The sequence below is a fragment of the Oncorhynchus kisutch genome, linkage group LG8 (assembly GCF_002021735.2).
Source record: "Oncorhynchus kisutch isolate 150728-3 linkage group LG8, Okis_V2, whole genome shotgun sequence".
NCBI classification, from domain to species: Eukaryota; Metazoa; Chordata; class Actinopteri; order Salmoniformes; family Salmonidae; genus Oncorhynchus; species Oncorhynchus kisutch.
In genome coordinates this window covers 70,940,509-70,999,135 of record NC_034181.2, presented here as the reverse complement: position 1 = coordinate 70,999,135, position 58,627 = coordinate 70,940,509, and the positions used below count along the sequence as shown (strand labels likewise).

Sequence of the window (58,627 nt, the reverse complement as noted above, 5' to 3'; positions counted from 1 at the left end):
GAGGACACATCAGAACATTGGAAAAATTACATTCACACGGGCGCAGTTGTAATCAGATGATTGTGTCAGATCACCTTGAGAGAGGAGAGTCAGCCAGAGTAATCTGGTAAACATATACACATTTAGCTTAAGCAGTATCCAGACAAATACGATATGACCTCAGAGGTGCTGCACCTGAAAACAAACAGAGAAACTCTCCCACACATAGTCACACAAGCACACCTACAACGGTTGAGTCACTGTTAAAGTTACAAGAAACTCACAGTAGTAGTAAATGTTCCTGAAAAATACATGTGGAGGCTGTGAGACAAGCAAAGCATATGCCCTGTATTAACCCATTGAACTTGGCAAGATAGTTTCTATTTTTTAGCTGTCACTACCATCAGCCTATCCAGATGATTTAGTGTTTCAGTGTATATGGCACACTGACAATGGGCCAAGGCCAGAGGACTACTAGGGCTCTGCTATACAGCTACTGCAGCAGAACAAGGCCTGTGAAACATTGGACTAGAATCCATCTGTGTGGCAATTACACTGTTTGTAAATTAGCTAGTTAATCTCATTTGCGTGGCTGGTTCCATAATATATGTTAATTTGAGTGTGCTGTACTCTGTTCACACAATTCATTTGGAATTGTATAAAAGTTCAGTTTCTCTTTTTTTTATTACACTGAGGACATCCACCCGAGGATCCAAGGTTGTCTCGCTGTGTGTTTGCTGGGTTGTTTATTTGGTTGTTTGGTTGTTTATTTCTTCGTGTCAGTATCTACTCTGTATCGTTGCCAAATGTATCCCTAGATTAAATCACCAATGGACATGCAGGTGCAGTTATTGTACATGTTCCAGGTGTTTGGCTCTAATTTCAATTGAGTCCAGTGAATGGCTGAATACATTTGCCTTGGAGGGCAGCACTGTGCAGTCCAGTGTTATGAGTTCTTTTCTGTGCTGGTGAGCTTTGATCATGGACAGGAAGGCCAGGTCTCCATCACTGGCAGAAATGGGCACCATGGCAACCTAGTTACCTAACAGGGCTTGTTACCAAGGCAACACAAGCATGATCATCTATCAAGGGCAGCACATTTTCCCACCCCTTTATTCTACATGATTTCCGTTATCTCTCTCTCTCTCTCTCTCTCTCTCTCTCTCTCTCTCTCTCTCTCTCTCTCTCTCTCGCTCTCTCTCTGTAGATGTTGCTTAGAGATCACAATGTCTGCCTTTTGTCTTTCTGTGTTTTCACACTGGCTATTGATATCATTTTCTTTACTTTGCTCATCTGTGGCTTAGCGTTCTCAATATCTTGTCTGTGTAATGTCATTATTGTGCTGCTGTACACACAAAGGTTTTTCTCATTTTTTGTAAGACCAAGAAAGGATTGACAGCGTCACACGTAGATTTACACATAACACAGACTATTATGCATGTCCCATTATAACAGGACACCTGCTGTACAGTTGGTAACTCTGTCCACATGGCTGCATATTTGATATAAAAACATATTGTACAACATACATACTGTACATACAATAAAAACATGTTTTCTTATTCTAAACTGCTCCCATAACTCTAAAAGCACTTTTACCACTTGCATGGCAACTTAAACAAGTTTGTCCCATGTTTTGTAGATACTCTATTACAGTTACTGAGTAATTGCATTCTCTGGGCTGGGAGGGAAGGAAAGCAGGGAGAGGGAGCTAGAAGAGACTCTCTCATCCCCTTTGCCAATTTCTGCACAATAAATAGCAGACTCTCAGATCTGTGTTCCCCATCGGCTGCTGTATCACTACACTGACTGTTCCTCTGAGAGGAACATAGGGATGTGAGCCATAGCGATAGAAGACTCATCATGGATATAACCAGTTTTGGCATGAACATTGCCATTGAGGGCTTCCACCATGCTTCTGCCATTTAGAAGTAGTCAAAGTCGTCGACTGGGTGGGAATTCCTATGGGCTGTAGCCTCAACGGCGCTGCCTATGCTGTCACAGATGTTATAATGGCACAGATATAAAGATGAGTCCTCTATCTAGCTCTATGCTGTACTGTAAGGACACAGGTTGCCGTTAGAGGGTGCTAGAGAAGAGTAGTACAGAGAGTGCAATAGCCAGGGAGGGACATAGCAGAATGTAGAAAATGAGATGGGAAGAAAGTGTTGTAGACCACGAAGAAGACCATGATTGAAGCCCATGGTAAGTTAAGTGTTTGAACCAGACTTGTGATTAAAACTTCATAACCGTTTGGGTAGGCCGGCCGGCATGCAGGGCGGGTGATGGATATAAAGGAGGTTAGGGCAACCAAGGCTCCTAGAGAGCCGTAAGGGGGAAATGTGAACCTGGAGCTAAATGAAGAAACCATGGAGAGGGTAAAAATAGACCAAAAATCTCAGACCAAGAGCCTGCAGAATCTGACCTGCTGCCAGGGCATGTTTGAACATGTCTACTTTGATTGCTGTGGTCCTACTTTGGTCTTGTCAGGAGTTTAGATTAGTTCATACATAGTGAGTGACAAGAAAACTGTGTTTGTTTAGCATTAGAAGTTCTGATGTCTTTTGCGCCCAGTCAATTCCCAGTCAGTCCTCAGTCAGCGGAATCTCGGATGTTTACGAGGCTTAGAAGCACATTTGATAGAACACGTCATTGGGGATTTATGTAACGCCTACTTATGAGAGGATAACCTCGACAAGGGCAAATATGGTCAATAAACACATATTCATGTTAAATGTATTGATCAGCGCCTTTCCTTGAGTGTGGAGGCCATGGAGGTCACAGAGTGCTCATCCACTGTTGGTGTCATGTGTTCAGGGCAGAGATGGCAGGTGAAGACAAGGGCAGATCAGTAATGAATACAGAGTAGAGGACTGGAACCCTGAGCATCTGCTGTTCATGGCCATAAATATCTCACCTCAGTAGTGTTCCAGTAAAGTTCCAGATTTCTATTTGAGATTTTATTAGAATCCCCACTAGTCTTACTGGAGTCCGGCACATAATGAAAAAGACATTACATACAAAAGACTTTCCAATTGACATACATTTAGAAACATGAACATGTAGTGTGTGTGTGCACCTATCAGTTACACATACATGTCAGTACAAACACACAACAAGTAGGTCACATGGGGAGATGCATTGTGCTATGAGGTGTTGCTTTATTTGTTATTTTAAACCAGTTTTGCTGTTCACTTGAGCTATATAAGATGTGTCGTATCTTTGGCTATGCCGGATTAATTGATAAAACATGCTATTCTATAAAATAATTTATCCGTAATTAATCAAATCAAATTTCAAATCAAATGTATTTATATAGCCCTGCGTACATCAACTGATATCTCAAAGTGCTGTACAGAAACCCAGCCTAAAACCCCAAACAGCAAGCAATGCAGGTGTAGAAGCACGGTGGCTAGGAAAAACTACCTAGAAAGGCCAAAACCTAGGAAGAAGCCTAGAGAGGAACCAGGCTATGTGGGGTGGCCAGTCCTCTTCTGGCTGTGCCGGGTGGAGATTATAACAGAACATGGCCAAGATGTTCAAATGTTCATAAATGACCAGCATGGTCGAATAATAATAAGGCAGAACAGTTGAAACTGGAGCAGCAGCACAGTCAGGTGGACTGGGGACAGCAAGGAGTCATCACGTCAGGTAGTCCTGGGGCACGGTCCTAGGGCTCAGGTCCTCTGAGAGAGAGAAAGAAAGAGAGAATTAGAGAGAGCATATGTGGGGTGGCCAGTCCTCTTCTGGCTGTGCCGGGTGGAGATTATAACAGAACATGGCCAAGATGTTCAAATGTTCATAAATGACCAGCATGGTCGAATAATAATAAGGCAGAACAGTTGAAACTGGAGCAGCAGCACAGTCAGGTGGACTGGGGACAGCAAGGAGTCATCATGTCAGGTAGTCCTGGGGCACGGTCCTAGGGCTCAGGTCCTCCGAGAGAGAGAAAGAAAGAGAGAATTAGAGAGAGCATATGTGGGGTGGCCAGTCCTCTTCTGGCTGTGCCGGGTGGAAATGATAACAGAACATGGCCAAGATGTTCAAATGTTCATAAATGACCAGCATGGTCGAATAATAATAAGGCAGAACAGTTGAAACTGGAGCAGCAGCATGGCCAGGTGGACTGGGGACAGCAAGGAGTCAGGAGACTCTGTGGCCCCATCCGAGGACACCCCCGGACAGGGCCAAACAGGAAGGATATAACCCCACCCACTTTGCCAAAGCACAGCACCCACACCACTAGAGGGATATCTTCAACCACCAACTTACCATCCTGAGACAAGGCTGAGTATAGCCCACAAAGATCTCCGCCAAGGCACATCCCAAGGGGGGGGCGCCAACCCAGACAGGATGACCACAACAGTGAATCAACCCACTCAGGTGACGCACCCCTTCCAGGGACGGCATGAGAGAGTAAGTAACTCAGCCCCTGTAATAGGGTTAGAGGCAGAGAATCCCAGTGGAAAGACGGGAACCGGCCAGGCAGAGACAGCAAGGGCAGTTCATGCTCCAGAGCCTTTCCGTTCACCTTCCCACTCCTGGGCCAGACTACACTCAATCATATGACCCACTGAAGAGATGAGTCTTCAGTAAAGACTTAAAGGTTGAGACCGAGTTTGCGTCTCTGACATGGGTAGGCAGACCGTTCCATAAAAATGGAGCTCTATAGGAGAAAGCCCTGCCTCCAGCTGTTTGCTTAGAAATTCTAGGGACAATTAGGAGGCCTGCGTCTTGTGACCGTAGCGTACGTGTAGGTATGTACGGCAGGACCAAATCAGAGAGATAGGTAGGAGCAAGCCCATGTAATGCTTTGTAGGTTAGCAGTAAAATCTTGAAATCAGCCCTTGCTTTGACAGGAAGCCAGTGTAGAGAGGCTAGCACTGGAGTAATATGATCACATTTTTTGGTTCTAGTCAGGATTCTAGCAGCCGTATTTAGCACTAACTGAAGTTTATTTAGTGCTTTATCCAGGTAGCCGGAAAGTAGAGCATTGCAGTAGTCTAACCTAGAAGTGACTAAAGCATGGATTAATTTTTCTGCATCATTTTTGGACAGAAAGTTTCTGATTTTTGCAATGTTACGTAGATGGAAAAAAGCTGTCCTTGAAATGGTCTTGAGATGTTCTTCAAAAGAGAGATCAGGTTCCAGAGTAACGCCGAGGTCCTTCACAGTTTTATTTGAGACGACTGTACAACCATTAAGATTAATTGTCAGATTCAACAGAAGATCTCTTTGTTTCTTGGGACCTAGAACAAGCATCTCTGTTTTGTCCGAGTTTAATAGTAGAAAGTTTGCAGCCATCCACTTCCTTATGTCTGAAACACATGCTTCTAGCGAGGGCAATTTTGGGGCTTCACCATGTTTCATTGAAATGTACAGCTGTGTGTCATCCGCATAGCAGTGAAAGTTAACATTATGTTTTCGAATAACATCCCCAAGAGGTAAAATATATAGTGAAAACAATAGTGGTCCTAAAACGGAACCTTTAATATCACCTGATTGAGCTAATCATGTAAATGTAATTAACTAGAGAGTCAGGCACCACAAAATAATATTTATAGAGCTGTTATCTTCCGAATAAACTCTTAAAGAACTAGTAATATTTTACATCAATAGCAGTCAACATTAATCTTCATTTTACTTCAGTCTCATAATCTGAAAGTTGTAAATTATTTTATCTGCAAGAACCCTGGCTAACAATTTGAATCAGCAATACAAAATTGGGTTTAATTATTTATTTACTAAATACCTAACTAATCACACAGAATTCACATACACACAATTAATCATAACTTGATTACAAATTACGTCATAAAGGAAAACGTCACTAGCGGGCGGAACAGATATGACTGCTTGTTACACAAAGGAAAAGGGGCTGTGCTATCGTAAATACAGTATCTGTATTCTGACATAGGCCCGTCGCCATCATATCCTCGGAACAGGAAGTTCTATTGTCGTCAAGGCTTTATATAGGAAGGGAGAAGAGGGCGTGTTTGAAAAGTTTTATAGCCCATGTCCCTTCACAGAGGCTGGCCACTGAGTAAGCAGCCCTAACTTATGAAAACCTACATCGCACATTTTAGAAGCTAAAATCACATTTCATCCCGTCACAAATCATTTCATATTCAAACATTTAAATTGAACAACAATTCCAGGTGAATCCGATAACTCTGATGTGTAGACTTTCTACTGTAGAGTTTATGTCATCTTATCATTGATGAGAATGTCTCAGATGACAACCGAACTGACATCATATTCATTAAGTACCCTCGCATATTTTAAATTGCTCAGATTACCAGAATATAGTTAATTTCCCCCCACATTCTGATGTTCCCAGAATCTCTATGTTAACCAAGGGTTTTTTAAATGTAAACTCAGTAGGGTAGAGAGAGGGAAAGGGGGGGAAGAGGTATTTATGACTGTCATAAACCTATCCCCCAGGCCAACGTCATGACAGATGGCATGGATTTCTATGCAATCATGGCTCTGTATAATACTGTACGTTGACTTGAATTTGTTCTGCACATGGGGGCTGTGAAATGTGCCCCCATGGGCACATTTCACAATGTGCGGTGAGTGTGTATTTGTATTTGTATTTATTATGGATCCCCATTGCTCTTCCTGGGATCCGGCAGAATTAAGGCAGTTATATAATTTTTAAAACATTACAATACATTCATTACAGAATTCACAACACACTAAGTGTGTGCCCTCAGGCCCATACTCCACTACCAGATATCTACAACACAAAATCTATGTGTACCTGTGTGTGTATAGTGTGTATGTTATCATGTGTGTGTATGCACGTGTCTTTGCCTATGTTTGTGTTACTTCACAGTCCCTGCTGTTCCATAATAAGGTGTATTTTTACCTGCCTTTTAAATCTGATTCTACTGCTTGCATCAGTTACCTGATGTGGAATAGAGTTCCATGTAGTCATGGCTCTATGTAGTACTGTGCGCCTCCCATATTCTGTTCTGGATTTGGGGACTGTGAAGAGACCTATGGTGGCATGTCTTGTGGGGTATGCATGGGTGTCCGCGCTGTTTGCTAGTATTTTAAACAGACAGCTCGGTATCTTCAGCTTGTCAACACCTCTTACGAAAACAAGTAATGATGATGTCAAACTCTCTTCCACTTTGAGCGATTGACATGCATATCATTAATGTTAGCTCTCCGTGTACTTTTCCGTGCTGCCCTGTTCTGAGCCAACTGCAATTTTCCTAAGTCCCTCTTCGTTACACCTGACCATGCCACTGAACAGTTGTCCAGGTGTGACAAAACCAGGACCTGTAGGACCTGCCTTCTGATAGTGTTGTTAAGAATGCACAGCAGCGCTTTATTATGGACAGACTTCTTCCCATCTTACGTAACTGTTGTATCAATATGTGTTGACCATGACGGTTTACAATCCATGGTAACTCCAAGCAGTTTAGTCACCTCAATTTGCACGTTATTCATTATGAGATGTCGTTGAGGTTTAGGGTTTAGTGAATTATTTGTCCCAAATACAATGCTTTTAGTTTTGGAAATATTTAGGACTAACTTATTCCTTGCTACCCATTACGAAACTAACTGCATCTCTTTGTTAAGTGATTTCAGTTATTTCAGTTGCTGTAGAAGCTGATGGGTATAGTGTTGAATCATCCGCATACATAGACACACTGGTCTTACTGTCAAGATCGTTGTCTTGAAAATGACTGGACCAAGGTGCAGCGTGGTGAGCGTACATTTTCTCTTTATTTCTTTAAATGTCGCCAACAAAACAAGAAACAACAAAAACAAACGTGAAGCTTACTAGGGCAATACAGGCCACTAACAAAGACAACTACCCACAATATACAAAAGGAAAAAAGGCTGCCTAAGTATGATTCCCAATCAGAGACAACGATAGACAGCTGTCCCTGATTGAGAACCATACCCGGCCAAAACATAGAAACACAGAACATAGAGTTTCCCACCCGAGTCACACCCTGACCAACCAAACATAGAGAATGAAAAAATCTCTCTGGTCAGGGCGTGACACTTACTCAAAGCTAGTGGCATATTGTTAGTAAAGATTGAAAAAAGCAAGGGGCCTAAACAGCTACCCTGGGGAATTCCTACTTCATTGCCATGTGTAAGTTGACTATGCAAACCATTTGGAATTTTCAACACATGAATGTTTCTTATAAAAACAAGATGCAGTCAGTCTTTCCTCAACTCTTGGCCAAGAGAGACTGGCATGCATAGTATTGATATGGGCGGCAGGGTAGCCTAGTGGTTAGAACGTTGGACTAGTAACCGGAAGGTTGTGAGTTCAAAACCCCCGAGCTGACAAGGTACAAATCTGTCGTTCTGCCCCTGAACAGGCAGTTAACCCACTGTTCCCAGGCCGTCATTGAAAATAAGAATGTGTTCTTAACTGACTTGCCTGGTTAAATAAAGGTAAAATTAAAAAATTAAAATTAAAAAATATTTGCTCTGGGCAAGCTGAAGGTTAACTAGGTCCTTCTCTTTACAGATGTTGGGGCATAACAGTATGGAGGGAGTCATGTACAGCTATATAAAGACCTGTATAATCATGTGAAAACAATTCACACAGAAAAAGAGAGAACAGTGTGTCACACAAACACTATAGCAAATGCTGATTACTCACACACAAGAACATAACGGTTTACTGTCCTCCTGGTCTTCCCTATAGATTAGTTTCTGGAGAGAGGTTCGGTATCTCTGGATGATGTCACATTCTATAATTTTTTTCTACTAGTTATCAAATAAAATTTGATTGGTCACATACTGTACATGTGTTTAGCAGATGTTATTGCAGGTGTAGCGAAATGCTTGTGCTTCTAGCTTTGACAGTGCAGTAATAGCTAACAAGTAATATCTAACAGTTTCACAACATAGAGTTGAAGTCGGAAGTTTACATACACCAGAGCCAAATACATTTAAACTCAGTTTTTCACAATTCCTGACATTTAATCATATTAATCCAGTAAAAATTCCCTGTCTTAGGTCAGTTAGGACCACCACATTATTTTAAGAATGTGAAATGTCAGAATAATAGTAGAGGGAATGATTCATTTCAGATTTCTTTCTTTCATCACTTTCCCAGTGGGTCAGACATTTATATACACTCAATTATTGTTTGGTAGCACTGCCTTTATATGATTTAACTTGGGTCAAACGTTTCGGGTAGCCTTCCACAAGCTTCCCACAATAAGTTGGGTGAATTTTGGCCCAGTCCTCCTGACAGAGCTAGTGTAACCGAGTCCGGTTTGTAGGCCTCCTTGCTCGCACACGCTTTTTCAGTTCTGCCCACAAATTTTCTATAGGATTGAGGTCAGGGTTTTGTGATGGTCACTCCAATACCTTGACTTTTTTGTCCTTAAGCCATTTTGCCACAACTTTGGAAGTATGCTTGGGGTCATTGTCCATTTGGAAGATCCATTTGCGACCAAGCTTTAACTTCCTGACTGATGTCTTGAGATGTTGCTTCAATATATTCACATAATTTTCCTGCCTCATGATGCCATCTATTTTGTGAAGTGCACCAGTCCCTCCTGCAGCAAAGCACCCCCACAACATGATGCTGCCACCCCTGTGATTCACAGTTGGGATGGTGTTCTTCGGCTTGCAAGCCTCCCCCTTTTTCCATGGTCATTATGGCAAAACAGCTAGATTTTTGTTTAATCAGACCAGAGGACATTTCTCAAAAAAGCACAATCATTGTCTCCATGTGCAGTTGCAAACAGTAGTCAGGCTTTTTTTTATGGCGGTTTTGGAGCAGTGGCTTCTTCTTTGCTTTCAGGTTATGTTGATATAGGACTTGTTTTACTGTGGATATAGATACTTTTGTACCCGTTTTCTCCAGCATCTTCACAAGGTCCTTTGCTGTTGTTCTGGGATTGATTTGCACTTTTCGCATCAAAGTACGTTCATCTCTAGGAGACAGAATGCGTCTCATTCCTGAGCGGTATGACGGCTGTGTGGTCCCATGGTGTTAATACTTGCATACTATTGTTTGTACAGATGAACGTGGTACCTTCAGGCGTTTGGAAATTGCTCCCAAGGATGAATCACACTTGTGGAGGTCTACAATTTTTTTCTGAGGTCTTGGCTGATATCTTTTGATTTTCCCATGATGCCAAGCAAAGATGCACTGAGTTTGAAGGTAGGCCTTGAAATACATCCACAGGCACACCTCCAATTGACTCAGATGATTAGCCTATCAGAAGCTTCTAAAGCCATGACATAATTTTCTGGAATTATCCAATCTGTTTTAAGTCACAGTCAGCATAGTGTGTGTAAACTTCTGACCCACTGGAATTGTGATACAGTGAATTATAAGTGAAAATAATCTGTCTGTAAACAATTGTTGGAAAAATTACTTATGTCATGCACAAAGTAGATGTTCTAACTGACTTGCCAAAACTATAGTTTGTTAACAAGAAATTTGTGGAGTGGTTGAAAAATGAGTTTTAATGACTTCAACCTAAGTGTATGTAAACTTCCGACTTCAACTGTATACCCAAAATACATGTAAATCTATGTAAGGAATGGATTAAGAATATATATACATATATGTCAGAGCGGCATTGAACTAAAATACAGTGGCATAGTATAGAGTACATTATACACATATGAGATGAGTAATGTTACATACGGAACATTTTTAATGTGGCTAGTGATCCATTTCCTTAAAGTGGCCAGTGATTCCTAATCTTTGTCTATACAGTACGCAGTAGGAACACACGTGACACACCTCTACCTCCCTCGCCTCACCGATGCCATCACCGTCTCATACATCAGCCAAGGACATGAGAGAAATTAATGTGATTCCTTTTAAGGCTTTTATGTGCCCTGTGTTTTCCATGTAACATACGTATGAGCACACATGCAGCTCCTAAGTGCCCCTGTCATATTAATCACAGTTATTGACTTGCAGGTGGCACGTATAACCTATTCATCTCATCCATCTCCAAGGCCTGGTAAAGTCAGACACATACCATGAATACAAAGAGTAGCGGAATGTACACACACACACACACACCTGCATGCACAAATGCAGACAGACAGAGGCATAGGCAGGGCCGTGGACACTGACATGTTCAGTATCAGCTCATATAAATACACAGACATTTCACACACATTCTCCCTTTTAAATCAACCTATATGCAATCATCTGAGTTGAGGGCGGGCGACACTTCTCTTTAATTATATTCTCTTTCTCTCTCATCGGCAATGCCTATTCAACATGACCAAACTAACATGTCTTCAGTGTTTGCAAAAGTATATCCTAGGAGTATGGGGGAAATCATTATCACAGCAGTGAGATAGATGACAGCACAGGCCAAGGCTCCAGGTCCAATTCTCCAGTCTACCTCACCTGATCCTGCATCAAACCACCTTATGGCTTCATGTCCATCCTGCGTTATCACTCTAATCAATACCCCAATGTGTGGGGTGTGTCTTGAGAACAAATACTCCATAGGCAATTAATGCATATAGTGCCTGTTCTGTGTGATGCCAATTGTAGGCTCGTCATAACTTTGAAAAACAATTCATTGCACAAATGCTACTAGGCCTTAAACAAGGTTGATCTCTCCTGCCATCTGTGAGAGTTACTATTTTTCCAAAAAGTTATGCAATCCCTCCCCCCTCTGGCCATAGATTTATATTGCAGCCGGTGAACAATAGAGCACCTTCTGTAAAACAATCTCAATCTAACTCTGTGTTGCTTGAGAATTTTTTTTAGCTCACTTTGAAGGTACAACAATTTTACTGAGTAACAGTTCATATAAGGAAATCAGTCAATTTAAATAAACCAGGCCCTAATCTATGGATTTCACATGACTGGGAATATAGATATGCATCTGTTGGTCACAGATACCTTACAAAATAAGGTAGGGGCGTGGATCAGAAAACCAGTCAGTATCTGGTGTGACCACCATTTTCCTCATGCATCGCGGCACATGTCCTTTGCATAGAGTTGATCAGGCTGTTGATTGTGGCCTGTGGAATGTTGTCCCAATCCTCTTCAATTGCTGTGCGAAGTTGCTGGATATTGGCGGAACTGGAACACGCTGTTGTACATGTCAATCCAGAGCATCCCAAACATGCTCAATGGGTGACATGTCTGGTGAGTACACAGGTCATGGAAGAACTGGGACATTTTCAGCTTCCAGGAATTGTGTACAGATCCTTGCGACATGGGGCTGTGCCTTATCATGCTGAAACATGAGGTGATGGCGGTGGATGAATGGCATGACAATGGGCCTCAGGATCTCATCACGGTATCTCTGTGCATTCAAATTGCAATCGATAAAATGCAATTGTGCTCATTGTCCGTAGCTTATGCCTGCCCATTCCATAACCCCGTCGCCAACATGGCATGGTTACACGTGGTTACGTGGTCTGCGGTTGTGAGGCCGGTTGGACTTTTGGCCAAATTCTATAAAGAGACGTTAGTGGCAGTGACAAAATGGAACATTTTAGAGTGGCCTTTTATTGTCCCCAGCACAAGGCGCACCTGTTAATGACCATGATGTTTAATCAACTTCTTGATATGCCACACCAGTCAGGTGGATGGATTAACATGGCAAATGAAAAATGCTCACTAAAACGGATGTAAACAAATTTGAGAGAAATAAGCTTTGTGTGTATGGAACATTTCTGGGATATTTTTGTTCAGCTCATGAAACATCCTCCTTTACATGTTGCTTTTACATACAGTATATCCTCCTGAATGTGGCTAACTGGATGTGGCTCGCTGGATGTGGATAGCTTTTTAAGTGTTCGCTAAGGAAATTTGAATTATGATGGTTAGTAATTATTAGCAATCATTATAATTTTAGCATAACACAGTATGTGAACATGGAGTACATTTAATGAGATGAAAAACAGAACAAAGCAACTACTGTAAATGTTTTCCTATAACTAGACACCCAGAATGCAGACACACACTTCCCAATGCAAGGATTGGTTTACCAGGGATCTATTTACACACATTATAGATTTTTCAATAGAAGTACATTCATATCATCATCCAAACACTAATACATGCACATAAATTCCTTCCTTGAACATCTTATGCAAAATAGACCACTGGTGGTCAACAGCAGCAGAAGGCTGATAAGGTACACACACACACACACACACACACACACACAATCTTATAATACTACCATATTTCTATGCTTTGTGCAATGTGATAATACATCTACACAGACTGTCAATCACTATACACACAAGCATGTAACTTTACATCCACACTAGCACATTCACACATTTATTGAAACGGTGTATGCCAATAGAGTACAATACAATATCTATAAGACTCCTGTTGCATTAACATAGAACTTTCAATAGAAAAGAAATACAGTATATAAAAAACAAGAGAAGATTAGTAATTATAAGCAAGAGCCAAGGAAAGGTCCGTTTCGGTCACATTCTAATCATTCTTAGTCAAAATCATTATTCAAATGACAAACTCAAAAAAGTATTGAATTTCAAAGTAAACTACTGGTTAATAATTTCATGAAGAGAATATAAAGTTTGAATTTTAAGAGATATCATTTATTTTGCAGGTAAAAGGCTGGTTGGGGATATCAGTGAGTAGGATTAAAGCAGTGAGCTGCTTGGTAAGGATCAGGTGGTAGACAACTACAGACAGCAGTACAGGGCTGTGTCAGGTATATATGGTTGTAACATTTCCAAAAATTCCCATGTTTTCCAAAAATCCTGGTTGGAGGATATCAGATATCTTGCTTATTCCCTCCTGATTCTGTGAATCCTCCAACCGGGATTTCTGGACTACCTGTAAATGTTGGGAAAGTCACCAGAATTTTGCAACCCTTGTCAAGTATGAGGGCCAGGCAGGCAGGTCAGACAGCGTAGTGTTTGTTAAGGCGCTGTAGGGCGTCGCCCACGATGTCCAGTTCATGTCTCAGATCCTCCACCATGCTGTTGATACTGGATGTGTCCTTCAGCACGTCCACACTGTGGGTGTAAGGGTTGTACCTCACTGTAAACGGACGCTTGATGGTCTTGGCAAACTCTCTGTGTGCATAGGAACAGATGATGACAAAACATAACACAGCCCAGGTTTGGAAAGGTGAAAGAAGAGTTTATTAGCCCATTAACAGTTTATTTTCCCACAGAACAGCCAAGAATAAAACGTCATGAACAACCTACCTCATCTTGACTTTGGCCTCTTCAAAGCTCTCTGACACAAAGTAAACATCTTGGAATGTCGTGATAATGCACTCCTGCTTGCAGGTGACTTTGGGGTCAAAGGGCATGATCTTTGCATTGTCAGAGAGTGCATGCTGTATGAGGGAAAAAAGTATCTTAGGATTCTTTCTTTGCATCGGATGGTATTTTTACGCTTTAAATGGTGTTTGAATATGAATATTAAATGCTTTTACCTTCAGCTCACTGATAGAGGAGAGAAGTCCTGCGCCGTAGGCTCTCATCTTTCCCTCCTGTTTACACAGGCCAAACTCTACTGTGAAAAAGTAACACTGTAAAACAAAAACACAGAAAGACAACAACGTTTAAATATATCAGTTAGACAAAAAAAACAGTTCAATTCAAGCACGGTGTTTGGATATTGGTAACATGGAAACAGGACTTACGGTGGCCAGCGTCTGGACAGACTCATCTGAGGCCCCCAGAGAAGCCAGACCTATCTCCTGGGAGAACTGGGCAAAACTAGGCTCCGCCAGCAGAGGGACATGACCCAAAAGCTCATGACATGTGTCTCTGTAATGCACACATAAACACACACATACATACAGTATGTGGAATGTTAAGCTTGTGGGCAGATATGTGCAACTTTGTGACAATGTAACCAAGTATTCTTCCATTTGATTTTTGAAACAATCAATGAATCGTGGACTTCAGGAAACAGCAGAGGGAGCACCCCCCTATCCACATCAACAGGACAGCAGTGGAGAAGGTGGAAAGTTTTAAGTTCCTCGGCATACACATCACTGACAAACTGAAATGGTCTACTCACGCAGACAGTGTGGCGAAGAAGGCAAAACAGTGCCTCTTCAACCTCAGGAGGCTGAAGAAATTTGTCTTGTCACCTAAAAACCTCACAAACTTTTATAGATGCACAATTGCAAGCCTCCTGTTGGGCTGTAACACCACCTGGCACGGCAACTGCACCGCCCACAATTGCAGGGCTCTCCAGAGGGTAGTGCGGTCTGCACAAACATCACCGGGAGCAAACTACCTGCCTGCCCCACAGGACATCAAAAAGATCATCAAGGACAACAACCACCCGAGCCACTGCCTGTTCCCCCCGCTATCATCCAGAAGGTGAGATCAGTACAGGTGCATCAATGCTGGGACCAAGAGACTAAAAAACAGCTTCTATCTCAGGGCCATCACACTGTTAAACAGCCATCACTAGCACAGAGAGGCTGCTGCCTACATACAGACTTGAAATCAGTGGCTGCTCTGATAAATGGAACACTACTCACTTTAATAATACCACTTTAATAATGTTTACATATCTTGCATTACTCATCTCAAATGTATATGCTGTATTCTATACTATCTATTCCCTCTTAGCCTATGCCTCTCTGTCATTGCTCATCCATATATTTATATATTTTTGTTCCATTCCATTCCGTATTCCATTGTCAGAACTAGCAGCACAAGCATTTCACTACACTCACAATAACATCTGCTAACCATGTGTATGTGACCAATAAAATGGGATTTGATTTGAATGATTATGTAGCTGTGGATAATGTCCTTTTGAGTTGCAATCAGCCAGAAGAGTTAAGTTTGCTTAGGGATGTGACAGACCAAGCTTGTTCAATCAAATACAGACTCTTTATATGAAATTATACTCTATGATCCTTTATGATGATTTTTGGTATGGTGACATACTGCTATGTTAATGTGACTATGAACATCACACTAATATACTCAACATCAGATGGACGTGTTCAACAATGAGAAGACCAACTTCTCCTTATTAATGTAGCATGTGTCAAGGGGTACTTACGGCTCAGGTGTGTAGAGCGGGTCAGAGCTGTGGCGAACATACTGAGTGCAGTGGAAAACCCGGAAAGCCAAACCTGCCAGAAAGTCTCGTGGGGAGAGGTAACCTGCCACGGGCCGAATGATAAAGCCTGTGCGTTCTGATGAAACACGCACATAGGTTTTTACTCATGTAAAAGGCCACAAAGCATTCAGCAACATCTAATTTGATACCCCTTAATCCACACATTTTACAATAGCCTTCATTATGCTGATAAACCTGAGCATCAGACTGAATGACTGTGTGGTGTCATGTACAGCGGCAGACTCTGCCTGTCTCACCTCTGAGGAAGTGTGACACATCTTCCAGCTGGGGGATGTTGTCCTCCCTGCAGTCACAGTGCTTGGAGAGCAGTGGCAGGTTCTTCAGGTACTCCCGGCACGCATGGGTTGGATACAGCTTATTGAGCTCCCGATAGACCACACCCCAGGTCTTCACCTCTTCCTCTGTGAACTCAATATGTGGAATTGGTTCCCCACTAAAAGAGAGGGAGAAAGAGAGAGAAAGAAAGATAATGAAAGAGAGTAGTGCTACAATGATGCTGTAGGCCATCATTGTAAATAAGAATTTGTTCTTAACTGATTTGCTTAGTTAAATAAAGGTTACCTTTTTCTTAATACAGTGGAAATGTATAACTATACCTGTGTGCATTAGGATATTGAAGTATTAAATACACATAGTGTCATAGCTTTCCAAACCAGATCTCACATAGCATAATAATATGACCTACTGTTTGTAGCTCATGGCAAGATCAGCGAAGTGTTTCCTTCTTTTGCGATAGACGTTGTCCTTGAAGCCCTGCAGACAGAAAAGATAGGTAATTGAGGTGTGACAGCAACTCATGCACTAACTTACTGAGTGGCTATTCCGTAAGTGTTCCGCTTATCACAATAGAAGTATTAGTCTAATCCTCCATCTGCCACTCTAATAGAGTCAGTGTAGTTCTAACTGGCTTTGATAGTTATACCATTGTCACAAGTTTGCATCCTGTTTCAGTATGTCAATGAGAGTCTGTGACATAGAGATCCTATATTATGAATTATATTATTATATATATTTTTATATTATAATATTATATTATATTATTATCTCATGGCCTACGGTGGTCTAAGCCGCTGACCCTGGCACACATGTATACCAGAGTCAGCATGGATTCAAATCAGGCCCACTGGCCTTTGACTCCCCCTATCTTCCCTATGTTCCCTGTCTTCTCTGTCTTCCCTGTCTTTCCAACAGTGTTCTTTCTCTTCAATAAAAGGTCTACAATTACAAAAGGAGTTATAGGATATCTATGGTCAGACAGGCTTGCAACTAGAATGGAACATAATTGACCAGAGCATATTAGAAGCTATGCCTACTGGGTGATCAGCATCCAGGTCTAAGCCATACATCAAGACACGGTTAGCACACATGTCCAGGTCCGAGATTGTCTTTGGGAACCAGGGAATATCTTCAGTGTCTGAAAAAAAAAACATGGTATGATCTGAGATGGTCTCTACAGTAGATTTTAGTCATGTCCAGAGCTATCCGGGATCCTTGGGACATCCTTATCCCACTGAAGTTTATATCTAAAATGGTTAAGGTAAGGGTTAGGGTTATGGATAGGTAAGGGATATGCTTATGGTTCGGGTAAGGGTAGGGGTTAAGATTAGGGTTTGGGGTAGGGACGTCCCAAGGATTCCAGATAGCACTGACCCTTTAGTAACTTCATACAACAATCTGAAAGTCTCTCTTTCGCTACACACAGCGGTAATTAGTCTGGTAATAGGTAATAGGCCTACCCGGCTAGACTTTAGGAACTCTGAAATCATTTCAAAAGTAGCAGCTAGGCCTACCTTCTTCAGGCAGGCTGGAATTGTCAGGTTGGTCATGGTCCATATCAACTACGTTGGCGGCGTGCTTATGTAGCAGCTCAGTGAGCTCCTTGAGTTGCTCGTGGCTGCTGTCACAGTCAACAAAGATCTCAAACTCTGAGCCACGCCGCCTCGATTTTCGGGACTCGATGTGAACAAGGTTGACGTGGTTCTCCTGGTGATGATTATAATAACAAGACATGTAAAGTTATGTAATTTATGTTGATGTACATGATAATGTCTCTACCAGTGTTGGGGAAGTTGTCTGAAAAAATAGTTTACAAAGCTACAAATTACTTCACACTGGAGGAAGTTAATCTACACTAAAACTACCCTTAAGGAAAATTTAGTTTAATTAACTAAAGTTACTGCATCCAAACTACTTTTTGATAAATGATCATATCAACATTTGAAATGTCATAGACTACAATTTGCATGAACAGATCACTTTGGAGTCAGATGTTATCAGAATGTGTAATTCGGCCTATTAGACACAAAAACTATGTTTCAAGTGAGAATTAGGCAAGTCCAATGCTGAAAAATTAAGGAAATGATTTCCTACTTCACTCATATTTTATTTTTTGCAACAACAAAAAATAGTCTGTAGTTCCAGTACTTAGCTACACCGCTACATGCACCAAAAAGTACTGAAAATACTACCAAGATTTGAATTGTGGTCAACTACCACCAAACTACTGCAAAATGCAGTTAAATTACTAGTGGAACTACATGTAGTTCACTACTTCCCAACACTCGTATCTACCATCACCAGTTTGGTATATTTAAAATATTCAACCTTACTTGAAAAAGTTTTAGTGCCTTAACTAGCCCGCCAACTTCATTCTTGAGCGAGAAGGCAATGGCCGTGCGACCCTTTTCTAAAGACCGACCATTCTCCCAAGATGAACTCTTGTTGTCCTTGTTCTTGTCGATCTTGCTGAATGTACATTTTTTCATCTGTTGGGAAAAGCGGGAAAATATTTATGAAAAACCAACCTCGGAGCTGGCTAGGCCTTTTTGTAGAAAGTAAGGATTTAGCAGTGTTTTGGGCTATGATACACCATTTATCAAGGCTGAACAGGAAGTTAATTGTTTTGGAAAAGCACATCACCTCCGATGACAATTTGTTTGAAAGGACAAGCTTCGTTTTAGATGGACTGATAGTCATATGGATTTGTTCAATATCCTGTGCGTAATAGCCGTATTTGAACAAGAGTTTGCTAGCTTCACAAAGAAAGGGCAGCTAAATCAAATAATATATTTACACAACCAAAGCCCCCAAAGTGTAAATTAAGAGTAAACAATCACAGTATTCACTGCAGCTGAACGCAAACTGAATACTCCGCCTAATCAGGCTACTTCGAGATTTCAGCACTGGACAGCTACAACACTTGGCTGCGCGCAGTCGCAACTTTAAAACTAACGGCAAATAAAGTATAGGGACAAACTAATAAGATCAGCAATTAGACTAATATTGTTAGGTCTAAATATTTGCCACACACTTAATTAGCCTATAGATTGGAAGCGTTAAACTGCCGATTTTTTTTCTGGTAGGCAAAATTTATTTTGGCAATGCTGAGTTGTGTCTGTCTCATTGTAAAGAGATCTGCTGCAGTAATCGCATTTGGTGACGAATGATAGCGCTCTCCAATCCAAATCCAACTCGGGATTATAGATGGTTACTTTCAGCGCAGCAATAAATCCATCAAGGTAACATATCCTGGACGTATTCTTTTACCATCTTTAGGCGTTCAAATAGTTTATTTTTGTCGGTTTGATATCAGTTGATGCCACATGTCTTTTGGGGCCAGTCTATGTCGATCATCAGAATATTTGAAGCGTTTTTGGAATAGGCTAATTCATCTAAATTAAATGTACATTTACTGACATGAAATACAATTAAAATCAACATGTTGCACACAAACTTGCAAATGCTTATAATTCACGTGCGTGGTTTTAGTGTATATGTCAATGATGTGCCTAAATCAAGATGCAGTGGCTCGTTGTGAACGCAGACAAATAACTTTATTTTACCTAGTCTGATGTCTGCGAAGATCTGAGGCGTAAGCATTCTGAAAGGTTATGACTGCGAGCTCCTGTATTTCACTTTAATTTATATTACAATGACCTCCTTATTGTATTACGTAGGCTACGCATCTCATTTGTCTCCAGATTTAGGTGGCTTATGGCACACCTAAGAGACTAGCTAAACCGAACCAGAGGGGAGGCGAAACTCTGATTAGAACAGAAAATAAATTAACTAATGAAGTTTAGGGTAAGATTACAGATTGGCGCAACAAAAGTAAATCCTTTATGTGTGATAATTGAGATAATTGAAGTCAAAAGTAAAATGCTTCATGTTTGATTATTCAATCATTTGTCAAAATGTTGTTAATGACACCTAAATACAAGTCACAATTCAACGTAAAATAACTGTTCATTTGTATTGTTCCATGAATTTTTTCCCGTTTAGTTTAGACAGTTATTATTGACTTATAACATAAATGCAACTCACCTCATTATTCAGTTGCTTTTCCTCGTAACAAGTGTGCAATGAAGAACTCATAGAGTCGAAAGACCTTCCTCTGCGCGGCCCGTCAATCTTGTTTGAATACATGTCAAAGTCCTTTGATTGAAATATTTGAGTGAGAATAAGTAAGGCAGTCCACTGCTGCGGTAGCTGCTATGATATACCTATATACCTCTCACTCAAAGCACAAGGCGCCTCAGTATTTATGAACACTGAGTGGAAGGTGGGGGTGGTGATGTGGTGGGGGTAGGGGAGGAGGACACGAGTCAGGACGACGCGGAAAATATCACCACTATATGCCTAAATGTAACATGGTAATAGTTATACAACTAATCTCACATTAATGTCACACACTGATGATTACAACATATTCACTTTCACGAAGGGAATCAGTATACTTTAATTAATAATGAGGTACTGTTGGTGTAGTTGTGACTGCTGGCTAATTGCCACGAGGGAAATGTAAGCCTATCATACAGCCTACACCAACAGCAAAACATCCCAGGTCTAAGGGTTTTCATATCGATGTCATATCACATACTGAACATAGACTAAATGTTTAACAACACAATCCCAACTACTCATCCCTATAATAATTTCAGCACGACAGCGTAATGGACAGTTCCCCCCCTTCTGGACGGTTTTGCGGCTTCCAAAATTAGAGCTCTATCTATAACGCACACACAAAACGTGACCTGTTTTAGACCTTGACATTTTCACATTTGTTTGGTATACAATTAGTCATTGTAGTCGTCCTCTTGTTGTCTGTTGAGTGTGGTTAGATAACGTTTTGAAAGACACCTGCTGAGTAAAGGCCACAGAAAAGACCAAACATGAATGTAACTAAGAGTATATTAAATAGTGGTGACAGATACTCTTGCCTCGCTTCCCATCGCAGTCTAGGCCTATACAGTCCCTTCGGAAAATATTCAGACCACTTCACTTTTTCCACATGTTGTTACTTTACAGTCTTATTCTAAAAAGGATAAAACAAAAACAAATCCTCAGCAATCTACACACAATACACCATAATAACAAAGCGAAAACAAGTTTTTAGAAATTGTTGCACATTTATTAAAAAAATATTTAAAAAATACTTCATTTACATAAGTATTCAGACCCTTTGCTATGAGATTCGAAATTGAACTCTTGTGCATCCTGTTTCAATTGATCATCCTTGAGATGTTTCTACAACTTGATTGGAGTCCACCTGTGGTAAATTCAATTGACTGGACATGATTTGGAAAGGCACATACTTGTCTATATAAGGTCCCACAGTTGATAGTGCATGTCAGAGAAAAAACCAAGCCATGAGGTTGAAGGAATTGTCCGTAGAGCTCCGAGACAGGATTGTGTCGAGGCACAGATATGGGGAAGGGTACCAAAAAATGTCTGCAACATTGAATGTCCCCAAGAACACAGTGGCCTACGTCATTCTTAAATGGAAGAAGTTTGGAACCACCAATACTCTTCCTAGAGTGGGCCGCCCAGCCAAACTGAGCAATCGGGGGAGAAGGGCACTGGTCAGGGAGGTGACCAAGAACCCGATGGTCACTATGACAGAGCTCTAGAGTTCCTCTGTGGAAATGGGAGAACCTTCCCCGCAGCAGAAGGACAAGCATCGCTGCAGCACTCCACCAATCAGACCTTTATGGTAGAGTGGCCAGACAGAAAAAACACTCCTTAGTAAAAGACACATGACAGCCCGCTTGGAGTTTGCCAAGACCATGAGAAACAATATTCTCTGGTTTGATGAAACCAAGATTGAACTCTTTGGCCTGAATGCCAAGCTTCACGTCTGGAGGAAACCTACTGTACCACCATCCCTACGGTGAAGCATGGTGATGGCAGCATCATATTGTGGGGATGTTTTTCAGCGGCAGAGACTGGGAGACTAGTCAGGATCAAGGCAAAGATGAACGAAGCAAAGTACAGAGAGATCCTTGATGAAAACCTGATCCAGAGCATTCAGGTCATCGGAATGGGGCGAAGGTTCACCTTCCAACAGGACAAGGACCCTAATCACACAGCCAAGACAACACAGGAATCGCTTCCGGACAAGTCTCTGAATGTCCTTGAGTGGCCCAGCCAGAGCTCGGACTTGAACCCGATCAAACATCTCTGGAGAGACCTGAAGATAGCTGTGCAGCAACACTCCCCATCCAACCTGACAGAGCTTGAGAGGATCTGCAGAGAGGAATGGGAGAACATCCACAAATACAGGTGTGCCAAGCTTGTAGCATCATATCCAAGAATATTTGAGGCTGTATTCTCTGTCAAAGATGCTTCAACAAAGTACTGAGTAAAGGGTCTGAAAACTTATGTAAACGTGATATTTCCTTTTTTATATTTAATACATATTTTTTTAATCTAAAAACCTGTTAGGTTTGTCATTATGGGTTATTGTGTGTAGATTGATGAGGAAAAAAACAACTGAATCAATTTTAGAATAAGGCTGTAATGTAACAAAATGTGGAAAAATTCAAGGGGTCTGAATACTTTCCGGATGCACTGTACTTCTTGAAAAACTCCAGGACCCAGTCGCACATGTTAGGTATGACGAACCTGCGGGAGCGGGGGCGTTATGTTCCTAAGGGAGCTTGGTACAACATCATAAATGTGTTAATGAACAGTGGTCTTATTATAATGATGTGGATGTTATGAGCAATTCTTGTGTTTACAAGCTCACACCGTTAGTAATTGCATTAAAAGTGCAAATAATGATGGTTTCCTTTAGGAAAATAAATGCAACACATGACTAATCTTTTATTCAGACATTCTCACGCAACCGCTCCTGCTTTATTGGTCTTTGTCTCCACCTCCACTCCTCGCTCACTAGACTGAGAGACTGACGTAGGCTAGCCATGTCTGCCGGTAAACAAGACTGACCACGCGCTGCTTTGTGCGTCTCAAATACCCATCTAATTAGACCATGTGCAAAGAGGCTACTCAGCGCCCCAATTCACTTCTACCTCCGACTGAATTGGAAAAGAGCCAGTTTTAGCCGGATTTGTGGAAAATAGTTAAATACTGATTGTGTGAAGTGTTCTGTGCAATGTAGCCTGTATACATTGTAGGCTACACACAATTTGGGTGGATATGTGTGTGTGCGTGTATGTGTTAAATGAGAGGTCTAAGACCTCTGTAAGTGAGGGGATACAGAGACCGGAGGATCAGGCTGGGTGTCAATCTAGGAAGACCTCTGTGAGTGAGGATCAGGCTGGGTGTGTATCTAGAAATGAGGATATGGTTTCATGTGTATCCTTATTAGTATAGATTGTCTGAGGGGATGGATATGGTTTGACCTCTCTTCAGTTTGTGTGGGAAAAGTGCAGTAATGAGGCCAGGAAACAAGTAATATCCCAGAAATTATTATAGTTATAGGATATATTTGTGTGAAGCCTACTATAGTATACTGTTTACCTGATTAGGTTCTCACACAAGACAAACTCACTTTTTTTAATAGCAAATAAATATAATAAAACAATTTACAATTTCACATTTTGCCAGCCAATAGGTTTAGCAGCCTGACATATTTGACATATATTTTGTAATGTACAGAGCACACATTTTTCTGTCAATTATCCTTAGGAAACAGCAGCCACATTCACATTCACAACATCACATCCTGTCTGTGGGAAACTCAATATGAGACCTGGCCCATTCAAATATACGTACTCACAATTCAGAGTCAAATCCATCACTATGATGTCTAATGTAGTTATGGAGCTCAGTCCCTCTACACTCCAGCCAATAGGACTATGAATCCTTGTGTGTATTCATGTTCTCTAAAGTAGCCTTGGAGCCTGAACCATCTTCATACAGTCTAATGATCAGTATCCGGTATAATGCAAGACAGCATATTCATCATTATCCCCTCATTCAAGTTAATTTACGCTCGTATTGGTTTGCATCAGGTTTCATTTAGTCTTTCAATTGCATGGACCATTGTCTGGACTGGATAGATTACTGCAAGTTGATTTTGGTTCAACATTTAAGTCTATCAAAATATAAAGCCCAATGAAATAAGGGCCTATTTTGACTCCTTTATTGACAATGCAATGATGGGTCAGGGTGCAATCAGATTTAATCGTTGACGTCTTTGTGTTGGACAACAGACACCCTTGTGATAAATACATGGTGACATTATGAGTTGACATTGAGAAGACCCAGATTTCAGACAACTGTGATGTCCTTGTTTAGCACCTTGAAGGGATGAGCCTTTTCAGATGCATTGAGATTGGAGAGCAGGATTATTGCACAGCATGAGATTTACTTAATCTGTGTCTCTCTCATCTCTTCCACATCGGCAACAACCAGGTTGAGTCGTGAGTAACCATGTCAGAGAAGCTTCCATGGCTACCATGACCTTCACACTGAAGAAGTTTAAAAGATTTGTCTGTTTGAATCTTTACCAAGCATTGAAAAATGTATTCGAAAATCTGTATATTGACTGGTTGCTTAAACCTCTCTTTTCATCTGTCAGATGTTTCTTTGAAGGGACACATTTGATGTACAATAGGCCCCCCCCATCTTTAATGACCCTCTGTTAACCAGACTTTCAATCTTCAGAAAAGCTCAAGCTTGTCTAAAACCTAGCCCACGTGAGAGGTCAGTCTGAGGAGGTGAGGATGATGAGAGCGAGCCAGAGGCTGAGAGAGAGTTTCATTTTAGGAGGGGCTGCATGGGGATTACTGGACTCTGATCCTGTTCATCGCTACCTATTGACCCCCACTTTCTCCACTCTACACTCCTTCGCACCCTTTCAGTTCATTTGGCCTCAGTATATAATGACAGATGAGAATTGAATTCTAGTTTAAGGTGTGTTATTAAAATCATGCACCAATTCTCTCACCATTTCAAATGTCTCATTGCATTTCCTTATTATGATACAACACATGAAAGAAATGGAATGAGAATAAACAGCAATGGAACATACACTCCCATACGTATGTATTTATACAGTGAAGGTAAAACTTTTAATTTAGCTCTGTACTCCAGAATTTCCGATTTGAGATCAAATATTATATTTGAGGCGACAGTAGAACATTATATCTTTTATTTTAGGGTATTTTAATACATACAGTGCGATCCGAAATTATTGACAAAATATATATATATAGATAGATATATTTATACTAATACAATTGCTCAGAGAAAGGGATTTTGTTTAACAAGTCATCTTTTGTTTCTGAAAAAGGTAGGGGTCAAAATTATTAAATTAAATTAATTATACGCCCCTGTTTTCAATATCTCACCTTACTAGAACAACGGCACTGAGCCTTTTTCTAAAATGTTGGAGAACATATTGGGAAGGATCTTAGACCATTATTCCATACAGTATCTGACAAGATCCCTGATATCTTTTGTCTGCGCCTATGGACTGCCCTCCAATTCAAACCACAGGTTTTTAATGGGATTCAAAACTGAGATGAGATTTGATGTGTGCTTAGTGTGAATAATGATAAATATCATACCAAATATTATGTTTTGGGGGCATGATCTTCGTGCATCTGTAACTTTCTCACTCATCATTATTCACGATGCATTCATGATTATCCATAATCATGGTAGCATCCACATTAATGTAGAAGTGTTCAAGAACATATTATATTCTTATTTACAATAAAAGTGACTCCAAAATGTCCTATTACATTATTTATCATTAATTTCTATTGGGCAGAAAATAATCCGAAACACAACCAAAAGAAAATGCAAATGTTTCCAACAAGTTCGTAGACACAAGCTTGATGTAGTCATTGCTTGCTAGGAAAATGAGACCAAATACTAAAACTTTGACTACATTTAACACACTAAAAGGTTACATTGTCCAATTTTCTTCTGATACCTTCAAATAGGAGGACTAGAGACATAAAGTGCTGTCATTTCTAAACGGGTAAACAGATACAGTGGGGCAAAAAAGTATTTAGTCAGCCACCAATTGTGCAAGTTCTCCCACTTAAAAAGATGAGAGAGGCCTGTAATTTTCATCATAGGTACACTTCAACTATGACAGACAAAATGAGAAAAACATTTTTAGTTTAGGATTTTTAGTGAATTTATTTGCAAATGATGGTGGAAAATAAGTATTTGGTCAATAACAAAAGTTTATCTCAATACTTTGTTATATACCCTTTGTTGGCAATGACAGAGGTCAAACGTTTTCTGTAAGTCTTCACAAGGTTTTCACACACTGCTGCTGGTATTTTGGCCCATTCCTCCATGCAGATCTCCTCTAGAGCAGTGATGTTTTGGGGCTGTTGCTGGGCAACACGGACTTTCAACTCCCTCCAAAAATGTTCTATGGGGTTGAGATCTGGAGATTGGCTAGGCCACTCCAGGATCTTGAAATGCTTCTTACGAAGCCACTCTTACGTTGCCCGGGCGGTGTGTTTGGGATCATTGTCATGCTGAAAGACCCAGCCACGTTTCATCTACATGGCCCCATTCATTCTTTCCTTTACACGGATCAGTCGTCCTGGTCCCTTGGCAGAAAAACAGCCCCAAAGCATGATGTTTCCACCCCCATGCTTCACAGTAGGTATGGTGTTCTTTGGATGCAACTCACTATTCTTTGTCCTCCAAACACGACGAGTTGAGTTTTTACCAAAAAGTTATATTTTGGTTTCATCTGACCATATGACATTCTCCCAATCTTCTTCTGGATCATCCAAATGCACTCTAGCAAACTTCAGACGGGCCTGGACATGTACTGGCTTAAGCAGGGGGACACGTCTGGCACTGCAGGATTTGAGTTGCTTGGAGCAACAGTGAAGTGGGTAGGGCAGTACGGATTTCTTCTCTTACATCTGCAAGCAGTCTGAACATCAGACAGGATGGTATTGTCTCCCTGAATCCGTGCAATGGCTACTGCTATAAGTTTCAGGAGTTTCAGGCTGTTTACCACCCTCTCCCAAAATACATCATCCAGGAGGATCCTCTTGATGTGGCTTCCATATTGGCAGACTGTGATATGGCCATTTCTTGGAGAGACTCCTTCCCCTCCAGGAGACTGTCAAACATGATGCCCACACCACCCCAATGGGTGTTGCTGGGCAGCTTCAATGTGGTGCTTTTATTCTTCTCACTTTGCTTGGTGAGGTAGATTGCTGCTATATGATGCTATAAGATGACCCTTCACATACCTAACCATTTCCTTGGCTCACTTGTAGAGTGTATCCATTGTTTTCAGTGCCATGATGTCCTTGAGGAGCAGATTCAATGCATGAGCAGCACAGCTAATGGGTGTGATGTGAGGGTAGGAATCCTCCACTTTAGACCAAGCAGCCTTCATGTTCACAGCATTGTCTGTCACCAGTGCAAATATCTTCTGTGGTCCAAAGGTCATTGATGATTGCATTCAGCTCATCTGCAATGTAGAGACTGGTGTGTCTGTTGTCCCTTGTGTCTGTGCTCTTGTAAAATACTGGTTGAGGGGTGAAGATGATGTAGTTAATTATTCCTGCCCATGAACATTCGACCACCCATCAGAGATGATTGCAATACAGCTTTCCCTATTATTTGCTTGACCTTCACTTGAACTCTGTTGAACTCTACATCCAGCAAATGAGTAGATAAGGCATGTCTGGTTGGAGGGGTGTATGCTGGGTGAAGAACATTCAGAAATCTCTTCCAATACACATTGCTTGTGAGCATCAGAGGTGAACTAGTTGAATACACAGCTCGAGCAAGACATTCATCAACATTTCTCTGACTACGTTCCTCCATTGAGTAAAAAAAAAAGTATTATTCCAGGAGGACCATGAGCTGTTGCTATAGATAAGGTGTCTGATTCTCCTCAAATAGAAGTAGAGGGACTTTTGTCAGAGGTTGCTTGTTGTCAGAGCTGAGGAAATGTTATGCACTAGGCCAGATGATTATGCATCTTTGTTGTATTCTTCACATATGATTTGGCACAGTTTTTGCAAATGTACACAGCTTTTCCTTCTACATTAGCTGCAGTGAAATGTCTCCACACATCAGATAGTGCTGGTGGCATTTTCCTGTAAAGATTAGAAAGAAATGAGTAAAAAAAACTCAAATACAATTCCATGTACAGATAAATAGTTAAGCAGTTAGATTAAACAACTCCTTTGTAAGATAAATGTTTAACATGAAACATGTATGGAAACAGGTGAATTAACACTCCTCAGTTAGCAGGCTCAAGCAAGCTAAAAACCCACATGGTATCAAAAACTAACTAGCAGAAATTGTTAACAGGTTAGAAATGATTTAAACACACTTTGCTGTAGTCTATATTTACTAGTTAACAAAAAATCATGTATGTCAAATAAAATATATTCACCCCACCCAGTATTGTACTTGAAACCTACCAGAAAGCATGTAGTCCTTGGCTCAGACAGTGTAGTAGTGTGGACTCAATAGCATCTCATTAGGGTGCAAGATCTTGAGAATCAGCTGTACATGTGATGAAAGAGTCCACTGCACATGTGATGGAAGAATGCACTGTGCATGCAGAGTTGCAATTCCATAGAATTGGGGATAGTTTAACCAAAGACCTAGAATTGCCTTATGTGTGTGTATCCCACAAAAAAAAGGTTCACTGTTATAAGTAAACTTTTTTTATGAATTTAAGCAAAAATCCCCAAATTCCAGAGTTTAACTTCCCATGGAAAATTTCCCGAAAAGTTTCGACCATTTGCAACCCTAGCAACTGCTTGCACGCGTACGGACCGTTAGTGGAATTCCCGCGAGATAGTAACGGTTAATGTGATTGGATGTTCATTATTTGATCAGGCTACCTGTATTTGACACTGTGTTGTTATTTCGCTGAACTCTAGATGGTTTAATTTTATTTTTGGCAGTGAAACGAGGCTACTCAGGCGAGAAAAAAACTCACCCAAATGTATAGCCTAGTTGAAAAATATAAATGGACTGTTTGAATATGTGAAGAAAAAAAATGTTAAAAATAATCACATTTTTATTTGGCATAACCCCGAAGGCATTGCACGTACCCGTACGTACCCCCGTTTGGGAATACCATGTCGAGACGAATAGAATAAAAGGAACAGACTTTGGTAAAATTATGTACATTAACCCTACTATGCAAAGGTTTGAAAATAATGTTTAATTGTAAGATATAGTCCTAGATTATTTGTGCTACATTGTCAATGTTTTTTGTATACCTTGGCTTAGATTCACGTGTAGAGGAGATGTTAATTAAAAAGACTGAGTGTATGCACCTCTCTTTCAGCAGGAGAGTGTCTTTTGTCAGAGCCCTTTTTGAAGAGTATTCTATTATGGGGGAGGAAAGCTATGCTCACCCATCTGATTATCAGAAAACCTGCTTTTCATCCTGTGCCTCTGCATCTATCACCCATGTGACAACCATAATGAAGCTTCTATTCTCCCCCTGTATCCATTGGAACCTATTTGATAAAAATTGAACACCTGTCTGTCACCTTTATATAAGATATAGACTTGTGTAAAACAAAGGTTAAGAAATACCTCTTACTGTAAACATCTAAAAAAAACATGTTGGCCAACTGTCTAGATCAGATTACACAATAAGCATGCAAATCACTGTTCCAGGAACATGGTGTAATTATAGGACTGTTGACACTAGATATGCAGTATGAGCAGACTTCATAAATTAAGTGGAGGGACCTAATTGAAGTGCACTGTATTTGTCACTGATGTTGGAATGGCTGATACGGGCATGAGTCTGGGTTGATAGGTAAGGGAGGATCTCATGTACGCTACATGAATACATTTGTATTCAACAATTGACTGTATCAGTTCAACTGGACAATATTTTCCTTATTCTGTGAGAGCTGCATCTTGTCTCGCCATAACTGTTTTCCATATAAACAGTATAGCCATGGCTGAGCCACGTGAAAGCAGAAAGACAGGTTTGACGTAGGAGGGCAGCGGGCAAACATGTGCAGTCAAGAGAGTGGACATTATGAGAAAATATGAATGCATGGTTCAATGGAAATTCAGGCTGTCAGGTCCATTTTGTGCAAGACATGGATCCACAGGATGAATGACAGCTAAAGGAAAGCTCTGGGGCAACAGTGTACGGGAAGTCAAATCATATTAACTGTATGGCCATGAACCTGACGATGGCCGTTTAATTCAGTCTCTCTTCCTTCTGTAGGCAAATAGGGGTCCATGCTTTAGGAAGAGGAACAGAGATGGGCCCTACCACTGTCACGAATTATAAGACTGCATCATCATTCATGAAACGGTGCATGATACAACTGCCCCCAGCCCCCACCCAAAGAGTTGTGTTTGCATGTAACCATACTCTATTTAACAACAAGATTTCCAAAAGTGGTGACAGCAGCACCACCATGTGAAGGACCAAGGAAACATTTTTTTCAATCTCAACATGGACACACATTTCACACATGAAACTTGTTGAAAATTCTCTCAAAATAAATACATACTGAACAGGCCTGCAAGATACAAAAAAGGGATAACTTGCACATAGATTGTAGTACCATGCAGTCAAAATGACTGAATCCACATAATAAAGTGACATGTATCTGTGTTTATCCGTCAATTTGTTGTTGTTGCTGTCTGTCTCTCTCTCTTGTCTGTCTGCTAGATTATACTAACTAAAAGTATTTCAGAAACAACATTCACCATGCATCAATAACACCAATCACTGTACTTGAAATGAGTGGCCTACTGCACCACTTTTCACGCCCTAGGAATCTTGAGTTGGCTCATTCACTCTAAAAATGCCTGTTCTCTGACGTTTACACATCCTGAGTCCCAGTCTCTACTGGGCATGTCTCCGCCTCTTTAACAGAATCCTACTCCCGAACAACTGAAATAAAGTTTATTGACTGCAGAGAATAGGCTAACAAATAAATATCTCGTGGAACAAAATGCCTGCAGTCTCTAAAGGAGATGGAATGCGTGGCCTCGCTGTGTTTATATCGGACATTAGGAACTGTGAGTAGTTGATGTTGACTTGTTGATTAGCAAGCTAACGTTACAGTTAATTTGGGAGGAATGCAAGGCTAGTTATGAAACAAGCTATCCCACGTAAAGGCACACGCGCGCCATGTTTAACTAGCTTGTTACTTAATTAACACAAATAACGCGTGGGTAGTTAGCTAACTACCCAGTTGCCTAGCAAATAGCTAACCTGCCAACGTCAGTTAACGGTACTGTAGCTAACAGAGTTAACAGTTAGCTAGCAAACTGACGTTAGCCATGATAGATAGCCAACGTTAGCTAGATATTGAAGCAAAAATAGCCCGCAAAGGACGGTAGCTAACTCTGTTTTCCTAAACAAACTTCCAACATGTGAAATAAAGGTAAATAGCTAGCTACAGACAGCCAAGTCAAGATTTTACTGTACTAGTTATACTTAGTTAGCTGGTTTAATGTCACGCTAAGCTAGCTAATTTAGCAAACTAGCCAATGGGCGTGGGTCACAGAGTCAGGAAATAAAAAAATGCCATTCATCATTTTGGCTGGCTGGTGTTACATCCTTGTAGATTGATAATTTACAAATTTTTGGTGCTGTAGCAAACTAGTTACCTCCTACAAATGTTGACTGACTAGCTAACTAATTAGCTACCGTTTCTCTCTAGCAACTAACATCATGCTCTGTGTATTCCTTCGACAATAACAATACTAGTCGCTGGATTGCATACACTACCATCAAAAAACTCAGCTGCAGTGCAGGGTTTTATGGTGGTGGGACTGGGAACTTTCACCTAGACTAGAGCCATTGAAGTCTAAATGTGCTCTGTGAGACAATTAGTCTATTTAGAGCACTAGTTTCCCTGCGTAAGTCCATAGTAGAGACAGTGAAGGTTACCAACTTTCTATAACTTCAATGTAGGTATGAATGAGGCATGTAACAGAGCCATGCAGAAAAACTGATCCTAAACCATAGGTCTGGGTCTGATCCTCCTGACCCAGGTATGCTCTCCTGACATAAATCCATACCGTAATTTAGACATCTTACTACTAAGACCATTGCTCCTGAAGGGTATCCAATTTATTTCCAGACCTCACCTCCCTAGTTCATGGTGCATAGGCACATCAATACACATACTTTGCAGAAAAGAAACAATCAACAATTTTGCTCAGTCTATGAGTACTGTGGTACAGCCAAACTGTTCCATTCCACAAGTGCTGTCGTTCAGGATTGCAACTGCAGAACTTATGGCCCATACAGGTGACATTGAACATATAACATGTTTTATTTTCCATTTCAGGTAAAAGTAAAGAAGCAGAGATCAAGAGAATTAACAAAGAGTTGGCCAACATCCGCTCAAAATTTAAAGGTAAGTCAAGCAAAAGCCCTTAAATCTGGGTGTGAACACACTTTGGTGTCTGATGGTTCCACATAAAGTTTGTGGACACTGACACTAGTCACTTAGATTAATAGTGCCCTCACAGGAGATCACCATGCAGCTACGCTGAATGTCAGAAGTGTTTTCTACCACCTGTTCTATCTAGCCTAAAATAAGTCTGCTGTTCCAAAGTGAATATGGATAGTGGCTTCAATAAAATCAGGTGACTTGTGTTTTGGTGGGTAGAAAACATGTAGGGCCTACCTGCAAAGTTGCTTTTGATGGGTTTATGGGCCAGCTAATTTTTATCATGAAACAACACATTTGTATGCCTTCCAAACTGATGGAGTACTTAGACTACCACTGAGGCAGGCTATTTGGTTAAAGAATGACTACCCCTAAAAAGCAACTTCTTATTTTGAATATTTGTTCTAGTGTCAAAATGTACCACATCATAAATAAGATAATTTTGGTCATGAAAACAGTCTTGTCCAAAACAGAGTTGCGAGATGATTATATATTTTTTTACTATCTCATGGAATGAAGGGTACTGTAAGTTTTCTGTGGTTTGGGTTTATTTTAATCCTGCCCACAGCTGGCAGTACCCAAATCATAAATTTGGAGCACAACTGTACATGACCCAATCGTAACACTCATGATCAATTTGGTTTCACATTTGATATCCCTCTGGGACATGGGACAATATTTTAAAAGGTCAATACCTCCAAATTTCAATAACATAAAATGCACCCACCAACTATAAATTGTATAAATTCATAAAATATTGTGCAATTTACATGTTATAATTTGACGGTCCCAAACTATCCCTAGAGATAGGCTATATAGGTTCAGTGAGGCAGGGAGAAGCTAAAGGGCATAGCCGGACAGGGAGAGTTGTTGAGTCAACTGTTCTGTCAGGAAACTGAGGGGGGCACAGTATGTCAGCAGGCTGGAATCCTTTCCTCTGTTTTCCAGAGGAACTTCCTGTAGAGCTCTACAGAAAATCTTTCATGCTGTTTTTCTCTCTTCTCTTTTTCTCTCTGTCTTTTTCTGTCTTTCTCTCCTTTTCTCTCTCTCTCTACACACATTCATTAAAGGTTTTATGATTGTGATGTAAACATCTTCATGTTTATCTTTCTTTGAACCAGATAATACTTAGTTTATGTGGAAAGTTCATAAACGAGAGAGAGAATTATAGCCTTATTTTAGAGAAACTAATCCTTAATGTGGAGCCCCTCCTAATCTCTCTCATCGGACAAAATCCCACACACAGTGGAGGTGGGGTTCCAGACAGGGGTGGGGGCTCCATTAGACCCCCACTTTCAGAATGCTGTTTCAGCTCTTCATGCTATAATGTGCGTTGGTCTACATTTGTTAGCGCACTTCCAGGTTTCCTGTAAGCAGCATTGGACATACTTTATTTATTTGTACAACATTCTGAATCCGTCATTATTTTCATTGCACAGCTGCACTCATTTGGTCTCCCACCATTTGCCCTCTTTCACCAAGGTGAAAAAAGTGCTGCACTCAGCTTCCTGTCTTGTGGTGCTGACTCACCCTCTCCTCAACTACAGTCGGTTGTGGGATTGATTTACCTAGCAACGTGGAATGTCATACTTTTATCTATTCCTAAGTGGGTTTCACATTTTGGTTCCCTTTATAGGAGTGGTTAGCATGTTGCTCTTTTAGAAGGGAAGAACACTAATGCTCCGTGCTCTCAAACACATGTGATCAGTCACGGTGACTTGGCTTGCTTTAAGTATTCTTTCCTTCCATTTTTTTTTGTGCTTCTAAATCTTCATAGTCATGACAATGACCTTTCTGTTTTGCTGCAGGAGACAAAGCACTAGATGGATACAGTAAGAAGAAATATGTGTGCAAGCTGCTTTTCATATTCCTTCTTGGCCATGACATTGACTTTGGCCACATGGAGGCAGTCAACCTGCTCAGTTCCAACAAGTACACAGAGAAACAAATTGTGAGTAGAGAAGCCGGTCTTTGAATTTGTTTGTATGAATGTGAGTGGATTAAGTTATGTATCTAATTCTGTTATAAACAGTGTTCTGTCCAATCTATTCTCAAGGTTTATGTTAAGCTATTATGATAACTTTCATTTAATTCCTTTCAGGTTTGATGATAAACGCTTTGTTTCTATCCAAATCCACAGGGTTACCTGTTCATCTCAGTGTTGGTCAACTCAAACAGTGACCTCATCAGCCTTATCAACAATGCTATAAAGAATGACCTGTCCAGCAGGAATCCCACTTTCATGAACCTGGCCTTGCACTGCATTGCCAATGTGGGCAGCAGGGAGATGGCTGAGGCTTTTGCAGCTGAGGTGCCCCGCATCCTGGTGGCTGGGTAAGAAAGGGTAGGGGTGTGGAGCAGACTTAGCCTAATGACCGAGGTACCCTCTCTGTCAGTTTAATGTTTGAGGCTGTAACTTTCATTCAGGCCTTTTCATAAAAAATAAAAAAAGCTATGTGCCAGTTAAGTGATGCTGATGTACTGTCATAATTTGCCAGGGTTTGTCTTGCAGGGACACTATGGACAGTGTGAAGCAGAGTGCTGCCCTGTGCCTACTGCGTCTCAACAGGACCTCTCCAGACCTAGTGCTCATGGGGGAGTGGACCGCACGGGTGGTTCATCTGCTTAATGACCAGCACCTGGTATGGACTGCCATGGGGCCAGGTGTTATTGTGCGAGGACTATGGACCTTTGGTTTTAGTGAGGGAGATTTGGATCGGTGTGGAGGAGAGGATTCTTTCACCATGTCTTTCTGTCTTCATTGTTAGGGCTATGTTTGAGCTAAATTAATAGTATGTAGGCGTGTTGTAGGAGTGTTTGTATATAGTGTAATATTAATGATTAGCTGTTTGTGTGTAATGGCAGTTGTATTACTTCCCTTTTGCGCAGGGTGTGGTGACCGCTGCCACCAGCCTGATTACCACACTGGCACAGAAGAGCCCAGAGGACTTCAAAACATCTGTCTCCTTGGCTGTAGCCAGACTCAGCAGGGTAATCATATGGCTGTGTGCAGGACTTTTCTTTCTTCTTCTTTCATCAATATGTCACTTTTTATTTCAGGTTTTGTACTTTTGACCATTGAATATCATTATTAACCTTAGATATTAGTCAGTTGTTTGCTTGAGGCGTAATGTGTTAGTCATGTCTCATGTCCTCCTGTTCTCTAGATCGTCTCCTCGGCCTCCACTGACCTGCAGGACTACACCTACTATTTTGTTGCAGCTCCCTGGCTTTCTGTCAAGCTCCTGCGTCTCCTACAGTGCTATCCTCCGCCTGGTAAGAAGCTGTGTGAGCATGATGGCATGCGTGTTGAGTGTTTGACTGTATGAACATAATATTACTCAGAAAACGGCTGTAGTGTTGACGGGATGAACATAGTTGTGCTTTCATCTGCGACCCCCTTCCTCCCCCTTTCCTGCCCCCTCAGAGGATGGTGCGATCCGGGGCCGTCTGACAGAGTGTCTGGAAACCATCCTGAACAAGGCCCAGGAGCCTCCCAAGTCGAAGAAGGTGCAGCACTCCAACGCTAAGAACGCTGTGCTGTTTGAGGCCATCAGTCTAATCATCCACCATGACAGGTCAGTCCCTCTCCCAGTTGCAGCAGCTACAGAGGACCAATGTATTCAAGAAATGCAGTTTGTATGTGTTGAGTTGGACTGTCTTGGTGACAATGGCACCAATGTCTTTCTCCCAACAGCGAGCCCACTCTGCTGGTGCGGGCCTGTAACCAGCTGGGCCAGTTCCTCCAGCACCGGGAGACTAACCTGCGCTACCTGGCCCTGGAGAGCATGTGCACCCTAGCCAGCTCCGAGTTCTCCCATGAGGCCGTTAAGACACACATCGAGACGGTCATAAATGCCCTCAAAGTACGCTAACACACTTGTACCAGCATTCATAAGCTACATATGCCAATCCTAGTACTCACAGTGTCTTCTTGAGTACATTGTGTATGTATGCCTGTGTCTGTTTTTGTTCCTGTTAATGTGAATGCTTTAGTCCTGATGTTCATGTTTGACCTGGTTGAATCCTGCAGTCAGAGAGAGATGTCAGTGTGCGTCAGCGTGCTGTGGACCTGCTCTATGCAATGTGTGACCGCAGCAACGCCAAACAGATTGTAGCAGAGATGCTCAGCTACCTGGAGACGGCAGACTACTCCATCAGAGAGGAGATAGTGAGTTCTAACCCAGTATCTAACCATTTCTCTAATAATTTCACCACCCAAAAGTTTGATAGCTTCATGTTTTAAATGCCACTGAGGTAATTTGGAAGAATACGTTCCACAGAACTAAATAAAAACATGAATGCCATCGTTCTTTGATCTGTTAAGACTACCTCTCACCACAGGTGCTAAAGGTGGCCATCCTGGCAGAGAAGTATGCAGTTGACTACACCTGGTATGTTGACACCATCCTCAACCTGATCCGCTTCGCTGGGGACTATGTCAGTGACGAGGTCTGGTACCGCGTCATCCAGATCGTCATCAACAGAGATGAAGTGCAAGGTTATGCTGCCAAGACAGTGTTCGAGGTGCTTATTTTATTTTTGTGAATAATCTGTCTTTAACCGAGCCATGGGGGAACATCTACCTAACTAATTTTAACCTAATGTTTGTCTGTCTGGATTGACTAATGGTGCTTCTGTTCTGATGTAGGTGCGTTTCCTTAATCATATTAGTTTTAAGCAGTTCACTTCCGATGCTCATCACAGGCGCTGCCTGTCTGGATGTGACCTGTGAGGTCGGGGATGGAGAGCGTCATTCACTATTCACCACTAAAACTGTCTTTGTCTTCTCAGGGAGGAAACTATGAGCCCGCCTTGTGCTTTGGTACAGCAATATGAGATGACTTAATTCTCTCTTCAGTCTCTCTGCTTGTGTCTGACTCACTGTCTCTCACTGGTATGTCACTGTAAGATCCTAAAACAGACACATGCAGACTGCTGCTCCATCCCTCCATCCCAGTTTTGTGGAAGTGTAGTCTTGAGCCCTCCCTCCTCTTCAGTGTCTTTCCTCCTTCATTGCCCATTATCTCTACCACTGCATCCTCTGACATCAGATACATTGATGTCTACTGCAGATATACATCCTTTCAGAACCAGTGAGACGCCTTCCCACTTTTCCTTTCACCATAGTTTCAGCTGTGTTTTGTTTTAGTTACATTTGTCCCCATGTTCAGACTTGCTACCCCACATACTGGTCTGCCCAGATTGAATCTCAACTTCATGACATACCCATCATGGAAATGCCCTCATGTGCATGTTAAGATCTGCTGTCTGATATGTTCTCAGCCCTGTATCCTTCCACTCTGGTAGGGGTTTGTGTGGGATTAGCTTGATACTGTTTTGTTGTGTTGCTCCCAAATCCCCAACCACCCACACACTCTAATCCATTATCCTATTTCATACATAAAGTTGCAGTCAGAAGTTTACATACACCTTAGCCAAATTAATTTAAACTCAGTTTTTGACAATTCCTGACATTTAATCCTAGTAGAAATTCCATGTTTTAGGTCAGTTAGGATCACCACTTTATTTTAAGAATGTGAAACGTCAGAATAATACTAGAGAATAATTTAATTTCAGCTTTTATTTCTTTCATCACATTCCTAGTGGGTCAGAAGTTTACATACACTCACTTAGTATTTGATAGCATTGCCTTTTAACTTGGGTCAAATGTTTTGGGTAGCCTTCCACAAGCTTCCCACAATAAGTTGGGAGAATTTTGGCCCATTCCTCCTGACAGAGCTGGTGTAACTGAGTCACGTTTGTAGGCCTCCTTGCTCGCACACGCTTTTTCAGTTCTGCGCACAAACTTTCTATAGGATTGAGATCAGAGCTTTGTGATGGCCACTCCAATACCTTGACTTTTTTGTCCTTAAGCCATTTTGCCACAACTTTGGAAGTATGCTTGGGGTCATTGTCCATTTGGAAGACCCATTTGCGACCAAGCTTTAACTTCCTGACTGATGTCTTGAGATGTTGCTTCAATATATCCACAGAATTTTCCTGCCTCATGATGCCATCTATTTTGTGAAGTGCACCAGTCCCTCCTGCAGCAAAGGACCCCCACTACATGATGCTGCCACCCCTGTGCTTCACGGTTGGGATGGTGTTCTTCGGCTTGCAAGCCTCCCCTTTTTCCTCCAAACATAGCAATGGTCATTATGGCCAAGCAGTTCCATTTTTGTTTCATCAGACCAGAGGACATTTCTCCAAAAAGTACGATCTTTGACTCCATGTGCAGTTGCAGAGTGGCCTTTCAGGTTATGTCGATATAGGACTCGTTTTACTGTGGATATAGATACTTTTGTACCCATTTCCTCCAGCATCTTCACAAGGTCCTTTGCTGTTCTGGGATTGATTTTCGCACCAAAGAATGTTCATCTCTAGGAGACAGAAGGCGTCTCCTTCCTTAGCGGTATGACGGCTGTGTGGACCCATGGTGTTTATACTTGCGTACTATTGTTTGTACAGATGCACGTGGTACCTTCGGGCATTTGGAAATTGCTCCCAAGGATGAACCAGACTTGTGGAGGTCTACAATTGTTTTCCTGAGGTCTTTGCTGATTTCTTTTGATTTTCCCATAATGTCAAGCAAAGACTCATGAGTATGAAGGTAGCAAAGACGCATGAGTATGAAGGTAGGCCTTGAAATACATCCACAGGTACACCTCCAATTGATTCAAATGATGTCAATTAGGTTATCAGAAGCTTCTAAAGCCATGACATAATTTTCTGGAATTTTCCAAGCTGTTTAAATGCACAGTCAACATAGTGTGTGTAAACTTCTGACCCACTGGATTTGTGATACAGTAAGTGAAATAATCTGTCTGTAAACAATCGTTGGAAAAATGACTTGTGTCATGCACAAAGTAGATGTCCTAACCAACTTGCCAAAACTATAGTTTGTTAACAAGACATTTGTGGAGTGGTTGAAAAATGAGTTTTAATGACTCCAAGTGTATGTAAACTTCCGAATTCAACTGTATACCCAAACTACACGTAAATCTATGTAATGAATGGATTAAGAATATATACAGTGGGGCAAAAAAGTATTTAGTCAGCCACCAGTTGGGCAAGTTCTCCCACTTAAAAAGATGAGAGGCCTATAATTTTCATCATAGGTACACTTCAACTATGACAGACAAAATGAGAAAAGAAAATCACATTGTAGGATTTTTAATGAATTTATTTGCAAATTATGGTGGGAAATAAGTATTTGGTCACCTACAAACAAGCAAGATTTCTGGCTCTCACAGACCTGTAACTTCTTCTTTAAGAGGCTCCTCTGTCCTCCACTCGCTACCTGTATTAATGGCACCTGTTTGAACTTGTTATCAGTATAAAAGACACCTGTCCACAACCTCAAACAGTCACACTCCAAACTCTACTATGGCCAAGACCAAAGAGCTGTCAAAGGACACCAGAAACATAATTGTAGACCTGTACCAGGCTGGGAAGACTGAATCTGCAATAGGTAAGCAGCTTGGTTTGAAGAAATCAACTGTGGGAGCAATTATTAGCAATCATCTTTTTAAGTGGGAGAACTTGCACAATTGATGGCTGACTAAATACTTTTTTGCCCCACTGTATACATATATGTCAGAGCGGCATTGAACTAAGATACAGTGGCATAGTATAGAGTACAGTATACACATTTGAGATGAGTAATGCAAGATACAGAGACATTATTAAAGTGGCTAGTGTTTCATTTCCTTAAAGTGGCCAGTGATTCCTAATCTATGTCTATAGGCAGCAGCCTCTGATGTGCTGGAGATGGCTGTTGTCAGTGGTGTAGTATAGAATACACTTAGGTTGTATATACTGTATTGTATATAAACTTCTGACTTCAACTGTAACTCTGACTCTCTTTCATTTCCACAGGCACTCCAGGCCCCAGCCTGCCATGAGAACCTGGTAAAGGTCGGAGGGTACATTCTAGGGGAGTTCGGGAACTTGATAGCAGGAGATTCAAGGTCAAGGTTAGTAACCAATCAATGCCATATATTTCAGTGATCTACTGTTATTCTCAGTTGGAGACAGTGGAGGCTGCTGAGGGGAGGACGGCGCATAATAATGGCTGGAATGGTATCAAATGCATGGTTCCATGTGGTTTATTCCATTACATTACGTAGCGATTACGTACCGTCCTACCCTCAGCAACCTCCAGTGGTTGGAGAAATGTACAGTCAATAATATCCTTTGGTGTAGAGGTTGACCGATTAATCGGAATGGCTGATTAACTAGGGCCGATTTCAAGTTTTCATAACAATCGGTAATCGGCATTACTGTGCACCGATCATGGCCGATTACATTGCACTCCACGAGGAGACTGCGTGGCAGGCTGACTACCTGTTATGCGAGTGCAGCAAGGAGCCAAGGTAAGGTGCTAGCTAGCATTAAACGTACCTTTATAAAAAAAACAATCTATCTTAACATAATCACTAATTAACTACACATTGTTGATGATATTACTAGTTTATCTAGCTTGTCCTGCATTGCAAATAATCGTTGCGTTGTCTGTTCATTTATCATTGAATCATAGCCTGCTTCACCAAACAGTGATTTAACAAGCGCATTCGCGAAAAAAGCACTGTCGTTGCACCAATGTGTACCTAACCATAAACATCAACGCCTTTCTTAAAATCAATACACAAGTATATATTTTTAAACTTGCATATTTAGTTAATATTGCCTGCTAACGGGCCTCCCGGGTGGGGCAGTGGTTAAGGGCGCTGTACTGCAGCGCCAGCTGTGCCATCAGAGTCCCTGGGTTCGCGCCCAGGCTCTGTCGTAACCGGCCGCGACCGGGAGGTCCGTGGGGCGACGCACAATTGACCTAGCGTCGCCCGGGTTAGGGAGGGCTTGGTCGGTAGGGGTGTCCTTGTCTCATCGCGCACCAGCGACTCCTGTGGTGGGCTGGGCGCAGTGTGCGCTAACCAAGGTGGCCAGGTGCACGGTGTTTCCTCCGGCGCATTGGTGCGGCTGGCTTCCGGGGTGGATGCACGCTGTGTTAAGAAGCAGTGCGGCTTGGTTGGGTTGTGTATCGGAGGACGCATGACTTTCAACCTTGTTGTAGCGATGAGACAAGATAGTAGCTACTACAACAATTGGATACCACAAAATTGGGGAGAAAAAAAAGGGGTAAAATTTAATTTAAATTTTTTTTTTAAATTGCCTGCTAACATTAATTTCTTTTAACTAGGGAAATTGTGTCACTTCTCTTGCGTTCTGTGCAACAGAGTCAGGGTATATGCAGCAGTTTAGGCCGCCTGGCTCGTTGCGAACTGTGAATACTATTTCTTCCTAACAAAGACGGCCAACTTCGCCAAAAGGGGGATGATTTTACAAAGCGCATTTGCGGAAAAAAACAATCGTTGCACGAATGTACCTAACCATAAACATCAATGCCTTTTCTTAATATCAATCAAATATTTTTAAACCTGCATATTTAGTTAAAATAAATTCATGTTAGCAGGCAATAGTAAACTAGGGAAATTGTGTCACTTCTCTTGTGTTCATTGCACACAGAGTTAGGGTATATGCAACAGTTTGGGCCGCCTGGCTCGTTGCGAACTAATTTGCGAGAATTTTACGTAATTATGACATAACATTGAAGGTTGTGCAATGTAACAGGAATATTTAGACTTATGGATGCAACCCGTTAGATAAAATACTGAACGGTTCCGTAATTCACTGAAAGAATAAATGTTTTATTTTCAAAATGATAGTTTCTGGATGTGACCATATTAATGACCTAAGGCTCGAATTTTTGCATGTTATTCTGTAATAATTAAATCTATGATTTGATAGAGCAGTCTGACTGAGCGGTGGTAGGCAGCAGCAGGCTCGTAAGCATTCATTCCAACAGCACTTTTGTGCGTTTGACATCAGCTCTTCGTAATGCTTCAAGCATTGCGCTGTTTATGACTTCAAGCCTATCAACTCCTGAGATTAGGCTGGTGTAACCGATGTGAAATGGCTAGCTAGTTAGCGGGGTGCGCGCTAATAGCGTTTCAAACATCACTCGCTCTGAGACTTGGAGTAATTGTTCCCCTTCCCCGCGCCTTTTGTGTAGAGATGGGTAACGATGCTTCGAGGGTGGCTGTTGTCGATGTGTTCCTTGTTCAAGCCCAGGTAGGGGCGAGGAAAGGGAAGGAAGCTATACTGTTACACTGGCAATACTAAAGTGCCTATAAGAACATCCAATAGTCAAAGGTATATGAAATGCAAATGGTATAGAGAGAAATAGTCCTATAATTCCTATAATAACCTAAAACTTCTTACCTGGGAATATTGAAGACTCATGTTAAAAGTAACCACCAACTTTCATATGTTCTCATGTTCTGAGCAAGGAACTTAAACGTTAGCTTTTTTACATGGCACATATTGCACTTTTACTTTCTTCTCCAACACTTTGTTTTTGCATTATTTAAACCAAATTGAAATTGTTTCATTATTTATTTGAGGCTAAATTGATTTGATTGATGTATTATATTAAGTTAAAATAAGTGTTCATTCAGTATTGTTGTAATTGTCATCATTACCAATAAATCCTTTTTAAAATAAAAATACATTTATCGTCCGATTAATCGGTATCGGCTTCTTTTTTTTGGTCCGCCAATAATCGGTCTCGGTGTTGAAAAATCACCATCAGTCGGCCTCTACTTTGGAGCTGAGAACAGACGTCACTCACTGTGTGTCATCCACTGTTCCTTCTTGCTCTAACTCCTTACTTAGTCCACTCATCCAGTTTGACCTGCTCCACTCCAAGTTTCACCTGTGCTCGGTGCCCACCCGGGCTTTGCTGCTCTCAGCCTACATCAAGTTCATCAACCTGTTCCCTGAGGTGAAGGGCACCATCCAGGAGGTGTTGCGCTCAGACAGCCAGCTCCGCAACGCAGACGTTGAGCTACAGCAGCGTGCTGTGGAGTACCTGCGCCTCAGCTCTATCGCCAGCACTGACATACTGGTCGGTGACATTCCACCCTGCCTTTGTGCCATTATAAGCCTGATTGATTGCATTTATTAGATCATTAAAAGTAGTAGTATGCTCTGCTGGAGACATTGCATGCCAAAAAAATTAACTAGCATAAAAAAATGAAGCCTGACTGCTTATTTCCATTGTGGTCCTCTATGGCAGCGAGCTAGCAGTTGGGCAAGATTGACACTTTTACTTTTAATGTAATTAAAAACAGTTTTATATTACACTTAGCTGTTTAGCTTTTAATTGTTCAGAATACATCCCACAAAAAATCTTTGTTGGTAGATAGACTGTAATTCAGAAAAGGACACTGTAGAGCCTCCAGTTCCTCCACCTCAGGTCATGCTCTTCATTCCCCATTCATTCTGTGCTCCCCTCAAGGCCACGGTGTTGGAGGAGATGCCTCCCTTCCCTGAGAGGGAGTCCTCTATACTGGCCAAACTCAAGAGGAAGAAGGGACCAGGAAACCTGCATCCCGATTTGGATGAGAACCGCAAAGAACGCAGTGCCAATGGGGGTACTGCAGACCATAGCAGCACTACCTCAAATGCCAAGGTATTACTGTTGTCATGTTGTTTACTTATTAGAGCCTCCTATTTCTGTCCTTTCAGTGTGTACATTTCCTATTTTCTGTCCTGGTGTTTTCTGCTCTTTTCCGTAACTGTCCTCAGCTCTCTCGTTCTGTCCTGCCTTCACTGTTTCTTCCTCTGTTCATTAGAGCTCTCCTCTCTCGTTTGTTGGGGATCTTCTGGCCCCCGCCTCGACCGCACCCCCCACCAACCGGCCACGTCCGGTCTCTTCTTCCTACCTCCTGCAGGCCCCCCTCACCCCCATTCCCCTCCAGGCCTCTGCTGTCCCTGTGCTGCTTTCTGCTGGGCCCCTCTTTCAGGTTCTGGATGCTCATGCTGGGTTTTTCACTTGTCACTTCCCTAACCTTAGTACACTGTCCTAACAACATCATGTAATCTGATCTGCTCACAGAATAAAGACAATTCCAGATGCTAAGATGACGCATTGCTTTTGTGTGAGCTTGATAACCTAAGAGTATATACTGCTAGGTATTTACAGATTATTTTTATTTTTGAGTCCTAAGTATAGTCCTAATAATTATAGATCCTCCCACAGAGGTTTGTTTTGTTTTGCATGGTGTGTGTGTGTGTGTTGCAATGCTGTACTGTACTTTCATCAACGTAAGACCAATTGGGGCGGTTGATTGGTTCAGATCTTGAACTTCCGGAGTGAAGTAATTGTGACCGTTACCTCTCCTAAGGTGGCCGCGTCCCCCACTCCCTCCACAGACCTGCTTGGCCTGGGCAGCACCATCACCACTCAAAATTCTGCCCCTCCTGCCTCCAAGGGGACAAGCCTGCTGGTGGATGTCTTCTCTGAAAACATAGCAGCCTTTCCTGTAGAGACACCAGTGGCAGTGGGGCCTGTTGCAGATGAGAACTTCTCCAGGTAAGAGGAAGAGGGGGTCAAATATCAGAGGGAGGGAGGGGCTTTTTAACTGCATTGATCCGTCATGGAGCTTACTAAAACCTGGTGTGAATGTGCTCCTCTTGCCCTTTACATTCTCGCTGTGCATCTCACTCTTGGCTTCAGTTTCCTGCCGAATACTCCACAAGTAGCATATGCCAACGCTACTCTGCCCATTGCAGAGGAACCTGAAGATAAGTAAGAGACGTCATCAGTGGAGTTTGTTCAAAACACTTGCATGCTCACAGCAGATTGCACTGGTGAAAGGGACATTAGTTACATCCCTACTGTACACTGGGGGACTCATTTGTTGGAATCCAATCCTGGCAGTCAATACAGTTCATTAACCCCAAGATACCAGATATGAGATGCTTACCACTTGCGCCATTCCCTTCCAGGTTTGTTTGCAAGAATAATGGTGTCCTATACGAGAACCAGCTCCTCCAGATTGGCCTGAAGTCTGAATTCAGACAGAATTTGGGTGAGTAAGCCTCATAATACATAATACATATGCACCTAAGTGTGATTATGGTCAGGTTTTGACCATTATGTCTTAGGGTTTATTTAATTATCTTTTTTTTCAAACGTACAGGTCGGATGTATGTGTTCTTTGGTAACAAGACATCAACCCAGTTCATGAATTTCGCTGCCTCTGTCGTCTGCCAAGATACTCTGCAGGCTCATATCCTTTACTAGAAGCTGTTATGACGTTTTCATCAATCATTTCCAAATACTGTTTTAATAAATCCCTCCCAGTTTATATTATATATTGTTTAGGGGTGGCTATTTACTGCTCCCTATTGTGCCTTTTTCTTAACTGTTTCCCTACAACTGAATGTCCATGCCAAGCCTGCAGACCCCACTGTGGACGGGGGTGCACAACTCCAGCAGATACTCAACATTGAGTGTATGTCTGACTTTGTGGATGCACCTGTGCTCAACATTCAGTTTAGGTAAGAGATTATTTTCTTCCTTTTATATGCTTTTATAATACATTGCATATTGGAGTTTGTTTCAGGGTGAAACTATTTGCTAGATTGGTGATAAATGTTTGCATGAATGTTGTTGGAAATGCTACGTTATTGAGTGTTTTACTCTTGTTTCTACCCACAGGTACGGGGGAACTCTCCAGAACGTTGCTGTTAAACTGCCTATTACGTTAAACAAGTTTTTCCAGCCTACAGAGATGACATCGCAGGACTTCTTTCAGCGCTGGAAACAACTTGGAGCGTAAGGAGACCTATCTCTGCTATATGCTTGGTCATATATGACATGTTTTTCTCTTTTGATATGCACACAATATTCCCTCTGACAATGTGCCAGTCTACTCTTCCTCATATTCCGAGGACACAAAAGGGTTTGTTCGTTCAGATTGGCCTGCATGTGTAAATATTGATATAAATAGTGTGTATTGTCTCCTACTGTATATTTAAATGTGAAGGAAATGCCAACAGAATAGGTACACAGTGTCTTGTGAAATTATTCCATTATAGCTTGAGCAACATTGCCAAGAGAAATAGATCAATGTTTCCCTAGGAGTGTGCAGTCTGTGGCGACTATTAAACAATTCACTGGTATTCCAGAAAGCGCTTCTTCCAAATATTTATTTATGTAGGTGGTATAGGTCAGTGAAATACATCTTAGTCTAATGCATTTTAATTAAATGCAACTAAATGTGAAAATTGTGCAACAACGTCAAAACGTTCATATGGAAATACATTGATCTATTTTCCATCATTCAGCAACAAGGTAAAAACCTAGTGTAGTTACACATCCTTAACAGCTGAGGGTGAAACTGCCAGTGGTATGTGACTGACTTTCTCTACCCACAGCCCTCAGCAAGAGGTACAAAAGATTTTCAAAGCAAAGCATTCCATGGATACAGAGGTTACCAAAGCCAAGGTGAGATCCCTTTATGATTAGAATTGCTATGGAGATTTTGTCTTGACTTGTGTTTTTGTTGTTGTTGTTGATAGAAATGAAAGACGGAAGTGAAGAAACTGAATGAAGGTCACCCTGACTTCAATAGCAATACTGTGTAACATGCTGACCACACTTCCTGCGTGGCATGGACTCTACAAGGTGTTGAGCTTTGAAAAATATTTATTTTGGGGGGGGGGGGGGGGGGGGGGGGGTGTAGTAGCCATATGACTAGCTGTTCAGGAGTGTTATGGCTTGGGGGTTGAAGCTGTTTAGAAGCCTCTTGGACCTGGACTTGACACTCCGGCACCTCTTGCCGTGTGGTAGCAGAGAGAACAGTCTATGACTAGGGTCGCTGGAGTCTTTGACAATTTTTAGGGCCTTCCTCTAACACCGCCTGGTATAGAGGTCCTGGATGGCAGGAAGCTTGGCCCCGGTGATGTACCGAGCTGCACGCACTACCCTCTGTAGTGCCTTGTGGTCGGAGGCTTAGCAGTTGCCATACCAGGCGGTGATACAACCCATCAGGATGCTCTCGTTGTTGCAGCTGTTGTCGGAGTAGAGAACACACAATTTTGTGTGACTCAAAATTCTACAAAGATCCAGGAAGAAAATAACCTTCTGCATTTCATGTAAAATAACAACCCAATGTTTATATCCCAGGACAAATTGGCTAGCAACAGCAAGCTAGCTAAATGTCCATGAATGTTTCATGTGTTTCGACCTGTCCCCAAATTAATATAGTTGATTCAGAGTTTGTTTTGATATTTCAACATGCTTGTCCTGATTGCATCTGGTGTGAGTTGACAAAATCAATATGCACGTGATGACGCACGCACGCCCGGGCTAGTCAGCATGTTGGGCTGTGTTGTCGATAGTCTTAACCTTGATTTGGTGTCTGTTTTTGTTTTCCAGATAATGGGGTTTGGTGCTGCTTTGCTGGACGGGGTAGATCCAAACCCCTCCAACTTTGTGGGCGCTGGTGTCATCCATACGAAGACCACCCAGGTTGGCTGCCTCTTGAGACTGGAGCCTAATACTCAAGCACAGGTATGTAGACCTCACCTCCCTCCAGTGAGAATTACTCTCCACCCCAGTACCCTGTCACCAACTCTTTCCTCAAACAACTCTTTTTCAATATCCAGACAAGGTATTTGACCCACCTATTTCAAATCAAATTGTATTTGTCACATGCGCCGAATACAACAGCATTTCACCTTACAGTGAAATGCTTACTTACAAGCCCTTAACCAATAATGCAGTTTTAAGTTAAAAAAATAATAATTAAAGAGCAGATGTAAAATAATCAATAGCGAGGCTATATACAGGGGGTACCGGTACAGAGTCAATGTGTGGGGGCACCGGTTAGTTGTGGTAATATGTACATGTAGGTAGCGTACCGCTTGCCGTGCGGTAGCAGAGAGAACAGTCTATGACTGAGGTGGCTGGAGTCGTTGACAATTTTTAGGGCCTTCCTCTGACACCGCCTTGTATAAAGGTCCTGGATGGCAGGAAGCTTGGCCGCAGTGATGTACTGGACCGTACGCACTAACCTCTGTAGTGCCTTGCGGTCGGAGGCCAGCATACCAGGCAGTGATGCATCCAGTCAGGATGCTCTCAATGGTGCAGCTGTATCATTTTTTTGAGGATCTGAGTACCCATCCCAAATCTTTTCAGTCTCCTGAGTATAGGCTTTGTTGTACCCTCTTCACGACTGTCTTGGTGTGTTTGGACCATGATAGTTTGTTGGTGATGTGGACACCAAGGAACTTGAAGCCCTCAACTTGATCCACTACAGCCCCATTGATGAGAATGGAGGTGTGCTCTGTCCTCCTTTTCCTCTAGTCTGCAATCATCTCCTTGAAGGAGAGGTTGTTTTCATGGCACCACATGGCCAGGTCTCTGATCTCAGCCTATAGGGAGGTCTCAACATTGTCGGTGATCAGACCTACCACTGTTTTGTCATCGGCAAACTTAATGATGGTGTTGTAATGATGGTGTTGTAATGATGGTGTTGTAATGATGGTGTTGTAATGATGGTGTTGTAATGATGGTGTTGTAATGATGGTGTTGGAGTCGTGCCTGTCCATGCAGTCATGAGTGAACAGGGAGTACAGGATAGGACTGAGCATGAACCCCTGAGGGGCCTCTGTGTTGAGGATCAGCGTGGCTGTTGTGTTGCTACCTACCCTCACCGCCTGGGTGCGATCCGTCAGGAAGTCCAGGATCCAGTTGCAGAGGAAGGTGTTTAGTCCCAGGGTCCTTAGCTTAGTGATGAGCTTTGAGGGTACTATGGTGTTGAATGCTGAGCTGTAGTCAATGAACAACCTTCTCACCTATTTAACCCCTCTCTCTCTTATTTTTTCAGATGTACCGCTTAACACTAAGGACAAGCAGAGATACTGTGTCGCAGCGCCTGTGTGATCTGCTCTCAGAACAATTCTGAACTGCTTTCAGATCAGGTCTTCTTAACTGATATACTACAGAGCTGTACAAGCTCCCCCTGCCACTTGTGAAGACACCACATGGTTCATTACAAACAGCTCACACTTATCCTTCCCGTCTGTCTCATTTAAATTGGAATTGATACAGTGTACAGTGTAAATTCTTTTTTATATTTGACTTATTATAAATGTACATCAAATGACTTTCACTCACTACTAATATTTCACTGAGTTAAGTCTGCCTTATGTCCATGTGCGCACAGAATATTTACGGCTTTGCTTTTGTTGTGGAAAAAGCTTAGTCCTCTCCCTGTTCTTTTAAAGACATATTGACTGGAAGAATTGGAGTTCATGGGGACTGGCAAGAAAATGCCTTAACTGTCTGACCCTCTTTCCAACTGAGCAATGATTGTGTCCATAGATGTTCCTATTTTGTGTTTCAGATCCAGGGTTACAGTTACACAAGCATACATGAAAAGATGTCGTCTTATTTAGTTCTAAGGATGGCAGCTGTCTTCTCTGCTCTTGTCTTACCTGAAAACAAGCCCTGTCCCTGAACACGTCATTGACCCTATTGCAAACCCTAGCCATTGTGTATGATTTGTGTATGGGGATAAGATTTTAAATTGCAGCGGTCATTATGTAGATATTAAGGGACTGTTATGAGAAATCATCTTCTTGCTAGTAATGTGTGTGTGTGCTTATGTTCAAAAACAAACCACTAAGGAATTAAGTGGTGGCATTATATTCAAATATGCATACAATTGTGTGTCCAACCAAAGTTGTTCTCTGTCCCAAATCAGGGGGTTATTCGTATCTAATATGTCTCTCGGACATGTTTTGTATCGAATGAAATATATATTTTTTAAAGATGGGCCATTTAATAGAGCACCGAAGAACTATACGCGTACACAACGCCCAATTTACAACAGAGTTTCTTGACGCCTGTGGCCTTTGCAGTCGTATGGCTGTTGGCTGTCTAGTTTAACTTGTAGGTACATACTGAATCACTTCCTGTCCTCCCAGTGCCTTTAAGTTATATGGGTTAAAAACTATATATGTATCAACAGCCAAGGCTTCTCTGCTCCCAATGATATTACATGTGTTGCCAATTAAAGTTGATTGTGTCACTTTTACTCTTTTGACCTAGATATGTCCTATTGTTGAAGTGCTAATGCACGAGGAGCCAGTGTTTGGAGGATATATCGGCACAGGTGTTGTTAGGTCCGAGGCGAAGTCGAGGGCTGGCAACCGTGCCAATATATCCTCCAAACACCGGCTTCGAGGGCATTATCACTTTTATACAACAGGTTAACAACATTTTCAAATAATGATTGACATATTTTGATTAAAAAGGTTATTTTTATGAATTTATTCATACTATTTCATCCTTCCACAAAATATACACTGCTCAAAAAAAATAAAGGGAACACTTAAATAACACATCCTAGATCTGAATGAATGAAATATTCTAATTAAATACTTTTTCTTTACATAGTTGAATGTTCTGACAACAAAATCACACACAAATTATCAATGGAAATCAAATTTATCAACCCATGGAGGTCTGGATTTGGAGTCACACTCAAAATTAAAGTGGAAAACCACACTACAGGCTGATCCAACTTTGATGCCTTATGTCGATGTGCGGACAGAATATTTACGGCTTTGCTTTTGTTGTGGAAAAAGCTTAGTCCTCTCCCTGTTCTTTTAAAGACAAGTCAAAATGAGGCTCAGTAGTGTGTGTGGCCTCCACGTGCCTGTATGACCTCCCTACAACGTCTGGGCATGCTCCTGATGAGGTGGGTGGTCTCCTGAGGGATCTCCTCCTAGACCTGGACTAAAGCATCCGCCAACTCCTGGACAGTCTGTGGTGCAACGTGGCGTTGGTGGATGGAGGGAGACATGATGTCCCAGATGTCCTTAATTGGTTCCGGTCTGGGGAACGGGCGGGCCAGTCCATAGCATCAATGCCTTCCTCTTGCAGGAACTGCTGACACACTCCAGCCACATGAGGTCTAGCATTGTCTTGCATTAGGAGGAACCCAGGGCCAACCGCACCAGCATATGGTCTCACAAGGGGTCTGAGGATCTCATCTCGGTACCTAATGGCAGTCAGGCTACCTCTGGCGAGCACATGGAGGGCTGTGCGTCCCCCCCAAAGAAATGCCACCGGTCATGCTGGAGGATGTTGCAGGCAGCAGAATGTTCTCCATGGCGTCTCCAGACTCTGTCACATGTGCTCAGTGTAAACCTGCTTTCATCTGTGAAGAGCACAGGGCGCCAGTGCCGAATTTGCCAATCTTGGTGTTCTCTGGCAAATGCCAAACGCCCTGCACGGTGTTGGGCTGTAAGCACAACCCCCACCTGTGGACGTCGGGCCCTCATACCACCCTCATTGAGTCTGTTTCTGACCGTTTGAGCAGACACATGCACATTTGTGGCCTGCTGGAGGTCATTTTGCAGGGTTCTGGCAGTGCTCCTCCTTGCACAAAGGCAGAGGTAGCGGTCCTGCTGCTGGGTTGTTGCCCTCCTACGGCCTCCTCCACGTCTCCTGATGTACTGGCCTGTCTCCTGGTAGTGCCTCCATGCTCTGGACACTACGCTGACAGACACAGCAAACCTTCTTGCCACAGCTCACATTGATGTGCCATCCTGGATGATCTGCACTACCTGAGCCACTTGTGTGGGTTGTAGACTCCATCTCATGCTACCACGAGAGTGAAAGCACCGCCAGCATTCAAAAGTGACCAAAACATCAGCCAGGAAGCATAGGATCTGAGAAGTGGTCTGTGGTCACCACCTGCAGAACCACTCCTTTATTGGGGGTGTCTTGCTAATTGCCTAGAATTTCCACCTGTTGTCTATTCCATTTGCACAACAGCATGTGAAATGTATTGTCAATCAGTGTTGCTTCCTAAGTGGACAGTTTGATTGTGTTGTTTAAGTGTTCCCTTTATTTTTTTGAGTAGTGTAGTTCCGTCACAAATCTAGGGTTGCTACCTAAGCCGGCTGGTCGTTAGTTCTATCGGTTTGGTTGCTAGACCCAGTTCAGTCGTTTTGTTCTGTATCTATGGATGTGACCCAGTTGTTCGTTCTAAATGTTCCATTGCAATACTGGCTGGCAACGTTCTTCTCCTTTGCTTGCTACCTAGCCAACTACGGCTAACTTACTGTCACGTCAAAAAGTGCTGCCAGAATAACAGCAGAGTAGCATTTGTTTTCAAATCAAATTTTATTTGTCACATACACATGGTTAGCAGATGTTAATGCGAGTGTTTTACCTTTAGATAAAGGTCAGTTAAGAACAAATTCTTATTTTCAATGATGGCCTAGGAACAGTGGGTTAACTGCCTGTTCAGGGGCAGAATGACAGATTTGTACCTTGTCAGCTCGGGGATTTGAACTTGTAACCTTCCGTTTACTAGTCCAACGCTCTAACCACTAGGCTACCTTGCCACCCCAAGTGTAGCGAAATGCTTGTGCTTCTAGTTCCGACAATGCAGTAATAACCAACGAGTAATCTAACCTAACAATTCCACAACAACCTTCTACACACAAGTGTAAAGGGATGAAGAATATGTACATAAAAATATATGAATGAGTGATGGTACAGAACGGCATAGGCAAGATGAAGTAGATGGTACAGAGTACAGTATATACATATGAGATGAGTAATGTAGGGTATGTAAACATAAAAGTGGCATAGTTTAAAGTGGCTAGTGATACATGTATTACATAAAGATGGCAAGATGCAGTAGATGGTATAAGGTACAGTATGAGATGAGTAATGTAGGGTATGTAAACATTAAATTAAGTGGCATTGTTTAAAGTGGCTAGTGATACATTTTTACATCAATTTTTCCATTATTAAAGTGGCTGGAGTTGAGTCAGTATGTAGGCAGCAGCCACTCAATGTTAGTGGTGGCTGTTTAACAGTCTGATGGCCTTGAGATAGAAGCTGTTTTTCAGTCTCTCGGTCCCTGCTTTGATGCACCTGTACTGACCTCGCCTTCTGGATGATAGCGGGGTAAACAGGCAGTGGCTCGGGTGGTTGTTGTCCTTGATGATCTTTATGGCCTTCCTGTGACATCGGGTGGTTGTTGTCCTTGATGATCTTTATGGCCTTCCTGTGACATCGGGTGGTTTAGGTGTCCTGGAGGGCAGGTAGTTTTCCCCCAGTGATGCGTTGTGCAGACCTCACTACCCTCTGGAGAGCCTTACAGTTGTGGGCGGAGCAGTTGCCGTACCAGGCGGTGATACAGCCCGACAGGATGCTCTCGATTGTGCATCTGTAAAAGTTTGTGAGTGCTTTTGGTGACAAGCCAAATTTCTTCAGCCTCCTGAGGTTGAAGAGGCGCTACTGCGCCTTCTTCACCACGCTGTCTGTGTGGGTGGACCAATTCAGTTTGTCCCTGATGTGTACGCCGAGGAACTTAAAACTTACTACCCTCTCCACTACTGTCCTGTTGATGTGGATAGGGGGGTGCTCCCGCTGCTGTTTCCTGAAGTCCACGATCATCTCCTTTGTTTTGTTGACGTTGAATGTGAGGTTATTTTCCTGACACCACACTCCGAGGGCCCTCACCTCCGTGTAGGCCTTCTCATCGTTGTTGGTAATCAAGCCTACCACTGTAGTGTCATCTGCAAACTTGATTATTGAGTTGGAGGCGTGCATGGCCACGCAGTCGTGGGTGAACAGGGAGTACAGGAGAGGGCTCAGAACGCACCCTTGTGGGGCCCCAGTGTTGAGGATCAGCGGGGTGGAGGAGATGTTACCTACCCTCACCACCTGGGGGCGGCCCGTCAGGAAGTCCAGTACCCAGTTGCACAGTGCGGGGTCGAGACCCAGGGTCTCGAGCTTGATGATGAGTTTTGGTTGTACTATGGTGTTAAATGCTGAGCTGTAGTTGATGAACAGCATTCTCACATAGGTATTCCTCTTGTCCAGATGGGTTAGGGCAGTGTGCAGTATATAGGTATTCCTCTTGTCCAGATGGGTAAGGGCAGTGTGCAGTGTGGTTGCAATTGCGTCGTCTGTGGACCTATTGGGGCGGTAAGCAAATTGGAGTGGGTCTAGGATGTAAGGTAGGGTGGAGGTGATATGGTCCTTGACTAGTCTCTCAAAGCACTTCATGACGACGGAAGTAGTCAAATTAGCTCAGTTACCATAGCTTTCTTGGGAACAGGAACAATGGTGGCTCTCTTGAAGCATGTGGGAACAGCAGACTAGGATAAGGATTGACTGAATATGTCCGTAAACACACCAGCCAGCTGGTCTGCACATGCTCTGGGGATGCCGTCTGGCCTACAGCCTTGCGAGGGTTAACACGTTTAAATGTTTTACTCACGTTGGCTGCAGTGAAGGAGAGTCCACAGGTTTTGGTAGCGGGCCGTGTCAGTGGCACTGTATTGTCCTCAAAGCGAGCAAAGAAGTTGTTTTGTCTGTTTGGGAGCAAGACATCCTGGTCCGTGACGGGGCTGGTTTTCTTTTTGTAATCCGTGATTGACTGTAGACCCTGCCACATACCTCTTATGTCTGAGCCATTGAATTGAGACTCTACTTTGTCTGTATACTAACGCTTAGCTTGTTTGATTGCCTTGCGGAGGGAATAGCTACACTGTTTTGTATTCGGTCATGTTTCTGGTCACCTTGCCCTGGCTAAAAGCAGTGGTCTGTTATAATCTCCACCCGGCACAGCCAGAAGAGGACTGGCCACCCCACATAGCCTGGTTCCTCTCTAGGTTTCTTCCTAGGTTTTGGCCTTTCTAGGGAGTTTTTCCTAGCCACCGTGCTTCTACACCTGCATTGCTTGCTGTTTGGGGTTTTAGGCTGGGTTTCTGTACAGCACTTTGAGATATCAGCTGATGTACGAAGGGCTATATAAATTGATTTGATTTGATTTGGTTCGCACTTCAGTTTTGTGCGAATGCTGCCATTAATCCACGGTTTCTGGTTTGGGAATGTTTTAATAGTTGCTGTGGGTACGACGTCGCTGATGCACTTGCTAATAAACTCGCTCACCGAATCAGCGTATTCGTCAATGTTGTTTGACTCAGTGCGGAACATAACCCAATCCACGTGATCAAAGCAATCTTGAAGCGTGGAATCAGATTGGTCGGACCAGCGTTGAACAGACCTTTCTGTCTATAGGCTGGGAGCAACAAAATGGAGTCGTGGTCAGCTTTTCCAAAAGTAGGGCGGGGGAGGGCCTTATATGCATCGCGGAAGTTAGAATAACAATGATCCAGGGTTTTACCAGCCCTGGTAGCACAATCAATATGCTGATAGAATTTAGGGAGTCTTGTTTTCAGGTTAGCCTTGTTAAAATCCCCAGCTACAATGAATGCAGCCTCAGGATATGTGGTTTCCAGAGTCAAATAAAGTTTGTTCAGGGCCGTCGATGTGTCTGCTTGGGGGGGAATATATGCGGCTGTTTGTTATATCTGGAGTACTTCTCCTGTCCTATTCGGTGTCCTGTGTGAATCTAAGTGTGCGTTCTCTAATTCTCTCCTTCTCTCTTTCTTTCTCTCTCTCGGAGGACCTGAGCCCTAGGACCATGCCCCAGGACTACCTGACATGATGACTCCTTGCTGTCCCCAGTCCACCTGGCCATGCTGCTGTTCCAGTTTCAACTGACCTGAGCCCTAGGACCATGCCCCAGGACTACCTGACATGATGACTCCTTGCTGTCCCCAGTCCACCTGGCCATGCTGCTGCTCCAGTTTCAACTTCCACCTGACTGTGCTGCTGCTCCAGTTTCAACTGTTCTGCCTTATTATTATTCGACCATGCTGGTCATTTATGAACATTTGAACATCTTGGCCATGTTCTGTTATAATCTCCACCCGGCACAGCCAGAAGAGGACTGGCCACCCCACATAGCCTGGTTCCTCTCTAGGTTTCTTCCTAGGTATTGGCCTTTCTAGGGAGTTTTTCCTAGCCACCGTGCTTCTACACCTGCATTGCTTGCTGTTTGGGGTTTTAGGCTGGGTTTCTGTACAGCACTTTGAGATATCAGCTGATGTACGAAGGGCTATATAAATAAATTTGATTTGATTTGATTTGGCTGTGATTATAATCGAAGAGAATTCTCTTGGTAGATAATGCGGTTGACATTTGATTGTGAGGAATTCTAAGTCAGGTGAACAGAAGGACTTGAGTTCCTGTATGTTGTTATGATCACACCACGTCTCGTTAATCATAAGGCATACCCCCCCGCCCCTCTTCTTACCTGAAAGATGCCTGTTTCTGTCGCCGCGATGCGTGAAGAAACCAGCTGGCTGTACCGACTCCGATAGCATGTCTCGAGTGAGCCATGTTTCCGTGAAGCAAAGAACGTTAGTCTCTTATGTCACTCTGGAATGCTACCCTTGCTTGGATTTCATCAACCTTGTTGTCAAGAGACTGGACATTGGCGAGTAGTATGCTCGGGAGCGGTGCCCGATATGCCCGTCTCTGACCAGAAGACCGCTTCGTCTGCCACTTTTACGGTGACGTTGTTTTGGTTCGCCGGCTGGGATCCGATCCATTGTCCTGGGTAGTGTTCAAAACACAGGATCCGCTTCGGGAAAGTCGTGTTCCTGGTCGTAATGATGGTGAGTTGACGTTGCTCTTATATCCAGTAGTTCCTCCCGACTGTATGTAATAAAACCTAAGATTACCTGAGGTAAAAAAAAACTAAATACTGCATAGTTTCCTAGGAACGCGAAGCGAGGCGGCCGTCTCTGTCGGCGCCGGAAGGTTTCTAGTGACATTTATTTGGATACATCCATAACAATGAGCTAATCAGGTGTGATTTTGCCTGGCTTTGAAAACATGCTCACTCGTCAGGACACTTGTTCAGAGGAGCTAGCCAACACAATCACTTCAAACTAAAGCTGGAAAGACTGCAATCTAGCTGCACTTTGTTTCGTTTGACCTGTTTTCAATTGACATTTCTTTGTATATATCCATAAAAATTGATGCCAGCTGATTCATGATTTCGATTGGCTGAGGAATGCTGCCTCTGTCTCGTCCCAACATGTTAATTTCTATGGGACAGCTGGAGAATGTTTCAATATTCAAAATGTTGCAGATGTCGGAGAGATAGCAAGTTTTATTCAAATCTCCGCTGTTGAAAACTAAATATTAGTCTTAAAATAAATGAGAATGTCTAGATGCTTTTTTTGTGGAGATCAAGTTTATTAAGTGCCTGGCTGGGCTGATGAGACAGTAGATTGCACAGTCAGATGGAACAGAGTAAATAGGCATTTTAATGTCGTCATAGATTTAGCCGGTGGGAACTTGTGGAATAGACACTGGCTGGAATGCGGTTTTAACCAATCAGCATTCAGGATTAGACCCACCTGTTGTATAATCATAGAGATTACACAACCACACCAGGATCTGTCACCACTACGGAACCTTGCTAAACAAAGGCTGGAACTCTTCTATGTATTATTTATTTAATAGGGTAATAGGCTATTTACACAGTTGGCAAAGGTTTTAGGTTGTTGATAGTGTACCATCAGAATATTCACCAGATTATTATTTTTTCAATTGAAATGGTAGAATGCAATATACAATGTATATGTAATACATGCAGCCATTAGGTTTGCGTATCCCAGTTAATCCTATATGCCAGAGAGAGCACCTTTTTATGCTCATAAAATAGGTGGTTGTTGTGTCTGATAGTGTTCAACTTAAATAAGACATTCAATTACAAACTTTGGACATGTTGATGGTTTTGATGATTATCAGAATTACGAATGTGTTCTTGGTTTTGGTAAGCGGGGTATAGGACCCTTAACTTATCCGTGATGGCAAAACAGACATGTTTCCTGCAGCACATAGTGGTAAATTATCTCTTGGCCTCTAGAGTACTCTTCACACAGCAGTTTAATGATGTTTCAGGAAAGAGTTTCAGGGTTAGCCCTATGCTTGTACACTTGGAAAATGTTGAATGAAACTTGACTAATAGTGGAATATGTGACGGCCACAATTTAGTTCCGTGATGTGTAGGGAGGAGCTGTTTAATTTTATGCATAGATATTTACCCTGAATAATATAATTCCGATTAAATTACTAACTGGGCAAAATGTC

The 58,627-nt window shown here is 42.2% G+C and overlaps 2 protein-coding genes across 6 annotated transcripts; one reads left to right on the top strand and one right to left on the bottom strand.

Annotated features, from left to right (window-relative positions):
* Positions 1–12,833: 12,833 nt before the first annotated feature.
* On the bottom strand, positions 12,834–20,621 carry LOC109894986 (tryptophan 5-hydroxylase 1). Its single transcript, XM_020488643.2, has 11 exons — positions 20,396–20,621; positions 18,682–18,837; positions 17,863–18,055; positions 17,386–17,486; positions 16,758–16,825; positions 16,309–16,505; positions 15,992–16,127; positions 14,604–14,730; positions 14,394–14,489; positions 14,161–14,294; positions 12,834–14,025 (listed from the first exon to the last, which is right to left on the bottom strand). The coding sequence occupies exons 1-11, from the start codon at positions 20,495–20,497 to the stop codon at positions 13,851–13,853; spliced, it is 1,485 nt and encodes a 494-aa protein (XP_020344232.1). The 5' UTR covers positions 20,498–20,621; the 3' UTR covers positions 12,834–13,850.
* A 10,528-nt stretch (positions 20,622–31,149) lies between these two features.
* On the top strand, positions 31,150–50,678 carry LOC109895346 (AP-2 complex subunit alpha-2). Of its 5 annotated transcripts, none has more exons than XR_004210895.1 (24): positions 31,150–31,336; positions 32,617–32,685; positions 34,530–34,672; positions 34,862–35,055; positions 35,234–35,363; positions 35,611–35,712; positions 35,889–35,997; positions 36,149–36,299; positions 36,419–36,587; positions 36,755–36,892; positions 37,066–37,248; positions 40,603–40,700; positions 43,459–43,690; positions 44,084–44,257; positions 44,421–44,591; positions 44,973–45,160; positions 45,305–45,376; positions 45,577–45,659; positions 45,771–45,860; positions 46,008–46,131; positions 46,292–46,408; positions 47,011–47,080; positions 47,155–47,260; positions 48,014–48,125. XR_004210895.1 is itself a non-coding variant. In XM_031831065.1 (24 exons), the coding sequence occupies exons 1-24, from the start codon at positions 31,270–31,272 to the stop codon at positions 49,542–49,544; spliced, it is 3,087 nt and encodes a 1,028-aa protein (XP_031686925.1). In that variant the 5' UTR covers positions 31,150–31,269; the 3' UTR covers positions 49,545–50,678. The 5 variants fall into 5 exon arrangements, 4 of the variants coding, with proteins under 4 accessions (XP_031686925.1, XP_031686927.1, XP_031686926.1 ...); XM_031831065.1 differs by lacking the exon at positions 47,155–47,260 and adding an exon at positions 49,467–50,678 and having other exon boundaries at positions 48,014–48,148; XM_031831067.1 differs by lacking the exons at positions 44,421–44,591; positions 47,155–47,260 and adding an exon at positions 49,467–50,678 and having other exon boundaries at positions 31,151–31,336; positions 48,014–48,148.
* The last annotated feature ends 7,949 nt before the right edge of the window (positions 50,679–58,627 follow it).

Excerpts from the sequence above, each read along its gene's own strand:
- LOC109894986 (XM_020488643.2), bottom strand. The coding sequence starts at position 20,497 with ATGTATTCAAACAAGATTGACGGGCCGCGCAGAGGAAGGTCTTTCGAC. Across the intron at positions 18,056-18,681 it reads AGGCACTAAAACTTTTTCAA|GAGAACCACGTCAACCTTGT; the intron begins GTAAGGTTGAAT and ends AATCATCACCAG. Across the intron at positions 16,826-17,385 it reads ACCTGGATGCTGATCACCCA|GGCTTCAAGGACAACGTCTA; the intron begins GTAGGCATAGCT and ends TTCTGTCTGCAG.
- LOC109895346 (XM_031831065.1), top strand. The coding sequence starts at position 31,270 with ATGCCTGCAGTCTCTAAAGGAGATGGAATGCGTGGCCTCGCTGTGTTT. Across the intron at positions 40,701-43,458 it reads GCAGGAGATTCAAGGTCAAG|TCCACTCATCCAGTTTGACC; the intron begins GTTAGTAACCAA and ends CTCCTTACTTAG. Across the intron at positions 48,149-49,466 it reads AGCCTAATACTCAAGCACAG|ATGTACCGCTTAACACTAAG; the intron begins GTATGTAGACCT and ends TTATTTTTTCAG.